At 36.1% G+C, this 72,089-nt stretch overlaps 1 protein-coding gene across 1 annotated transcript; it reads right to left on the reverse strand.

The window, feature by feature from the left end:
* Positions 1-19,087: 19,087 nt before the first annotated feature.
* On the reverse strand, positions 19,088-33,017 carry LOC150095130 (low-density lipoprotein receptor-related protein 2-like). The gene is made up of 35 exons (XM_090411199.1): positions 32,948-33,017; positions 30,551-30,658; positions 30,314-30,448; positions 29,917-30,042; positions 29,124-29,249; positions 28,923-29,033; positions 28,703-28,828; positions 27,576-27,797; positions 27,329-27,500; positions 27,046-27,247; positions 26,183-26,378; positions 25,414-25,563; positions 25,116-25,332; positions 24,813-24,998; positions 24,528-24,722; positions 24,233-24,438; positions 23,808-23,933; positions 23,590-23,718; positions 23,394-23,507; positions 23,060-23,302; positions 22,859-22,975; positions 22,537-22,659; positions 22,293-22,457; positions 22,065-22,178; positions 21,859-21,978; positions 21,639-21,770; positions 21,180-21,337; positions 20,860-21,080; positions 20,563-20,772; positions 20,284-20,477; positions 20,081-20,200; positions 19,898-19,994; positions 19,609-19,764; positions 19,338-19,524; positions 19,088-19,255 (listed from the first exon to the last, which is right to left on the reverse strand). Exons 1-35 carry the CDS (start codon positions 33,003-33,005, stop codon positions 19,088-19,090), a joined length of 5,430 nt encoding a protein of 1,809 aa, XP_090267325.1. The 5' UTR covers positions 33,006-33,017.
* Between the last annotated feature and the right edge of the window lie 39,072 nt (positions 33,018-72,089).

The following is a 72,089-nucleotide window of genomic DNA, read 5'->3' on the forward strand; positions in this document are numbered from 1 at the left end:
TTACCCTGTCCAACTTTGCAAACAACTGAATATCTCCCTTTAAATATGACCACTTCTGAAATACTGATCGATTTTTAATTTGCTACCACAGGTTTCGATTCGCCTTTATGTAATCAAATTATTTTGCCCTCCTTCCATTCTCTTGGAGCCTTGCCAGAGTTAAGACATAAATTAAACAGTTTAGTGAAAGGCGTCACCAGTTCGCCCTGAACATTCTCTTAACATGCGAGGCGAAATCTCATCCAACCCCACAGCTGAATTTGCATTCACATTCTATAATATACTCGAAAGTATCTCCAATTCTTCAGCCTGTGTTCTCACATTATCCCCCCCCTCCACCTCTGCCATAACAATATCTTCACTTGGATGATATATCCTTGCAAAATGGTCACTCAGTACCTCAACAATTTCTTCTGCCTCTCTTCAATCTGCACTCATTCAAGTTATCCTTCCATAGTCATTTTTCGTCCTACTTGCCAAAACGAAAAAGCTCTTTGGATTTTCTTTCACCTCATTGCCTAATTTCTTCTCATAATCTGATTCTGCCTTCCTTACCATGCTTGTCAACTTTCTTGCCTGATCCTTGTGCTGTTCACGAGTTAGCTGGTGACCTTTCTTCTTGTATACCCTACACAACATTTGTTTTCTTTTTTTCTGTAGCTGATTCTTATTGATACTACTCATCCATCTAACTTCTACCCGATTACCTTCCTGACCTTGGGTATAGTGTGATATTGCTTCCTCCAGATACCCCTTGCCTATCCTCGATGTACCGTGAACATTTTTCCCTTGCAGATCTTTATGCCATGATACTACTTCAAGCTGCCTTCTTAAATGTATCATAATCACTGTCTTATAGTTCCAGACATACCCCTTCTTAACTAGAAATTCCGCATGCTTTGCTACCTCCCAAGTCAAGATCACACGATGACTTTCCCCAATCGGAGACTAGGTAGCTACCGTTGATATGGACAGATCTTCTGACCCTATAACAAGATCCAACACTTTCGTATCCCGAGTCACCTCCGTTACATTCTGCTTCAATTAATTCTCCGTAAATGTATTAATTCCATTTCCTTCCTACCACGTGATCATTCCTCCTTCCAATCTATGTTTCCAAAGTCTCCAATAATAATTATCGAGTTAGAGTAATTGTACTAATCTATTGATGCATACCACATCTTCTTCAGCAACCAATTTTACATTTTGTCCTATTGGCCACGATCTCACACCAAATTGACTCAAAAGAACTTCCATCTGCCCGAATAACTTCTACTCCTGTTGGCTGCAATTCATCTGCTGTCATCAGCAGTACTCTACCTCCTGTCTACTCCATTCAATAACTCTCTACAAATAAATAAGTACGTAATGATTGATATATATTAAAACAAACTTTCTCATTGAATTCTTTGCTCGTTTCAAATAGTATGAAGATATTTACCAGGTTCATCTATTGAAAAAAGAATGTAAGAAGACAGGAGATTGACTTATGATGCAATAGAATGATCTGAATGAAAGAGTCGAATTGCTTGGCCATAGATTTGGCAAGAGACCAAAAAAGGAACTTTGCCATTAAGACATGATCCAAGTATTTTATTTATATCACTTTCAAAATCAATTCTCAATGTGTTGATCATTTGGTTGTAACTATTTCGATTTTAATTCAATATAAACATTAAATGTAAGTATAAACTAAATATGAATACTGAGATTATTGTATTAAATTAAATAAATATAAATTATTCCATTAAAAGAAGCTTTAAGAATAATATAAATAGTAAATATTAGCCTATTAAACCTGACTTTAACTCAATTTTTAGCAATTTTTCTTAAAAAATCAATTTCCTTGAATTTTTGGAGGTATTTTCTACTGTTATTTATTTATTTATTTATTTTTGGCTAAATGGGTGAAGCAAGTATGCTTTTCATATTCCCCGTTATCTGTAGAATAAAATGTATGGATGGGATGTTTATAGGGCTATAAGCTCTGGTCATGGCAGAGTAACGGCAATAGCCGAGCTTCAGTTAAAACTTCATTGGCTACAGCATTGCCATCTGTAATCCTGGGTCTTGTTTATTTTCGTTACTGTTATATTTTAAATAAGCATTCAGAAATACTGTATATATAAAATACAAAAATATAAATAAGTGTCCTTAAAAATCTTAATTATGATGATTTTATTGGTTTATATATATATATATATATATATATATATATATATAATTTTATCCTTTTGACGTGATTTTCTATTTTTTTTTACTGTTATATTTTCAGTAAATATTTAGAAATAAAAAATCCGTACTTGTGAAATATTTATTATCAAGTTTTACTTATGTAAACAATTTAAACCATTGTAATATTCATTTATTTCTTGTCAGTTTTTATTTTCTGTATTTTTGTGGTTGTCTTAGAAACTGTATTTCTGTATTTTAACCGTAATAAGATGCTTATTATTTACATATACAAAATATAATTTATTATAAAATGTAATATAATTGTAATAAAACCTAAAAGAAATTTAAAATTTAAAAATGATAACTGGTTATGAGAGAGGAGTAAATATATATATATGATTAATTATAAATTCATTTAAAAAAACTCATCATTTACATACTATTAGTTTACATATAACCCTTTTTAGCATATAAGGCTTCTTTTTTTTTTTTTTTTACATTTTAAAAGAATAAAACACCAACTGTATAATTAATATTGACGTGATATTATCATCAATATATTATTCATAATATATGTTATGTGAATCCTATAAAACGTTGTAAATCTATCCCGCATTTGTACTGTGAATAGGCTAAGAGTTACTTAATATACAAATCTGTTATAGAGACATTTCAGATGGTCTTTGATCTTTTGATCTCTGATCTAAGGAAAAAAAATTCTCATTCTTGGATTAGTAAACATCCTTAACGTCTTTGTATTCTGGATCTGGATCTCTCTATCTCATTTATATTTGCTTCTTCCTGTTATCTCTAACTAATCTAAAGTCGCAACGAAAGAAATATGCGAACAGTTCAGTGTTGTTCCTTGCCTAAACTCAAGAAAGCTCGAAGTAAGAAAATATTGGCTTGGAAACCAAAAACTGATTTATAAAAGCTAACACTGTCAAAAGACTTACAAGGCTGTCATACTGTGAAACAAACTTTATTAAAAATAGATCAAAGTTCGGAGAAGTGTCTAGTGGATAATGTTTCCATGTCACCTTTACAGAAGAAGGTCCTACTTTCTTACATGCTCACCACCGACCAACTTGGTATGTGTTGAAATTAATCAACGGGACCAACACGTGAAAGCTGAAAGTGCTGAATAATAGAGAAGTGCTGTAAATTCTGAATGAACAAGAGATGTCAGAACACGAAAGATGGTGTTTACTATAGCGTACAGATGACTCATCAACGCTGAACGGACTTCTTGAAGTAATTTTTATACTACACGTATTAGAAGAGCTTGTGGATAGATAAAGAAATTTCAAAGAACTTGTACAACACTAAATCACTATTACTGAAGATGATTAATGAATTTTTAATACCGAACTTGTTTAATAAAAATGCATCCTCCTTTTCGAGAGTCAGAATCGAATAAATTGTTTTTCAAGTTTGTGTTGTAAACAAGAAAGGAGTATTTTATCTGTGATAAAATGATCGACTAAGCAGGATTAGGATTGAACAGGAACGACGTCTATTTAATGACCTGATGAGCTACGGAACGTGAGGAATGAATTTCTTTTTTAATTTAATTCCGTAGAGAATTTTTTGTTCTTCAAACGAAGGCAATGGAATCTCGCTAAGGAGAAGACGGATTCAGGGATAATAAAAATCATTTCATGGATGTCATTTACATAATTCCGAGTTCTGTATACGAAAATTATGAAAATTACACTATGATTGTCGCTAAAATCCGTGAATATTTAAATATTATGAAATTATGCATGTTGTTCATACTGAAAAGAATTAATTACTGTATATGTCGGCGTATAGGACGAGATCTAAATTTTAGGCTATTTTTATGTTTTAAGCTTATGTCGGTTGTATACGACGACCCCCCCCCCCCAATTTCTTCTTTCTTGTATTAATGCAACGTTAAGTATTGTTGTTATATCCGTTATTTTTATATCCATGCATATCCGTTATTTATTATTATTATTATTATTATTTTTTGCATAGCATAGATTTAGTATTCACGCGAATTACCCTAATTAAAAGTGATTAGTCCCAATTTTAATTAATTATCAATTTTGCATTTTTTTAAATTTTAATTTTAGGATTATAAAATTGCTATCATTTAAAATCATGGAACCAGCAACAAAACGAAGAACGTATGAAGCTCGATTTAAAATAAGGGTACTTGAAATGGCAAAGCAAACTAATAACTGTGCTGCTGCTAGAAAGTTTGACATAACCGAGAAGATGGTAAGAGGATGAAGGAAGAAAGAAGATATTTTTAAAAAATTGCCAAAGAAAAAATGTGAGATGAGAACGAAGATCACCCGATGGCCGCAACTGGAAAATCACGTTGCAGAATGGGGATTCGAACAAAGGCAAAATGGTTATCTTGCTACAAGAAATATGATTATGAATCTGAAGAACTATTTTTAACAGATGATGAAGAAAATTAACATGAAAATTGAGGTTAATAATTATTATTTGTTTTTTAAAACTTACATCTATTGTAATATTTTAAATGAATTTATGTAACAAAAAATTAATCTGATTTGTTTATAAACACTGCCTATTTTTTTATGTAACGATGTGTTGTTACTACCTAAATATTCGTCCAAGAAATTACGTTTCGCTTTTTATACTCGCCGTATAAGACGACCCATGATTTCGAGGGGTTTTCTGTAGTATTTGAGGTTATCTTATACGCTGACATATACGGGTTACTGCTTCGACTTTTTATGTTTAAATTTTAAATAAAAAAACTCGCCTTTAAATTTTTAGAATTATTCAAAAACAACACGAATTCTTCTTCGTCGATGTACACTATCCAACTTTCACATGAGACCTTAATTTATCATCTGATCTGTCAGCATACAACCCCCCCCCCCACACACACCAAGATTTATTACCTTGGCATAGTGTTGAGATGAAGAAAGACTTCGTATCCTAATTGTTTTAGAGGTTTTCAAAGCCTTCAAAATTCTTGAAAAATAAAAATTGAATAGACCTGACTGATATCCTTATAATGTCCATTCCCCCTTCACTGATAATAGCATATAATAAGCTCTGCCGATATTAAATCAAGGAAGAACTAAATCCTTAACTTGCAAGAGCTCTAACAACAAGTCTAGTAGACTTTCCCATAGTATGGGAGATGCCACTTGAAAATCTCCAATCAGGTGGTAGATCAGGTCGAGTAGGATCCCTCTACCACCCTCAGGCCCACCACGCCTTAATGGGCTGTCTGTTATTTATTAGGGGTCGCGACCACCTTGGCGCCTAACTTGTCCTGAGCTATTCGTTTCCCCCAATTTTACTCTGTGAATCCTTGGTTTCCATAGAGTTCTTAGCAAGGACACTCATTAACAGTCACAGGAGCTTAAAAACTGTTAAATACGAACCAAACAAACGAAAACTGAAAACATTAATATTAAACTTATCTTTCCTGCATCAATCAAGGGCTAAACGAATATCATTATCCAGTGCGAAATCTGTTTTATTGAAGATATAGCAATTTTTATTGCCACATCTTAATATACAACGTTATTACAAATGGTATTTATATCGAAAATCTCTCTCTCTCTCTCTCTCTCACACACACACACACACACACACACACACACACACACACACACACACACACACACACACACACACACACACACACACACACACACACACACAATCGTCCTAATTGGCCGAATGATATTTCATTGTCCAACCAGATGCAAATTTCATTGCTTCGTGTTTAACCAATCTTACTGTGTGACGAACAAATAACTTAATATAAACGTAAAGTTAATAGAAGTAAATAACAAAAAGTGGTAAGAACGGGAACATAAGATTATAATTTCCTCCTCTCAACGTTATCCGGTTAAAATTCTACAACACATCGAATTCAGAATCCAATGATCCCGTAGGAACTTTGCAAATTTTTGGTGTGTGGTCTGAAATGTCCCACATCATGACCTTATTTACTATCCTCTTCTAAATCTTTGTTAATTTTCTAAAAACTTCGAAGAAACTAAAGGTTGATTGTAACCTTTGCCTACTTGTGCTATTCTTGAGGATTTAAAGGTTCGACGAAACTCTGGAGATTCTAGAGGACTCCTTTCCCATCATTTTCGGAGGTAATGCATCTTATAGAAAGGTTCTTACTTAAAAAAAAAAAAAAAAAATCTTCAAAGGTCTTTTTATTCCCAGGTAGAATGCGATGTGCCTGTGGAATAACTATACAAAATTCGCATAAAAATAAAGACTAATTACTGGAGTCTGAATCGTTTATTTATTTTTGACATAATGTTACCTTAACTCAATACGACGTTTAAAGGTATCTAGAAAGAAAGAGTTCTAAGAAATTTGACTATCTCATTAGGCAAATTATGGTGAATGCGATGAAGAGTGAAATGTATATACGTCGCCAATGCTTGTTGGAACTATTCCTTCATTTTCAAACTTGAAACTCTCCAACATCTTATAACGAGATCTTAAATATGATTGCTCATCATGTACCTGGTGGGAACCTTGTACGTTAATGTCCAGAACATCATCTAAATACTTCAAGATAGTGCATTTCTTAATTCTCATTTCATCCATTCAATGAAAATATCTCACAGAAATAAAAAAAAAATAATAATAAAATAAAAAAAAAACATTTCTTCCATAGATTCGATTTCAATCAGAAAACTCTCCGATTCCCAATTCAGAAAAAAATAAAAAAATAAAAAATACTCATGTACATTATTTGTAAATTTCTGATTTTATATATTTAAAGATATATTCCATATTTTTAAACTTTTTAAGCAATTTAACCTTTTTAAGAAATTAAATTTTTAAATTAAAAATAAAATATAAATCAAATTTCAGAGATAAATGAAATAGTATGAAATTTATACTGTGTGAAAGACGTACTGATGTCATCATCTGTTTAATACTATCAAAAATTTCTTGGTTTATAGATACGAAACGATTAATATATTTTTAAGCCTGTGAAGTTAAAGATTTGTAACTGAATGCCTGTTGAGAAAAACTACGATATCATTAAAGTGTCAAATAAAAGTATCTTGTTAGCTTTTGCAAAAGCTGAAAAAAATTCGGATGTTTTGAACTTTGTTCGAGCACTTTCCTTTGTGAATCACATTCCAAAAGTCGATTTCTGCGTTCAATTTAAAAACCATCCGTCTCATCATACTAAAGCGAGACTACCGGCAGACACATCCGACAACATCCAGCATTTACTTGAGTTCAAGTTCAAGGCGACTTAAGTTTCTATCCCCGCCTCTTCCTACACTGTCTCCCCCCCCCCTTCCCTACCACGTGCACGATTTCCCGCTCTAAGTGGAACTGCAGCATTTTCTCCCTCGTTGATTTCCATTACGATTTACGGTGTTCTGACCGCCATAATGTACGGAACATCCACGCACTCTCTGGTGAGAGACATGAGATGGGGGGGGGGGGGAAGAGAACTAGAAAAACCCGGAAGAGTGAAATGATGCGTTCATCTTTCATGATTGATGTCGGGTATCATAGAGACGCCGCGCCACAGTTGTTTCTGCCAGTAGGTGGTGTAAGTGTCTCTGATGGTTCGCAAGTTCAGGTTTCAGAAAAGAAAGAGGCGAATGGGAAACATCTGCAGCTTCAGAATTGTATTAAATTTTCTGGCATTAATGGTAAATATGTCTAAGAAATTTGTTTTCATCTATATTACGCCAGTGGAAAAAAAGTCGAGCTGATAACAGTCGCTTTCGAATTGTAATAGTGGCTTTTTTATTATTATTATTATTATTATAGATTCCAATTGTGAGAAGTGAATGTTAAACAGAGCAAATCAAAGGTTTACAAATCAATATATCATTAATAGCAGAAACAATAAATTTACAAATGCTAATATTATGTATTATGCATTATCGAATTAATGTATACACCAAATTAATGTATACACAAATATACACCAAAGGTTTTTATTAATTTTGTATATAAAGGATGAACCTCCAAAAATAAATATAAATAAATAAAACATAAAATAGGAATTCAAAAGTCACACTTTTTTTATTTAAATTATGCATTATCGAATTAATGCATAATGTGATAATGCCCATCTGTCATAAATCATTTGTAATATTATGATATGAAATAGTTAAAGGTGTATTCTTTATCTTTAAATTTAAAAAATTGTCTTAAAGAAATATTAAAATATTATTAAATATTCCAGTAAAATATAAGTTTTATTATGTTTTATAATATAATTACTTTAATTTATCGATCAAAAAATTATAGAGAAGGTTCTCCAAAAAAGTATACGCAAAAATGTGTATATTTTTTAGAAGTATATAATTTAAGTGAACACACAAATATACACCAAAGGTTTTTATTAATTTTGTATATAAAGGATGAACCTCCAAAAATAAATAAATAAAATAGGAATTCAAAAGTCAGACTTTTTTATTTAAATTTGATAAAAATAAATAAATAAATATAATACAGAGAAATAACTTTTCTATTATTTTTAAAAATTACACCATCCTATTCTTTCTGCTTCTGGAGTTTTAACACGTGTTCACGATGACCTCCATTTAGTTCTAAATATTTTTTGAGCCTCATGGTTTAGCATCACACGTCATTTGGAATTAATCTAATCCAGTGGTTCTTAACCTTTTTTTGCCTGGCGCCCCTTTCAACGATTTGTATGGCCTGGCGACCCCTGCTCAATTTTACACTAGGTTAATGACTCAATAAAATAATTATAATTTGTAAGACACAAGTCCCTTCTCTTGTGTTTTGCAACCAACACTTCAAGTGCAGGATGAATTTTAAATTTAATCTTTAATTCTCGAAAGTATTCCACTTTTTTTTTTTTTTTTTTGCTTTATTTCAATGTTTTTTCTTAAATGTTTAATCATTCTTTAAGGCTTCATCTTCGTTTGAGAAAGTTTTTTCACATATTAAGCACATTGGTAACTGCTCATTATTTATAGATGGAATAACTCCATATTTTAAATATTCACTTGAATATTGACGACACTTTCTTTCTTTTTTTTTTTTTTTTTCACTCATTTTAATGGGCTACAGTATTATACAATATGAACGAAGTGCGCCACACCATACCACGGACTAGATGCAAATTACAAACCAGGGTTGTGAGATAGCCGTTAGGAAAAAGTAGCAAATAAAGCTCATAAAAGTAGTGGATTCTTTTAAAAATAGCCCAAATTAATTATTTTCAATGTAGAAAATTCAGACGAAAAAGAAGCCCAATTACCTAACTTTCAATGTAAAATTTCTAAAAAATAAGTAGCGAATTAATGTGAACAGTATTGCTAGGCATACAACATTCTAAACAGTGTTGCCAAACATACAATATAAATAGGGATGCTAGATTAAATACGGAATTTTTTGCTTTTATTATATTAGTAGTATTTATAACAATTACCGCCCCCCTCAGCGTTCACAGCGCCCCTAGGGGGGTCGCTATAGCCCAGGTTAAAAGAACCACTGATCTAATCTCTTCTCTTAATTGCTTCTTTACTTTAGTTGCCCAATATTTGTAGTCATGTTAGTTTGAGTCTGTTTCTGCTTCTTCTGATTGTTCGCGGGATTTTTTTAAATTTTTTATCAGCCACTTATCCATCTCAGGGTTAAACTTTTTAACGTAGAATAGATCAAATAATATCACCCCTTACCGATACTGGCACACCACAGACGGATAACATGAAATTAGTGAATATTACCTGAATAAGGGAATCCCCAGGACCAGGAACATTTTTCTCTTTTGTGACTTTTCTCCTCTTACGGTAATTAAGTCTAACGCGAAACAGATAGCAAAGGCAGTCTGTTTATTAAAACGTGCATATGATTGGTGCGGTATTAACAAAAGATCGCGCAACCGAAAGATAAAAGCATAGCTGACAATTGAGTTGAAATGCTAACTCTCTTCAACCGAATTCCATATGTGAAACTGCCATAACATTCATTATATATATATATTACTTAGTTTTAACACTTTTACGAATTTTAACACGTTCGGTTGAATTTTATTGCTGCCTTGGGAAATCGAACTCACACACATCTAATTAATAACAATAGTTTTTAGTTAGATGCTGTGTTTGCCCATGCAACATATGGTTTTGTTTCAGTCTATACAGCATAGTTTCTGTATGAAGGGACATGTGATTCATTAATTACTGTGTTTTTATCCCAGTTGTCTCTAATTGAACTATTTGTTGAGAAATATATTACACAGACTCCTCATACCTTATTCACTGGCATAATAAAAGTACTTGTTTTTATTGCCTCTGCAGTATAGTGGCTCTTAGGGAGGACGGTGTTGTTTACCACTGCAAGGGGAGCTACTATCTCCCCACATGAATTTGTTTAAGCTTTTTTTCATGTGTGACGTATATGCGAAACTTTTATTGGTAACAGAAAACTAGCTCGGATGACAGTGATAATATAAAACGAGTTTTTGTATATAAAGTCAATATCGATAGTTCTTGATATTAAAATATAAAAAATAACGAAAAAGAAATAATAAATAATAAAAGTTAAATACGTTTCTTTTAAAATAAAAAAATCTACTTAGTCTTAAAACATTTTAAATTTGTTTTCATTATTTCACGGTCCCCCTCAACAAAACCTACGGCCCCCAAGGGGGCCACGCCCCACAGTTTGGGAAGCGCTGCTTTACACAGTCCCATAAGCAGAAACTAGCAGGATTTAAATCAGGGCTGTGAGGCGCTCACGCGAACTCAATCTTGAGATTGATTCCCTCCCGAAATGTTTTGACAACAAATTCTGTCACAGTTGATGTGTAAGACGGAGTACTAACCTGCTGGAACCTGAATTTATCCAAAACGAGAATTAAAATGATAGCATTTCTTTCCAAAAACGTCTCAATCACATCCACACACCGCTCTTTTGTGATGGTAACATTCCTTCCATCGTCTTCATAAAAGATGGGATCAATTAAATCTCTTGAGAAATTGTTACCCAAACAGGGAATTTTTTTAATGTGCAAATGTAGTTTTTCTTCAACTTCTGTAGATAATTGTGATCTCCAAAAAAACTCTGTTTTTCTTATTATTATTATAGAATGTACGTTTCGGTATAGACCACAGTGAGCTTCATCTGATACCCAAAGAAAATTCGGAGTCTCCTACAATTTTAGCAAGTAATTCTCCATCCATTGACTTTGTTTTTAGTTTATCCTCATCAGAGAATTTCTTCGTGGCTTTCTTGAGATCATCGACAAGGGTTTTCTGCCGATTCCAAGTGAATAATTTAAGGCTGTATCCCACAGATTCTCATATACCCTTTCAACTACTTCTGTTCTTTCTAGAAGGTCTTCCTGAGTGGCTTGGAAGATTATCAGGTTTTAAATTAAGATTTAAGGCAGTCCCATATTTTCTGAATTTATCCATTAGACTTTGTATGCAGCTTTAAGGGAGATGTTTTATTAGTATACAACTCTGCTCAAAATGGCTCATTTTAATCTTGAACGATCTGTAGCAGAATTGATTTTCGACACACAAAACGGGTTGTTCTACTTAGATTTTAATTCGCTCTTTGGTATGTTTCTAGCGTATCCAAGGACTTGATCTAAAATGGTGAAAAAATAATAATAAATGTTTTTTTTTGCATGATCCGAAAACCTTGCCATAGAGAATATGGAACTTTTTCAAGCCATTTAAAGAAAATAGGAAACATCCATATCCAAGGTCGGATTCGAAAGCGCGGCTGTTGGTTGGAGAGCGGGCCAACCGTTCGGCCAGCCGGCCAAGCAGATTGAGATACGAAGACATACCATCTATAAAATAATTAATTTAAGGAAAAAATTATTAAATTTTTTGATTGGGAAAGATATATACTTTTCTCAAATAAGAGTCCCACATTCTAATGATTATCCGAATCATTAAAAAAAAAAAAAACAGAAAAACTGATACATCCTTTGTGTCTTTGACGGCTCTCTTCATTCTATCGTAAACCCCTTTCTCTTTTGTCTTAACCGCCATGCATTGTGGGTACTATCACAGCGCTTAGCGACCTAGAATTATCGATCTATGAGAACGAGGTTAAAGATGCAGTTTAAAGAGATCTTCTTTGGCTTGGTGATGAATTATTTGTCTCTTCCTGCCGCCAGTTATATACACAACAGAACATCGCTGCCGCCTTCCGTGAGAGTTGTGCATAAAGCATCTTCTCTCCCTCCCACAGCTTACGTTTCTGTCTCGTCCCACTTTTTTTTTTTTTTATTTTATTTTTTAAATAGAGTTTGCGAAAGGACTTCTAGTTGGTCACTAGTTCGTGAGTTTACCATAATTTCAAATACAGCACACAACTTATGGAGTGTTCGACGCTGTGGGAATCTCGCTTCCGGTTTTGGTGCTGTCGGCTATTACTTCGGTTGGTAGCAAGAGCATCCCACTAATAAATAAAAAAAAAAAAAAAAAAAAAAGAAGCTGTTTCTAAGCAACCATCGCGTTCTTTAGAATGTGTCGAGCCACACTTCCGCATTGGCACTTCCGCCATGACTTTAAAACCCCCCTTATACTGCATTTATATTGGTTTTATCGGATGGTCTTAAATAAAACATCATTCAGTCGATGCAATATACGAAAAGGAGTCCACCCCCCCTTCCCACCCTCCTTATTTATGTTGTCCGATAAAGGGAGTATTAAGTAGAAAATCTGAAATGACCACTGAACTTCTCTTCATAAGATTTCATAAAACATTCTCCAGAATATAAACCGCCCTAGAAAAAATTAAAAAAAATCTCTTTGTATGCGCTCAAAGAAAAATCCCCGAGGATATGCTAAACGAGATGGAAAATTTTGGACTTATATTAAAATTGTCGTCCGATGAATATTTCATTAAGTGATGTAACGTGGCGTGATGAGGATTTTCTGAGGGCTGCAGGGTAAGAGCTACACAGTAAAGCTAATGCCAAGAAGTGAAGGAACTACTGGAAGAATCTAAGAAACTTCTTTGATGGAAAAAATGAACTTTGATATCTTGAGTAGACTCTTGGGACTTATCTACCAATGGTAATCTCTCCTAGTAATTAAAGAAAGGAATTAAAAGTTTTTTTTTTATTTTATCTTCATCCGTATCCCCTGTTTGTTATTGAGTACACTTTAAGAAAAATCTCTTAAAACAGAAGCGACCGGTGAATGCAAAGAACCCGCAGTTTCTGATGAATCTATGACTTGTTCAAACACTTGAGTTGTTTTGAAAAGAATTCAATGATGTTTGGTAATTTGTAAAGAGCGTAATAATAATATTGCATTCCATTTTATTTTATTTTGGTCTCAGTATATTTCATATGTATGTCTTATTAGAGTTTCACGAAAAGAGATTTATACACCCTCTGTCCAAAAAGAAACCAAACTTTTCGAAAATAGAAGAAACTAGTGGCGCCATCTGTTGTATCTTTCTGTTGTCGAAAGCGGCAACCTTCATTAGTGTTGTGTCAACTGTTTATGAGATTTGTTTCATTAGAAGCCGAGTTATAGTGCCAAGAGTGACAGCGTGTTTTGACGAACTGTCGGAAAATGAGTTTCAAACAGAAAGCTGCGATTGACGTTTTGTGTTAAACTTGGTAAAAGTTTTACCGAAACGAATCAAATGCTTCAAAAAGAATAAAGTGATTACTGCTTATCCCGTACTCAAGTTTACGAATGGTTTAAGCGATTTCAAAGTGGTTGTGAGATGCTTGAGGACGACGAAAAGCTGGGCCTTCCCAAAACTGGACTGAGCGAAGTTAACATCTAAAATGCGCGTGATTTCATCAAAGAAAACCCGGAATTGTCCGTCAGATTGATTGAAGATGAATTAGGGATTCCAAAATCAACTGTGCACGACATTTTAACTGAGTGTTTGGGCCTTTGTAAATTGAATTCGCGATTTGTTTCCCACAAGTTAACCGATGACCAAAAAAATGTATCGAATTGAACACTGCAAGGACCTCATTAAAACCGCTCGTAAGGACTCAAACTTCCTCGAAACGATCGTTTTGAGTATGAGTAACGATTTGTTACTCATACTCCAAACACCACTGTTTTTTTTTTGAGTATGAGAGAGTATTATCCACAAAGAATTCGTCCGACTGGCCAAACGGTCAATGGTGACTTTTATATCGAAGATTTGAAGCGATTGATAGCGAGAATTCGTCGCGTACGGTATGAATATCGTGACGACCGACCGATCGTCAAAACACACTGTCACTCTTGGCATTATAACTCGGCTTCTAATGAAACAAATGTCATAAACAGTTGACACAACACTAATGAAGGTTGCCGCTCTCGACAACTAAAAGATACAACAGGTGGCGCCACTAGTTTCTTCTATTTTCGAAAAGTTCGGTTTCTTTTTGAACAGAGTGTGAATATACTGTATATATATATAATAACAGATAAATATAATATATATTATATATAATAGTTTCCGTCTAAGATTAATGTTAAGCCTCGTCTAAAACTGCATTTTAGAAAACTGCGAATTTCTTTATATGACATGTCAGCACGGTTTCTAGATATAACGCTGCCCATTTTTATTTCTTTTATATTTTTAACAGCAACCTCACTTATACAGAAAAAAAATTTGTCCTACAAACCAATTATGTTTTTTTTTTCTCCTTTTTTATATATCTATCGCACAAAGTGATAAAGATGATCTAATCATTCAAATGATTTTAATCATCCTTCCATCCGAAATCCATTTCTTCGCTATATCTATTCTTTATGTCAATAACTTATCAACTGGCTTTAGTATACATACAGGATTTCTTTAGATTCTTGGTTTTAATCTGACGCTTCCACGTATTAAAAATAATTTTCTCTCTCTCGAAGAGTACTACACATTTCAGAGTTAGAGATTGGCAACACCCAACTTATATGTGGTTGTAAAACTATGGATCCTTTGGAATCCTTTCTATGCCAAGGAGAATCTTTATGCTTTTCCAATGATTAGTTCTTTGGTTGCATACGGGAGTTCTCTTTTTGAAAACTCGGGCTTTTGGTCCTGCAAAACGAACCAACCAACCAGAAGGACCCTCGCAATTTGAAGATATAATACAGGTTTTAATAGCCTTAGTTGGTTGATTTAATCCAAAACAGTGCAATCTAATCCTCAACTTACGCATCGTTAATTTCTGGGGGGGGGGAGAGAAGGGGAATTGTTTTGAATTTATTTCCTATAATAAATAGATGAAGAGTAGTTTATTAGCATGATTTGAAATGTATTGGCTAAACCGTATACTTTTTCCTTGTGCTAGTTCTTTTTACCTGTTTTAATAAGCTTAATAATGTATTAATTCCAGAGCATGCGCACATTTCTCGTAGTTTTGCTAGTGAAGTTTGTCTTCACTTCTACGATATTAGTTCAGTAACGGCTATCCTACATGCTCTGACTCGTTTTCACATCTGTTATTGTCTTTTCATTCTCTTTGGAAAGTGATAGGCAGAGAATCTACACCCCTTCACTGTCATTGGTATTTGAATTTATTTTTTACCGCTGCTGTGTGTGTACATATATATCAGATGCGAGAGTACAACAGCCGCCATCTCGTGTACCTAATCCGAATTGGTAGTACTGTACTGTGTGAATCTGACTGTAGATATTTCTTAGCTTAGAAACCGAATTTTCGGGAGAAAAAAAAATAATGCCCGGCCAACATGCGAGACTAACAGAAAGAAAAAAAAAAAAATTCAGGCAGGAATAGAATCGAAAGTAATGGCCTTTCTGTTCTGCCAATTGAGCGTCATTAAATATCACGTACATGGCGCGCCTTATCCCAATAAATGAAAATATAATAATCATTTTTTTTCGGTAATTAAACTTTTTAATATAACAATTAATATATATATAACTGCAATTACTAGTAACTCATTACTTCAATTGATTTACTGATAAGTGTATTCTTATTATTCTACAACCTATTCGTTTTTGTGTGCTGTTAATTACAACAAATAAAAGCACTGACGAGGAAAAAAAAAATAGAAATTAGCGCTTTATTCAAAAAACAGAGTCGAACGTGAACTGTTTAATTAAAAGGCTGAAAAGCCATGCTGAGTATGTTTCTAGGTGGAAAACATTTTTTTAAAAGTCACTTCTTAATTTGGACTAATGTACGCATTTTCTATGAAAATGCAAGTAACAAGGCACTGCAGACACGCTGGGAAAAACAAAGCACACACTCAGGTCAACAATGCTACATTCATGAGCTCAAAGTCGCGAGCAAAAATTTGCCTTTAAACGATTGTTCATTTACTTCTTACACTACAGCGTGACAGATTGGTTGTGTGTCTTGGTGCAAGAGGTCGTTTTTCTTGAGTGTTCTGCCAGTGGTGCTGATTAGGGAAAGAAAAAAAAAAACGACAGTGGGGGGGGACATGTAGGGAGAGAGAAAAAAATACAGAACACTAACAAGGACGGAATGGTAGAGACACAGTATTTCTAATTCGGCACGTCTTCCACTATCTATCGTTCGAAATTCTCATGTAATGCAAACAAGAGAACAGAGATCAGGACGGAATCCATTGGGTAAGAATAAACACCAGTAATGACAGGGAAGGGGGGGGGTTGTAGCGTAACAAGACGGCAATGTACGCCTTCAACCCTCTTAAGTACAGGACCGGTGCAGTGCGGGGAAAAATAAATTGGATGGGATGGAATTAAATACCGTGCTGTGGAAGGCAGAGAAGTGCAAGATGGGTGGGGGGAGAATTGTGAATGACTATTGAAAAAAAAAAAAAAAGTCGCAAAAATCTTCGGGACTTATTGTGAAGGACATATTGGTATCTTGATTATAACGTCTGCCAGGAAGCGAGGGATAGGCAAGCACTCGAGGCGTAATGGCTAAATTATGCACACTCCGTTAGCTGCGAAGAAAGGCGTCTTTGCACATGAGGAATTTCATGTTTATCTTTACACAGAAGGAACAAATGCCTTCAGTAATAACGTACTGCTTTCGGGGTTATCAAGGAAAACCCCTCTGTTCTTTCTCTCCCCCCATTGTCTCCCTTGCTTCTTACAGTCTGGAAGAAGGCTTTCTTCAATAGCAATATTATCGATCGCACTTACAAGATATGTCATTAAATTTCGTACGAGTCACTGGAAGCGGGAGTCTTCGAGACCGTCGGGGTGAAGGTATGTGCAGCATCGTATCGCTCTCTTCCTCCCCCTCACCAAAAGGTTTAAAGTCGAGTAGATAAGGATTTTTAAAGGCGCTGCCGTGTTTTATGGCTTTTCGTGATCGGTCTAGAGTAGCGGTAAGACTTTCGGTAGCATCAACTCTCAGCTGTAGATTATAATCTTTTAATAGAGTGCGTATCTATAATACGCCACCTCTTCCTAGGTTTGTTATGGTTACATTCAATCAACCTGGACCGACAGTTAACAGTAAACCTACCCAGTTTCATTTGAGACTAAAATTGCTCATTGAAAATAACGGATATTTCGAGTGTTCCTGCGAGATTGTTGAAAGAAACTACACAAATTGTTCATGGGCTACAATTCGATATGAAATTGAAAGCTGAATAATCAGTTCGTTGTTAAGTGATCAGTAATTAATTCCCCACTATGAACAAATTAAATATTATGCAACAAAAACAAGCTATAAACTAATTAAAACCTCTGACTAAGAAACCTAGTTGAGCCTTAAGGCCCTTGCTAATTACAGTATTAAAACTGTAGAGCGAGTAACCGTGAGATTGTACTTTCTCGCATTAAGTACAATCCATCGAGGGCTTTCTCAGAACACCCTCTGCCAAAACTTGGCGCCCAGTACTACTTTTAACGAGGACGTTTCACATTGCCTTTTAATATTTGTTACCAAAATTAACAGGAAACTCTGAAATAAAGTTTAAGAGAATCTGAAATTAAGTATTATTTATATATATTTAAACGGCTGGATTTAAAAAATCTAATCGAATTTGAAACAAAGTCATCCATGATCAGAACCACCATACTGAGAAAAATCTCAAATGTCTGGGGAATGGAAGGGCTTCGCTCGAACTGAAATCCTTGATTAGGGAAGCTACATCAGATATAGTAAAGTTAAAATCTTTCGGAGGAATCCGGAAGTACCAGAAAAAAAAAAAAAAACTGAAAGAAATCAAAATACCGAACTTCGAAGCTACTCCCCTAAGCAGGGATCTCTTACATTATCTCGCACCTGAGGACAACACTCATGATTGTCGATTGGAATCGACAGTCATCTTTAGACCGAGGATTCTACATCGTCAGGTTAGTTATAAGCCTGATTGTGCGCGTCAATATGGCATCAGTTTCTGGTATTCTTGGTGGCAAAGTACGACTTGAGTTGTACTTTGCCACGAAGTACCTAATACCAAACATTAGGAGAAACCTAATGTTTGGCATTCTTTATTACCAGACTACTTCGTTTCAAAGAAGTAAAACATTTAAATTTCATATCTGCAATCCTCATTAGCGCTGTCGATTACAATTATTCCCAAGTGGGCTACTCTATGAAACCTTTCTACCCACTTGAGGTTTCCACTTGAGTAATCGTACTTAAGCTCCGATAAAAAAGGGGCAGAAGTATCAAACTTGCTATTTTATAGCTTCTAAAATTTGTGTGCAGGAATATAGGAAAGCTGGGAACGATTTCAAAGTTAGTTCTACATACTAAAAGCTTAGATCAAGGTTTGCTTATGCCAATAATACAAGCATTGCATACGCTAGTACTTTTTTTTAATTAAAATTAAGTCATTTGTAACAGGAGTTAAATTCAAGTTAAAAAAAATAGAATAAGTGTCATAAGAAAAGAACAAAATAAGAGATAAAATTAGGTTTATTTACAATCTTTACTTTTCAATAAAGACATTCCATAGAGGGCAATGAGTTAATATTTTACAACAGTTATAAATAAGACAACAAAACGGGGGATTAACAGATGAATCTATTTGAAATAAAGGAGTCTGTTGGTTGGCTTGTCTGTTACAAGGCAGGTCTTGTCGGACTGTACAGTGGGCGTTTCTCGAGTTTGACATTCGCTGTTGAAGGCAGAATCTCCGGCTCCATTGGAGTCTGGTTGATCTTCGGATAGATCGGAGTAACCACTTCGCTGCTGTAAGAGAAAGAAACTTTAGCAAGTACTTAATGGGGTAGGAATGGAGCAAAAGTACTTAAAGTTGCAACTCAAAACTTACCGTGAATTGCATACTGTAAAGACCACTTCCAAACCCAGCTTTTCGTGGTTTGTGAACCTCTTGTTTACCAACCACAACATCGCATTCTGTGTCGTCTTCCTCTATCAGTTGTTCATCGCGTTTCCTGGCAAACATTGGATTACGGAAGCTTACCGAAATGCCTTCTCCAACCTTGCCGAATTTGACACTAGATGGGGAAAAAATATTCAGTTTCAAACTACTGAAATTCGATTACTGAAACTGAAAATACTGATTAGTAACCGACTCTTACTTTTGTCTCCTGCAGAAAACCAAAGCTCCTCCTATAGCAATTAGCACAAAAACACCAAGAACTATGCCAATCACCCAGCTATGGCTACGGGGAACAGCTTGTCCTAATGCTGCAACCTGCACCTCACACTGGTCTCCATGATAGGGTGGTGGGCACCTGCAAAAGTAGTCATTAACTGAAGCTATGCTGAAGTTGATATACTTGTGAACTAAACTTTGAACCATTGTCTATTAGTTTCATTGCATAGAGAATGGTTGAAATGTTACTCTAAAAATTAATTTTTACTTACTTGCAAGTTGGTCCGTTTTGGAGTGCGCATTCACCTCCATTTAGACAATAGTCAGTGCATTCGTCTTTCAGGGGATATGCTTCTGGATTTCCTCCCACTAAAAAAGAAAAACAAGTCAGTTAAGTATAGTTTACTGATTACTAGTTATTCATTAGCTAAATAAAAATTGACAATGACATTTACCTTCAAGACAGGTTGCCGAGTCGTTGGCTAGTGTATATCCATCAGCACATTTGCAAGTGTAACCCTCAGGACGTAAGAGACACATGTGACTGCAGTTTTTTCCCTGGCAGGGATTCAGATCTGCCAAACAAAAATATGTTTAAAGGAATGCCATAAACTCACGAGTATTTGAAAAAAAATTTTCTACTTGGTCTTAATCTTACCTTCAGGTTGGTTGACACGATGCATTGAGAGTAGGATGGTGCCTTTAACATCTCCCTGTTGTATTATAGTTTGGTCAAGCCCCGTGACTTTATCAATGCTATAGATAGCATCCCTGACCATATCTATCCAGTAGAGGTGATCTTCGAATAAAGTCAAGCTATAGGTGTCTTTGGCATCGTCATAAACTTGTCGCCTACGAGAGAAAAAAAAAATAGATCACTCTCGGGAAAAAAAAAAAAGAGGAATGCCATTGTTCTAAGCAGAAGAACAAGACTTACCTGTTCATTCCATTGAAATCAGCACATTCTATGAGGTTCAATCTTCTGTCCACCCAGTACAACATATGATGCACGTGATCAATGGTTAATGCTATTGGCCAATACACTTTCCAGGATACGATGATTTTTCTAGTTGTTCCATCCATCCACAACCGCTCGATTAGCCCAGAAGCTGCCCGAGCTGTTTCCCATTCGGTCCAGAATAGCAACCTATTGAAATTGATCTGTTAGTTTCCTGGGGAAGAGGTTCAACAAAAAATTGAAAACTTTACAGACGCAAAATAAAAAATAACTTGCCCCATTTCTGCTTCTACAGCTATGCTGGCAACGTGTCTAGCCGTGTCAATTAAAGTCGAGCAATATTCGCCATCTTCTCTGCAAACGCGGATTCGGTTACTATCATCTGAGTAATAGAAATTTCGAGCAAGCCAATCCCAACATAACAGCGTTGGTCCATTGAGGTTGGAGATAACAGCTTTGTAGTGAAAGTCGGGTAGAGTAAGACGCGAGATTGTACCCTAGAACAAAAAAAAAAATAATAAATAAAAAAAATAATAAATTGAACTTTGTTCTAGTTAGCTCAAAAAGTTAAGCGAACATCTAGAAGGGTGTCTTACCTCATTCTTTTCTGTCCAAAACACGGAGTTGTCTTTAGCATCGTAATCCATTCCTTTCATTTCGACGTTACTCATCACCAATACCAAGCTTTCTTTGGTTTTCAGTTTTATGGCTCGAATTTGGTACTGCATTAGTATAAGGAGCTTATGAGGTTCACCTGCATGGAAATCAGAAAGGTGGTAAGAGGCAGCTTTCTTTGTTATCTGGTGTATATACACCAATTGGCTACTTTTATATGGAAGAAGACTGCATCGATTAAATCGATCTTCCTGGTTCGAACTCCCACCAAGACCTCAAAATGTCAAATCACAAGTGGCCTTCCTCGTAATGCATAGCAATACGAGTTGAAAAAGAGTTGCTTAAATATGTAAAGCACAAAAAAATCTGCCTCCATATACAAGTAGCGAGAATAAATAAATCGTCTAGTTTTTAAATGCCAAGTACGACTCAAAACTTACCAACAGCTTTACATTGCTTGTATCCTGGACCATGAGCATAGTATCCAACAGCGCAAGTACACATGTAACTTCCTTTGGTGTTATTGCAGTAATGACTGCATGTTGTAGTCGCTTCTTTGCATTCATCAATATCTGAAAGAATTGAAAACAAGCGAGTTGATTATAAAATTTCAGTACAGGTTTAGAGAAATTCGTTCCCATGCATGGAGTATGTACGTACCTTCACAAGCTTTGCCGTCTCCTGCTAAAGAATATCCTTTTTCGCAAGAACACTGGGCTCCTTTAGGAGTGTTTTGACATAGTTGGGAACATCCTCCATTAGAATCTAAACAGGAAGAGGCTGGAAAGAGTTTACACTGATTTAGTATTTTTAGTTTAGTAACGAGAGAAAATTAGGTGTTAACATTAGAATCATTCATTCCTTACCGCAGTGTGATCCTTCGTCGGAAAAGTCCAAGCAGTCTGGTTTTCCATCGCACACTTTACTCCAGGGCAGACATTCGCCATATGTACAAGAAAACTGATCAGCACACGAAGGAGCTGCAAGTTTAAGAAGTTAGGTTAGAGACAAAAAAGGAAGCATCGCCTACCCTACAAAGGTAAAATGCATAGAAAAATCGAGACTTCATTTTCACTCAGAAATTAGCGGTTTACCTTTTGTAGTTATAAGAACTATCTCAGTCGAGGGTTCGCGACATCTAGGAAGGACTTCATCCGAATTATCACCGCAGTCATTTTGGCCATCGCACACCCATCCTTCAGGAATACATCTTTTATGTTGGGAACAGTAGAATTCGTTTTGTCCACACTGTTTTTTGGCTATAAAAAAACGGAAGTTAAGTTTTTGGATATGCAGTTCTGGGGATGTTTAATGGAATTAAAGTGTTCCTGTACTTACTGCAATTAAGTTCATCTTCGCCATTTCGGCAGTCGTTGAATCCATCGCAAAGATCATATTCGGGAACGCACCAACCGTCTTCACAAGGAAACTCATTAGCACGGCAGGTACTTGGGAGAAAAGCTATAAAAGAAATTTCTAGCTCTGATTAAGTATTACATATTGTTGCCTATCAAAAGACTCGTTTAAAAAAGTAGTTTAATAAAAATTCATCATGGGGTGGGTTGATTGGTAACGAAGGCCAACATGTACTTTTGCTTTGATAAGCTTAAATTTAAGAATATCGTACTGTCAATATTGATTTAACTCATTGAGTACTTACTGCAATTCTTTTCATCAGAGCCATCTGGACAGTTGGATTTATGATTGCACACGAGTTTGGTATCTATGCACGATCCATCATGACACAAGAATTCGTTCGTCGGGCAAGTACGAGGTGCTGAAAAAGAAATCTCCGCATCAAAATATGGTTCGAAACCAGCAGTTAAAAACTCAAGCAATTTGAACTGTCAGAAATACTTACGACAATCTTTTTCATCCGATTTGTCTTGACAGTCAGCTTCTCCGTCACACTTCCAGCTTATTGGTAAACATTGGCCGCTGTCACATCGGAGCTGAATTTCCGTGCAATTGTTAACGTCGCATCCTTTTTCATCTGCTCCGTTTTTGCAATCGTTCTGACCATCGCATCGCCAGGTGGACGGGATACAGTGCCCACCTCCGCAGCTGAAGCTCATGTTGCCGCACGAAAGTGAGGGAGTGGTGGCTAAAAGAAAAAAAAAAAACGGAGTTAAAGCGAACGTCACAAAAAAAAAAAAAAAAGTTCAGTGAAATGAGAATATGAATCAAGTTCTTACTGCAATTTTCTTCATCGGAATTATCACCACAGTCGTTCATCAAGTCGCACTTCCATCTCGCAATAATGCATCGTCCGTTTCTGCATGTAAAGTCACCAACAGGACAGGTTTGTTCTAAAAGAGGTGGAAGAAGTCTTAGAATGCGTGGTCGGCAGAACAAGATAAGAAAATAATAGTTAATAAGAATGTCTCTTACCGCATCCCTCTTCGTCAGAGCCATCGGGGCAATCTCGAGATCCATCGCACTTCCAATTCTTTGCTATGCACTGAGTACTATTGAAACATTGGATTTCTTGAGTACTGCAAGTGTGTCCTTTGGCCGGTTCTGCAAAAAGGTCAATTACAATTAAAACTAGGTTCGTTATTTAGCAGCGACTTGAATTGAGAAAAAGATGGATTAAGTGATTTAACTACCTTGGCATGTTTTCCCGTCTGTTGCGAGAGTTTTGCCTTGAGGGCAGCTGCAGAGTATTCCTGTTGGTATTGTTAAGCACACATCACTGCATCCTCCTTTGTTGTTGGCGCACTGCCCTCTTGATGCTGAAAAAGGATTTATTCTATTAAGTACTGTATTCAGAACTATCGCCAAAACGTTTTTAAAAAGATCGTATTAACTGGCATTTCAAATTCATCTGTTTGGCAGGAGTTTAGATGCCTTAATGGAATTAAGATGCAATTAAAAGATCTTGACTGGATTTAGACACCAACATTTTTTTCGGATATAATCTAATTTTTAATTGTAACATTTGATATTCAGTGTAAAGTTATGCCAAGGACGTTATTAGAAATTTATGGCAAATGAAAGTTTGGGCGCCGATTTCAATGGACGATGTCTTTACCTGACTGAATGGGATCAATGTAGATCACTTTCCTTATCGTAGAGGAACCATGCACACCAGGTAGAGGAATGACTACGGTTTCATCCGGACTAAGTCTTGGGACTAGTTTCACACTATGGTCGTCCGTATCTGTCCAATAAATAAAGTCTGGAGTGACAGCAACAGAAGCCAAATGATTCAGTCCTTCCTTATGAATCTGACGTCTTCTAGTAAAGAAGATTAAGTTAAGTATTTTGCTTGGATTTCAGGCAAAATTTCAAGTGATACTAATCAAGTACTGTATTTAAAAAATTACCTTTTTGGAGTTACTAAATCCACTGACTGGATTGAAGAATGTCGTGCATCAGCCCAAAAGAGTCTTCCTACGGTTTTGTCGATAGCCAGAGACACAGGAAGTCCCACAGTGGATACCAAGGTTTTGTTATTGGAACCATCCATATCGAAAAGGATGATGCGTGGTACCTTACCCAAGGTTGCCACAAACATTAATCTGTTTAAGTAAAAAAAAATTTATGCAACACGAGATAGATTATATTAGTTTACAATTAACTGCATTTGAGTCTTAAAGACAAGTTCTTACCCTTTCTCCAAATATAGGAGAAGATCTATAGGTCTATCGAGGTTCTTAACGATGATTACCCTGCTTTGTCCATCCATTGTTGCTACTTCTATTGTTCCTTTCCCAGCATCTGCCCAGTAGAGGTTTCTGCCCATCCAGTCAATATCCAAACTCTCGACACTGTCAAGGTGTTTGGTAATTACGTCCCTGAAATTAACAATCGTCAGGAGTATTAGGATCACCTGCATGGAATTCGGAAAGAAGTTTCATGCAAGTCCGAGTTATATTCGATTAATATTAAGATTTGGTTTTGAATTAGTTCACCTGATTTCATAAGTAGAAGTATTAACCGCTACGATAGCGCGTCTTCGGATATCACTTAAGTATAGGGTGGAAGTAGTGCGGTCGTAAGTCAGTGCAGCAATTTCTGCTATTTGCTTAATCGGTAGCGTGTTCACAAGGTTGTTTCCGATAGCCTGATTGGAAATTTGGTAAAGGAAGTTTTGATCAATCACGAATATTACAGAAGTATTGTCGTTACCTGTGGGAGAGAAGAAAAAAGCTAATGAGCTTTAAGAAAAAAAATTTTTTAAAGAAGTATAATATGTGGACAAATACTTACGCATGCAAGTTTTTTGATCTTCTTGTAAGAAATAACCCTGAGGACACAGACAACGGAATTTATTGTTGGGAGCTATGATGCACAGATGGCTACATAGACCTCCCCAGCATGGATTAGGAACTGGAATTAAAAAACCACCGTTAGGTGTTGCTATTTTTGTAAATAAGATTTTACACTTCAGAAAAAAAAATACCTCATACCAGAGTCTGAACTTTTATTAAAATAAGTAATGTAATTTGCTGGAATAAAAAAAAAAAAAGTTTCATTCTAGCACATTTTGATACAAGTATCAGATGTAATATTTAATTCGCTATAGGAGTTAAATTCCTAAATTTAATTTCATTTTTGGTATTAGTTGCATTGCTACAAGGCTTTTACCTGTGGAAAAAAAAAATCCATGTTGTTGAAAATAAAATTGTTCAAGTCATTGAAGTTTTTAACTGAGCAACGCTGTTGACCCTATGCAAAGTAGTATCAATAAAGTACTAAAACATGGATCTTGTTTTAAATAGGATTTCCTGTATGATATTTCAGATGCAGCTACTGTTTCTCAGAACCTTAATATTTCTATTAAATGACCAAGTGAAAGTCATTCCTAGGCACAGATCGCAAAATCTGAAGCCTTTCATGCAGCAGAAAATTTATGGAAATTTAGATGCTTTAGAGTACGTACAATAGATTTAAAAAAAAGATTTGGTTAACGAACTTTGTATCATGCCCGATCCTGTTATACATCGCACTAACGAGACGGACCATTCATTAATTTTACCTGGTTTTCTCAGGACAGGATGATAGATGTGCAGACCCATGATGTGTTTGTTGTTTTCTCTAACTAAGCTGGTCTGGTTTCTGCCAGTAAATTTATCGCAAGTATCTACGGTGAACGTTGTCCAGTCGCTCCAGTAGATCGAGTCTTCGAAGACAGCTAAGGAATAAGGATGGTACACCGTGTCTTCAATGAGTATCTGAAAGAGGTAGACATTCTCATTAAGTGTGTATAGTTCTTAAACAGCTGAACTATTTTACGTTAAAGATAAAGCAATTTTATAAGCTAGGTTTTGATCCTTTTTCCCAAGTAAGCAAAATAGACAAGTCACGTTTGCGCCTGAACATAGTTCAGGTCTAAAATAAAGGTGGAGTAAGATCTGATCACTTTCCTTAGTATTTCCCCTAATGCAAAGCACATCCCTTGCCAATATGTAAGATACTATGCATTAAAGGCAAGGGCTACTACCCAGACCGGTTTCGAACTTTAAGATCTCGTCAGTGGGAGCCACACCTAAAAATGCCAAGGGTGAAGTAATACAAAGCTTAAGTTTTACCTAAAAAAGTTGCCACACTGTGCTTTTACCTTATTAAATAAAAATGTCAGGATGAGAGCAAGATGTAGAAAGTTTTTTACCTTGGGTGTATACTATGTTAAAGAATAGTGTTGTGAAATACAAAAAGGAAGTGATCAGACCCTACTCCACCTTTACGAGTTGCGTCAGACCTGAACTATGTTCAGGCGCAAACTTGAGTTGTCTGTTTGCTTACTTGGAAAAATTAAAACCTAGCTTCTTTAACATAGTATAGACCCAAGATAAAAGCTTTCTATAACTGAACTATTTGTTTAGTAAGAAAAGTAATTGCCTTCCTGGTCTTTCCGTCTAGCGTAAGATATTCTATTCTGTTGAATTTAGCGTCACACCAGTACAGCCGGTCGGTTGTGTGGTCTATTGTAACGTCATTGGGCCATTTTACGTCTGTATTAACTAGGGTTACTTTATTGGAGCCATCCATGCCGCTTCTGAATATTCCTGGTTCTTTACCCCAATCAGTCCAGTACATTAATCTAGAAGAAACGGGGATGTTCTTTAGTGCATGGTTTAGTTAAAAGAAAAATGTCAAGATGAGTAGAAGGAAAATTGCATACCCTTCAGTTGGATCCAGTGTAATCCCTCTAGGTTTATCGAGGCCGTTCTCCAGTACTGGTACGCAGATGGAGCCGTCCAGCTTACATACTAGGATCTTCTGTAGATCATAATCAGTTACGTAGAGATTTCGTGCTAGCCAGTCTACAGCAATTCCTTCTGGGGTTCCCAGTCCTAAAAGAATAAGGTTTATTTAGAGTGGCATATGGATATTGCATGAAAGATTCAAACAGAAATATTGATGCTTACCTTTATCCATGACTGTTTGCATGTCTGAGCCATCAAGTTTACATGAATAAATAGCAGCTGTTTTCTTCGTTTTTTCTGACCAGAAGACTCGTGATTGGACGTTATCGAAATCAACTGCCATTGAATCGTTGAGAGCTTTATGAATTGGGAAATAGCGGCCCGTTCTTAACCAGAGGCCTCTGATTTCGTGGTGATCAGTGAAGATCAGGAGAGGTTCTGGCCCTGAAAGATAATTATTAAAACTTGTGGGAGCCAATAGTTTTAAATCATGGTTTCCACCCCATGTAAAGGCTGGAACCTTCGTTAGTGGGATAATATTTGCCAATCTGGAAAACTGTTCTAGGATTGTTTATGCTTCTAAGCAGGACTTTCTAGGTGACGGAAATCTTTCATTTAAGATGGATATCCATGGTGAAGTAAACACCAGTTTTGTGTGCGAGGGGATAATGCTAACTGTCAACCCAATTGATTACTTGTATCCGACTATTTAGGCATTCAAAGTGTGTTTTAGGAAAAAAAATTTGATGTAAAAGCAAATTCTTCGAATTAAGCTTCGAGGATTTACTATTCGATGGTTTTAGTTTAAAAAGCGGAGCATTGAGATCTCTTATCCAGGAAGTAGCCCACAAGAATTTGTAGGCTTCGTTTCCTAGAATTCAGATGATCACTTGTGGATCAATTTTTCCAGAAGTGCCGGTGTATTGCTAAGAACAGTTATTACAGTCCAGTATCTTTTTGGCATCCACTGAAACACTTAGACCACTCTGGATTCTTAAAATTAAGTTCCATTTTCTGGAAGTCGGTTTCGATGTTCAAAAATAGAAATTCCCAATTCTGAATTAACTGAAGTTGATCAATGAAATCTTAATTCTTACCTATTTGATCCCCCCCGAAGTTCCCGTAATCCGTCGAACTGATTCGATCTTAAACCCGAGGTCGAAGACCCCCCCCCCCCCCGTTAAGTTACTCGTCAGTTTCAACGTTTGAATATCAGGCAGCTAAAAAGATGCTAAACTGAAAACCCTGCTTAGCAGCTCAAGAGATGGTAGAATTTGTAGCCTTTCACATTATGCAACCTTTCCCCCAAATAAAAAGAGGACCGCCTAAGATCATGCAAATTAACTCACCATCAGCAATACAGGTTCTGTTCCTCAGAACATATCCATCAAAACATTCGCACTGGAAGTTTCCTTTGGTGTTGATACAAAGATGACTACATACTGTCAAGTTATAGTCGGTGCACTCGTTGATATCTGTCGAAAGATAAAAAAGGTAACGTTTAAGTATTAAAAATCTTACTTATCCTGAAAGTAGTAAAAAAGGAAACAAGAAAGGACGGATTTTTACCTATGCAACTTTTATTGTCGCTGTGCAGAAGGTAGCCAGGATTACAGTAACACGATATGCCGAATGGAGTAGACCAGCATTTTTGCTCACACGAGGCGTTCTTGCAGGCATCTACAAAAAGAGAACAACTTCGAATATTTGGTATGAAAGGTCAAATAACCACCTTAAATCCAGTGTTATTTATACTGTGTTCGTACATACCACAGTTTGCTTCATCTTCTCCTTCAGGACATTCCTTTTTACCGTTGCACACTTGATCCCTCTTCAAACATAGTCCATTAGGACACAAGAACTTTCCATTGGCGAGAATGCACGAGTCCTTTAATCCTACAGAATATACAAGAGATTGTGTAAACTAAAAGCGATTTAGGATTAATGCTGGAGACACGCAACTTTAATTGAAAGTAACATCAGCATAGTTTGCATCCTATGCAGTTCTGAGTCACTGGGGGGCTTAATTAGGTTGCTGTCCAAAGTTTTTCCCAGTTCAGGTTACAATTCTGCAGAAAGAATCGGTACCCTTAAGGGAATACCAAATTTGAATGTCTTGCTATGGGAAGAACAATTGTTTGCGATTCAGAACAATTTACTTGAAGTTCTGTGTACTTTTACGATTGAGTTATGTTGTTCTCGCCTACGGGTTATTTTCTATCCCTATAGCAAATTGTGCTGTAGGGCGGGCACAAGCATTTGTCGACATTTACATAGTCCGAAAACCGTGCTCTCAAGCCAATTCCTGACCCCAGTAAGCTGGGCGTCAAGTATTAATTGCCCTGCTTACTGGGGCCTGAAGCGTATTCTACCACTATTCATCGTAACTTGGGATTCAGCAAAAATCTGCTGCTTTGATATCGTTAAGTCGAATTTTCCGCTTAGATGTTCAATTAAGTTTATGTAATCCACTGTCATCAAGTATCGACTCAGGTTGGCTGATGTTACTTTCGTCAGCTAGTTGCAAATTAGAAAGATTTCTAACCATTAAAAAGAACCTAACCATTTTGACAACCTTTCTCATCGGAAGCATCTTTACAATCTGCTTGTCCATCGCAGCGCCATCTATTAGGGATACACTGATGATTGTTGCATCGGAATCCAGGACAGGCTGTAGCATTTTCCTTATCTGAAACATAATTTAACTTAGTGACCTAAATTGAGAAAGTAATTTTTTTCTGAAAGTAATTGCAGATTTTACGCGTAATTAAGCTTATTGACAAGTTTTCTTTTTACTTCTGAACTGTTAGGCATTTTTTACTATAAAAATAAATAGCTGGGATGAAGAATATTAACTGCATAAAAGTTGTCCCATTACAAAATAATTGGAACTAATAAGATATAGCAGTCAATCCAGGCTGATTTTAATAAGTTACAATGAAAGTTTAGCTAAATTTTACCACAGAATTCTTCGTCCGAAGAATCAACACAATCGGTTTGTCCATCACACCTCCAACTTAAGGGAATGCAGTGGCTCGAGTCGTTGCATTTGAACTGTTCAGCTGGACACTGAATATAGGGTGTAGCGGTTGATTCTGAAACGGCATCAAAATCTATTGTTAGGCAGGACTTTAAGGGACATGAATACATTTCAGATGAGTATGCAAGAAGTGTATTGAATTCAGATCGGTGCTTACCGCAGTTCATTTCATCTCTGTGATTTCCACAATCATTTTCACCGTCACACCTCCAAAACATAGCAACGCATTTCCCATTTCCACAATCGATCCAGTTGGTCGGGCATTCTGGAAAAAAAGGATAATGCATGGACGTGAACTTAAGGTTAATTGTGAAGTCTAGTACAGGTAATCCTTCTATAACGCGGATGTTAGGTTCCACAGAAATACCGCGTTGTGCGAGACTCAGATCATATAGAAGTAGGGTTATGTTCCTGAATCTTTTTTTTTTAGATTATATAAACAAAAACATATCCAAGAAAAAAATATTTTCATACAATTCAGGTAATTCATGCAACTTAAGAAAACTTAAACTATGAAACAAATACATCGTATAAAATGATAAAAATTACATATGGTACGCAAACTTAAGAGTAATTCTATCTTTGGAAACTTCGAATCCAGGAGGCGATCTTTCATTTTTCTAAATATAGGTGCGTTTTAGCATTCTTTCAATATAACCCCGATTCATCCGCATTGAACACTTGGTCTGAACTATGAATGTTCATAAACTTTGAGAGATTTTTTGTTTAATAAGAGTTCCCCAGCTAAAGGAATTTTCTTTTGAGTGCAATCGTCTATCCAAATCATTAAAGATTTCTCCATTTTTCCCATTAGAATATCGCGTACACGAGCAACTTGCTTTGCACTTATCGTTGACCCAGCAATAACACTTTCTCGGATTTTAGGTTCATTTTCTTTGATTGTTCGAATTGTTGATTATTTAAATTCAAAGTCCCTGCAACAACGCTTGGTTTTCCTCCATTTTTCAACCGATTCATGATTAATTTTTTCTTCGAGAGAAATGAATTTTCTTTTCAAGTGTTTTTTCCCTTTCGTTGCAGTTTGTGGCCATTGCTATGAATTTTTTTTTTTATTATAAAAATTACATTAATTATGTATGTAACTCACCAGAAAATAAAGTGCTCAGCTCGAGATTAACACATCCTTTTTAATTCGCTTTCCTGGCAGAAAACTAAGATAATTTAACTTTATACGGTAAACAATTTACGTATGTGTGGTCAAGGGCATTTCCCCTAATATAAATTCGCTACTTATAATTGCATGCGGGAATACAGGCAGACACAAATTTAACGAAGATAAAATTTGATTTTTAAGTCGCATGGTGAAAAAGATGAAGATAAAGGGTTACTACGATTTGTAGACCGCGTTGTACGAGGGTTACCTGTACTTCATACGGGGAAGTATGAAATAAAAAGTGAGTATTTGAATTAATATGCAGTAATTACGTCTTAGTCTACAAGAATGCTAAACTCGCACCTTAACATTGACGTTCGTTGCATTATCCAGCAGTTAAAATTTTTACCTATTAAGTTACGAATATAATCCTGAATGTGTACGGTATTCGGTAGGACCATCTTCCCTGAAGGGAAGTTCACCCCGGCACCAAGGTCACAGAGAAGGAATGCCATTTTCTTACTGTTTGAAGTAGTCGATGACGTCAGGAAGGGGGCGTAACTGACGTTTTCTGAAGGCCGCGAAGAGATCAGATAATCTCTAAAATTGGCAGATCTACTGTGAACGGTTATCAGTCTGTATGGGGGAGTGTTTGTTCTTCCCGCGTTGATTGTGGCAGTATTCTTTCACTGGTGGAAAGAAGGTCGACCCAAGGTAGTTCAAACGAGAGAAGGGAAGATTTAGAGTTCGTAACAAAATTACGTAATATTGGGTAGCGTTTCCGATTGCTTATAACTGGGACTATCCTACAAGAGATAGTGGGTGGATCTTAATAGGTGCAGGTAGTTATTAACTGAATAATAAATTTAGAATCCCATTAGCTATTCCAGGTTCATTCTTGGATAGTTGTTTACTACCTCGTAAAAAACTATCTACTGTTTTTTTTTTTCTTGGAGTGCATTGTAGCAGCTTGCAAGTATTTGTTCAGATTTAGTTCAACCCACCCTGAAAGGATCGGATATTTTCTTTTAGGTGAGAAGTGGCAATGTCCACTTTAAGAAAGTAATTCCCAAAGACAGCGATCCGGAAGTAATAAAGCTAGTTCAATCTCAAGTGAATATGCGAAGGAACATATGAATTAATCTTACATAAATTTTTATACTAATTCAACCATTATATATCTAAATAGGTTGCACAAACTTCAATGATCTATTAACGTTGGTTTATGAGCCGATTTATTAGTTATTTGAAGATAAATTTAGCCTTGCACAAGCTAAATGACAGGCAAAACATCGCGATTAGCTTCGACACTATAACCCCCCCCCCCCTAGTCATTAATCATTTCTCATGCTTTCAGATTTCTCCTATCAAAATACACCCTAAAATTCGGCACATTTCAAACATCAAATCATTAAAAATTATTAATAATATATTACTCACCACCCCTTGCTTGACAATTCCAAAGCACTAAAAAAATCCAGGGAAAAATCCACCGCATATTGCCCTTTGGTACGTACTGTCTGTAGTACCTGCCTTGTTTCGCAACCACAGACTCGTTTACCACCTCAGGAAAAAAAATCTTTATACTAAGTGGGCCAGTCGATTTTGATTGACGAGGTAGAACTGGTTTTCCCTCTTTTCCCTTAAGGACCTGCCGAAATATTTTGGGTAGCCAATCGCATCTAGCCATTCAAATATCCGTGAAGGGTACCCTTTTATTTTGGACGGAAGGGTGAAGGTACCCAGTGCGATTTCGAACAGTGAAAATTTATCACGTTTTCGCAGTCAAGCATTGTCGATCGTAGAGTGGCTAACTATGTAAACTATAGCTATTGATTGTACATTAACTTGTATCATATAATTAGTAGCGTGTTTCGGTAGTTAAAGGAGAGGTTATTAATTGCGTCAGTATTTCTCTCTCTGGCATGAAGAGATGTCGGCAAACAAATGACCATGTAATGACTGGGTGTGCAGATTAACGGTAATCCAGCTATAATGTGTGTTAATGTTGCTTTCCTACGAAATTGGATATGCCACTATGGTGTCGGAAGATGCGTCTGGTGCTTTGTGTTGACATTTATTACTACCAAGTTCAATGGAATCTTATTTGAGAGGAATTGATGGTCGTGTATGGAACAGGATAATTTTCTTGTGTACACGTCATTCCGCATGCGTGTAAACAGTACTGGGGGGGGTAGCTAATGGTGGCTGAAACAAAACTTGAGCAGTACCGAGTATGACATTTGCGACAAAACATTCTCCAGCTCCATCTGTTGGTAAGTTATTAAACTAACAAATTACTTAGTAAGTTCGTTTTCAAAATAAACAAAAGAAGGATTTGGTGATTATTATTTCAGTGTTATTTGACAATTATTTCAGTGTTATTTGACAATTATTTCCTGAAATAATTTTGACAATCATTACAAAAAAAAAGTTCGGCTTTGATCGCATTATTATATTAATAACACTAACTTTCATTACCATAACAGAATCTGGCCCATTCTGGAATATTTTTTGCTGTAAATAAATAATTTCTTTTATCATTCGAATCATTTTGACAATTGTTGCTCATATCAATCTTTCAGGGGAAAAAGAAAGAAAGGAGAGGAAGAAAGGGAGAATCTTTCATGGAAATATTAATACAGTATAATAAGTTTTATTCACAAATACACATTACGTGAAGTTGATTTATTGTTTGAAAATGCTGGTTGAAATGGTTATGAGTTTATTTTCGATATTTCTGTTATTTTTTCGAGAATTATTTTGATTTTGTAAAAAATATTCATCATCATCATGCGCATCAAGGATTTACTCCTAGTATGGCCTTAGAAGTCACCGTTGAATCGATTTAGAGGACGTCCTGGTTTTCTTTTTCCTAATGGCTTGTACTTTAAGGCTTGTTTGGTAATCTTTCTGTTTTCATTCTTTGAACGTGTTTATATTTTTTTAATTTTTTCTATTACCGGTTCTTGGTTTAATTCTTTCATAATTTCTTCGTTTCTTTCGTGATCAAATAGGGTATACTTTGCAGTTTTTCTCATAAACTTCATTTCTGCTGTTATTAATCTTTGTTTGTCTTTTTGTTTTATTGTCCACATTTCACTTCCATACAATAAAACTAGTAGGGCTAATGTATTGTATACTTTTAATCTGGTTTGTTTTTGAACTAGGTTTGGTTTAAATATAGAGTTAATTACACCTGTTATTTTTAAATATCTAGATATTGGTTAATTCTTTGTTCATATGGCCATAGTACATTTGTGATATTCAGTAGTCTAGTTTTATAAACAAATGTTTCAAATTTTCTTTCTGTTCTTGTTACTTGTAGCCATTTAGGTGGTAATCTTAATTTTATTTTAACAAGAAAGTGGTCGCTGCTTATTTCATATCCTCTGTGAACTCTAACATCTAGTGAAAATTTTGATGTCTTTTCATTTAATATAAAATAATCTAATATTGATTTCAATCCTCTTGCTGCCCAAATATATTTATTATGTCTTTATGTTTATAGAAGGAATTCATTATTTTTAGGTTATTATAAACTACAAAGTCAATCAATTTTTTACCATTTCTGTTTAGAGTATGTTCTCCATGTATTCCTATATTATTATTAATTTTCGTGTTTCCAATTCTTGCATTTAAGTCACCTGCTAAAATTATTTAATCATTTTTATTTGTTTTGTTATATATGTTTTGTAGCTGATTATAAAAGTCAATATTATCCTGTTCTCTTCCTTCTTCTGGGGCATATAAACCAATTATTGTTAAATAGCCTCTATCTATTTTTATTCTAGCTTCTATTATTCTTTCATTCCATAATTTATAATGTTTTAACTGTTTTGAAAGGGAGTTATGAATCCAAATCATGACTCCTGCTTGTGCTCTTTTGTCTCTGTCGACTCCACTGTATATCACATTAAAATTTGCGGTCCTCGTGGTTCCTTTTAATTTCTCTTTTGTTTCAGTGATTACTGCTATTTTAAAATTTCTTTCATTTAATAATTGGTCTTCTATTTCTTTATATGCTATTCCTCTTATTTTCCAGTTTGCTATGTGTATTATATTTTGTCGTTTCCATTTTTGTTTTACCTTTTCCATTCCAGGGTCGTTTCCCATAGATTCAATCCAATTATCTTTTTCTGTCAGCTTACAAGTATGGTTATGTTCTCCATGTCAGGGGACTAGCCTGATGATGGAATAGTTCAGTGGCAGGGCTGCTACCTTAAGCCTTCTAAACTAGCCTTCTTCCAAATTTAAATCCATAGGAGGAATAGGGTATATTGAAGGGGGAAGAGTAGATTATAGAAGAATTATAGTAAGGATTATAGAGAGGACATAGTTGTAAGACCAGAAAGGAAAAGACCCCATGGCCTACTCTAATAGCATAAGGGTCATAAAATAAGAAGAGTTGGCTGATAAGGCCTTATAGGAAAGATTAAAGTAAGTGGATCTTCCTCAAAGTAGAAGAAGAAGAGGATAGATCCAGCTAGGGGGATCCATGGGAGTGCCACTTCCCTTACAATCAAGATGATTGCCCTTTATGGTCCTGTTGGTCCAAGAGTCCTTATTCAGTATATTTGGGCCACCCCACTACACACACACACACACACACACACACACACACACGCATGTTCGCACGTACACAAATGGTAGGCTCCCCTATCTACCACCCTGGGGCAGCGCTCTCTAGGGGTTACATGGCCCCCCCGAGAATACAAATATAATGTTATTCTAATAACTCTGTAGGACAGTGATTTGTTTATAGTAATATAATAATTACTTCAAAGTTATAATGTTTTGTGTCATTTACACCATTTTATTATTTATATATTCTAGATATATAAATTCATTTGTTTAAAAATAAATTAAAATTAATATGTATATTAAAATTAATTAGTATAGACTGTGTAGGCTATTTTTAAAGTCCTTTAATTAAAAATGATTTAAACCGAAACTAAAGTTGAACCAATGCAAACAATTTCTTGTGTACACCCTATAAATCCCGATTCTATTCACCCAGGTGGTTATTGGAACATTGTCAAAAGATTTATGTCAATGCGGATGGTCAAAATGAAATAAAAATCGGAAGAGCTCGACAGATTTTTGTAAGGATTCTATAAATTAAATTTCAATGAAATGTACCCATCCAGAGTTCGAAAATAATTGCATATTCACGAAGTAAGCAAATATAATAGGTGGTTGCATATTTTTCGAAACATCTCCAAACGCGAGGAAATCGCCCTTAGTGTAGAGTTTCATACACGGAGTTCACACTACTGATTAATTTATCTCTCTCTCTCTCTTTTTTTTTTCCAAAAAGAAACCCATGAGGTCATATTTAAAATCATTAGCTCTTACAGGTTTCCATTCATATTCTGCAGTCTACAGTATAAATATTTATTAAAGCCATACACTCCATGGTACATATTAGCATCTTAAATGATACTAGATTGAGTAAAAAAAAAAAAAAGTTATCGTGTTTCTCAAAGAAGATTTATTGGTAAAGTTCGAATTTATACTTGAAATTTCTACAGATTATGTTATCTACCCTATATATATAACATGATAAGCCTTTTTATCTCACGTTTTTTGAAACGTTTTGAAATTCAGGGGCTACCCTGGGGGTCGAGTCTTCAAAATTCGAGTCAGAATTCAAGGAGAACCGGCCTACCAGTCCGGAACTCAGGGGGTTGGGCGTCGTAGAAGCCGGGGGGGGGGAGTAGCCCCTATTTGAAATATAATTGTAAGCAAATAGTATTTGTTATCATACAATTACGTGCATTATGTTGCAATATGCTAGGGTTGGAATTACAGCCGAAACGGCTAAGACTGGAAGAAGTGTTTTAAATGGCTATTAATTGTGTGTTTTATTGCAATTAACTGAGGCACTTGCAATTTTTATTTATTCATCCATCAGAAGTCCATCTAGCGTGGCTACGGCAGCATTTCTATAAATTATGACATTTGTTTCATTAGAAGCCGAGTTATAGTGTCAAGAGTAACAGTGTGTTTTTGACGAACGGTCGGTCGACACGCTATTCATGTCGTACGCGATGAATTCTCGCTATCAATCGCTTCAAAACTTCGAGATAAAACTCACCTTTGACCGTGGGCAGAAGAATTCTTTGTGGATAATGCCCTTGTAATCGTAGAAACAAATCAGCATTATCTTTACTTTTGACTTCTCCAAGCGGCTTTTTTTCGGGTGCCACTCTACTGGTGATCTCCACTCAGCACTCTGGCGCTTTGTTTCTGGCTCATACTCAAACCACCACGTTTCGTCACTAGTAACGATCTTTTCAAGGTAGTTTGAGTCCTTATGATCAGTTTTAATGAGGTCCTTGCAGTGTTCAATTCGATACATTTTTTGGGCGTCGGTCAATTTACGAAGGTCCAAACTCTCGCTCAAAATGTTGCACCGTTGATTTTGGAATCCCCAATTCATCTTCAATCAATCTCACGGACGATTTCGGGTTTTCTTTGATAAGATCACGCACTTTTTGGATGTTAACTTCGTTCAGGTCCAGTGTTTGGACGGCCCGGCTTTTCGTCGTCCTCAAGCGTCTCACGACCACTTTGAAATCGCTTAAACCACTGGTTTAAGCGATTTCAAAGTGGTCGTGATAAACATTCATCACAGTATGCTTTTTGAAGCATTTGATGCATTTCGGTAAAACTTTTACTGAATATAAAATTAATATGTGCATTAAAATGAATATTAAAATTAATATGTATAGACTATGTAGGCTATTTTTAGCGTTCTTTAATTAAAAATGATCTAAACCGAAACTAATTTTTTTGTTGAAACTAAAGTTTTAACAAAAAAATCAATCGCAGTTCTCTGTTCGAAACTCATTTTCCGACCGTTCGTCAAAACACACTGTCACTCTTCGCACTATAACTCGGCTTCTAATGAAACAAATGTCATAAACATTGACAAAACACTGAAGGTTGCCGCTTTCGTCAGCAAAAAGATACAACAGGTGGCGCCACTAGTTTCTTCTATTTTCGAAAAGTTCGGTTTTTTAATTTTGGACAGAGGGTATATTTATGAAATATGTTCAGGGTCTGCTTATGTTGGGGGCGTAAAAGTGGAGCATCGAAAGGGTACCCAATTCTACAGCCGCATTCCTAACCGACTAACTCGCTGAGGGGGTGGGGGTGGGGGAATAATAATAAAGCGAGTGAGTCATATGCTGAATAATCACCTTTTCCAAAAACGATTGGCATGTTGACCAGTGGTGCACTCAAGATTTAATCCTGGGGGGGGGGGGAGTTGATTAGACGATTTCAGAATACACACTACGCATTGCATACGAGCTATGACTGAGCATCTGCCAATACATGATACCCATGATCTCCTCTGGCCTGGATCGGGCAACAGCGACCAAGATCCCGAGCGCTATCGGGTATTCCCACCTTATGGGACCCCTAATTCATAAGTAGTATAGAAATAGAAGACACGACACAACATAAATTAAAAAAAAAAAAAAGAATTTTAATTAGGAAAAGGTTTTTTGAAATTTTTCTAGTGTTTTTTCCTTTTTCTTTTGGGGGGAGCCAGGCCCCCCTCCCTGGGTGCGCCAATGGTGTTGACCATTATTAAATTGGATAATTATTACAGTATAATGCATTTTATATTAACATATCCTCCAGCAGTGGCCCACCCAGAGGGGGGGGGGGAATAAGGGCGCTGGCCCCCAAACAAAAAAGGAAAAAAAAACACTAGAAAATTTTCAAAAACTTTTTTCCTAATTAAAATTCTTTTTTTCTTTAATGTTGTGTCGTGTCTTCTATTTCTATAGTTATGAATTAGCGAGCATTGCAGATCCTCAGTCATAGGTCGTATGCGATGCGTAGTGTGTATTCTCAAATCGTCTATACTCAACTCCCCCGCCACCCCCAAGATTAAATCCTGAGTGTGCTACTGTCCTCCAGTCATTATAACTGTCTAATTCTTTCTAGTTCTGGTAAAATTACATTTACTGTTTCTGTAACCCACTGCTGTAACCCACTTCACATGTTTGTTGTATATTTGTTCTCTCTCTCTCTCTCTCTGTATTTTATCTTTCCATGGTGGATCCTGGCTCTACCAACTGCCACAAACTCTTGCTATCTTACGAGGAAGGGGTCTGTAAATTTCTGATAAACACCTAGAACAGAAATGCTGTTAAAGCAAGTGATATAACCACAAGAAAGAACATACCAGTAGCAGAGTGAGGACTTATGTCCTTTCTTGTTGTTATATCACTTGCTTTAATGTCATTTTTGTGCTAGGCATTTATCACAGCTTTCCAGAATCCCCTAGTATACGCTGAACTAAATCTTATGAAACAATTTCATAACTGTAATGAAACAACGTTATGTACACTTATATCATAACTCCTTTCCTTCTTCCTACAAGGAAATGTTAAGTAACCCTATAACATGCTGAGCTTTACGACTTGTTCTTCCCTAATCTATCCCTAAAAAGGGTGGCAGATCTCAGCTCGCTTATCCTTAGTAACGCAAAAATCACCAGACAAGATCAGATCTCTCTGCTTAGACTAACGTTTACTTCTGGTCTCTCCTCGCATAAACACATCACATCAATAGCCTCCTCAGCATCCAATAAAACTAGGCATTCTCTTTCGTTCAAAAGGCTATTTTACACCCACCCAACTCCTAACTATATACAAATCCGAAATCCACCCACGCTTAAAATACTGCTCAAACGTTTCTGGTGGTGCACCTAAAACTTCCCTTAAAATATGTGATGCTGTCTAAAGGTGAACAATTAGGCTCATTTATGATCCCTCTCTTAGAGATTCACTTCATCTTACAGAAGAAATGTTTCTGCACTGTCTGTTCTACATGTACTTCCCTGGTCACTGCACCAGTGAATTGGCAACGATCATTCCTTTCAGTTGTACCTGGTAATGCAGCAATAGCTGCTCAGCATTCCTTTACTGTGCAACTGCAAACACACCTGCTCTTTTATCCCGTCGACTTTTGTTCTCAGAAAAGCCTTCCTCATGAAATATCCCCAAGCAATTACAACTTTTAGGTCTTCAAAAAATAAAAAAATAAAATAAACTTCTATCAAAATCCTCAACTGCATCCCACACGGCACTGATGTGCATATCGGTCTCTTGGCCTCTCGTGAATGGGGATCAATATATAAAAAAATGACTGATTTGGATATTCTTACATTGATACTTCAGCACTGATTTAACCCTAGTATGTTCCTGGTCTGACTTCCACCGATGAGGTCACTATCCAGATCGAAACCGGTCTGGATAGCGACCTTTCCTATAATGCATAACAATATACACATCCGAAAGAAAGTATTCTGTATATTATGGGATAATGAGTCAACGGCATGCATATAGAAGCAGCCTACTCGGCAAGTTTTCTTTGCTTACACTTCGATAATCATTAAAACAAGGATATTTTTTCTTGCCAATTATAATATACTTTACAACTAAGTGAAAAGACTTCCTAATACGTGAGTTTGTTCACATTAAATTATAACTCCACTTCCCTTCTCACCTTCTAATGTTTTAAGAGTATCCGTAAAGAACTTAGGTCATCAAGGCATCTCATCAATATCCTTATCAAGACATCTGACTACTCTATCTACTTATGTGCTCATCAGTATCCTATTGGATGATTTCAATCAATACATTGGGAAACGCTATTAGGTGCTTTCCGGAAATCATAACTCAAGCGATGCCTTTTATTTACTCGCTATTTCATCATTAAAAAGTAATCACATTTGTCATGACAGATCCCTCCTTAAAGAAACCGTCTTGTATCCTGCCAACAAGTGATCCTATCATGTAATAGGCTAAGAGTCTTAAATATTTTTTTCTATTATTTTGTCTATGATACTAATGACACACCGGTCTATAATCTTTTCCGCTTTATGCAAATAATAAATTGGAATAACTCTTCCAAATTTCTCATCAGATGGCAAGTCATATGTATAAGTGCCCCCCGATACTAATCATATGCATTTAAGTGTGAGTGTGTTCATACGCACACCTTAATTTTAAGTCTGCATACATGTCTACAGAATCGTATCATCAACCCATTTGGCTATCCGGCCTAACAGGAGTAAAATGACAATGACTAGTAGGTGCGACCCCCCCCCCCCCATCCTCTGTAAATCGACCCTTTCGACTAAATTTCTAGCACTGTTATTTCCAGTTATGTTGTTTATACTTCCCTGGGAGTTTCAACCCAATTGAACAAAAGTGAAGGGAGTTGTGAGAGGAGGGATCGCATCCTTATAGAAACGTGTAAGGATGCATTTGTATACGTACTGACTGCACACACGAGAGGTTACATTACCTCTAACACAACAATGCCCTATGTGGACAAATTGCTAATGAGAGGGAAAATCTTAACCGCTTTCGTTAAGACCCGGGGAGGGATGTATTCATTGGGAAAAATTCTATGGGGAAGGCTACGCCATAGAACAGAAATAGATGTATATTCACATAAATTACATAATACATCATACTTTAATGCTTCTCTTGTGACATCTTTACTTAAAAAAAAGCAGGTTTGCTAAAATTGATCGTAGGATGGATTATTAAAATAAATTCGTTGGGGGTCGCGTTTTCCTCGAACGCCTCTACAAATCGTATCGTTTAATCGATTTCTACCCAGTTTGGAAAATAGTCGCATCGTACGTTGCATGAAATCTTCTGGGAAATTTAGATTAAACAAACTAAAATGACAGGCTGACTTTCTTCGCAATGACCTATACAAGTCACATCTTTCAACCGTTTTTCAACCCTAATTTGGAATTAGGTTGTGTCTTACATTGTTGAACGTCCCCTGACAATTTCACCACGTTGGGACTAAAATGGAGGATGGAGTTGTAAAGGAATGAGAAGGAATCAATACCTCAGATACCATTGTAGCCCGCTGTGATCAACAATGTGTTAATTTAAAAAAAATAAGAAAAATGTGACAGCAATAAACAAAGTATTTATAAATCTCTATATCTATATACATATAATATAATATATAATATAATATAATAGCAATAAATATAATATAATATATAATATAATAGCAATAAATATAATATAATATATAATATAATAGCAATAAATATAATATAATATAATAGCAATAAACAGTATTTATATAAATTTCTGTACATACAGCGGGACCGTGAAATGCGGTGATTGATTTATTCAATCCAATACCCTTCGAGGGTAATGGATGGCAATGCTGTAGCCAATGAAGTTCTAACTGAGGCTAGGCTATTGCTGTTACCCTCCTGCCACGATCAGAGCTTTAATTGCTCAATAACACCTTATCCCTACACTGTCCTCTACAGATAACGGGGAAGATGAAAAGTTCTTGCTTCGCCCCTTTAAGCCAGTCCTTATAAGGACTGTACATACAGCTATAGATTTCCAGTATTTTCTGTAACGGATTTACAAAAAAACTAGTAACATTACTGGCTTAACGGGTGAAGCAAAAGCTTTTCATATCCCAGGCTATCTTAATAGAGACTGTGAGTTGAGAGAGTTTATGAGCTAATTGCTCGCCCTGAGTGGGCTAGGAGATTAATCCTCAGTGTTGGGGTTTACAAAAAACTTCCCCTAGAGGTAATTTTCATAGCTATCAAATATTTTCTTTAAAAAGGTAGATTACATAAATTAAAGATTCTAAAAATAATACTAGAAGAAACATTTTAAAAAAAAATTTGCTTAATTTTTAATTTAGAAATATGTTTTAAAAATATCTTTTTTTTTGTACAACTGATTTTATATCTATTTGAAGTAATCTACAAGATCTTTATTAAACTTGGCTGCTTAATGACCAGATGCTACCTAACGGTCAACATGAACAGCAAATCGTTAAGTATTCTATGCTAAAATGAAAAGACAAACTAAACTTTCTCCATTTAATGCAAAAAAGAAGGTAGAATGAAGATTACATAAAATGAAGCTTCTAATTTCAAAAATAACTTTATTGAAAGTTTAATCGTTTGAAATAGTCTTTAGAAATTCCTTTCAATTTTCTTTTTACAACATCGATTTGCTATCAATTTAAAATCATCCACAAAGTACCCAGTAACCGTGCTGCTTAACGACAAGACGCCACCTAGCGGACCATATCCACAACATACCGTTAAGCACTATATGCTAAAACGAAGAGGCAACGAACTAAAATTTCTCACTTTAACGCCAAATAAAGAAGGGTTGGCTTCCCTCTTTCTAACACTACCTTATCGGCGCGCGCTAGCAAACCTTCCGAGGGTAATAAATCCAGATTACTGCAGTGAAACCGGGCCGAAACCTCGTAAATCAAGAGCACCTGTCAGAGGCTAAATGTCATGGTACGTAATCCGTATTTTGGATCCTTACTAGAGGCTTTATGCAGGAGATTAGGGTTATCGTCTATGTAGGGGTGCGGGGGGAGGGAAAACTCAAGCCAACGTTATTAGCTGTCTTCTAGTTCTCCGCCAATTTGCATATCTTTCGTCGTTAATAAGGTGGGCAGACGTAATGTGTTGCTGTGGTGTTATTTTCCTATTACTGCAAGTGATAAATTATCAGTGCACCTCCCTACGAATTTGCACTCCATTTTGGGTTTGAAATGGCTTCCGGGAATTGCTAAAATATTGCAAACATCGCCGGAGAATCTTACGATAGATACGAAACACATCTTTGAACTTAAACTACCTTTTAAAAGATTTTTTTCCCCTTCGTTTCAGCTCATCTAGATGGTGATGAGAATCCACCAGAAAACATAATTTCCTATCAGTAAGGAGACGTTTGACAACCACATAGTTCATCCTTGTCATCGTTTTAAAAAATGTTCGCTATTGATCACCAGACTTTATAGCAACTTTGCTTATCAAAGAGAGAAATTGGAAATCATTAAGTTACACGAATTACAGATTATTTGCTATTAAATGCTAAGTTAAGTATTATGTAAGACTTATTGCATCAATTTAAGTCGATAGCAAGTAGAGTGTGTGTGTGAAATATAAGGTTTCTCGGTGATTTATCGCATTCACTGTATTAGCAGAATAGTGTAGTGGAAGATACATTTTTCGCAGCATTATTGAGAATTTTATTTTCCTACATAAAAATCGTTCTTAAAGCATTTTAAATTTCTCTTTAGATAACAGGAAAATAAAATGCACAAAAAAAAGGAAAAATTGTGTTGGTATGTATATGATAAATACCACGTGATGAACACAACACACCAGCGTCATCTGTCGGTGAAGAGTACTGTATTTCCAGTATTACATTTCACTTTTTAAAATATTACATCTCCAATTTTTTTATTATTTTGTTCTTGTAATGGACAAATATCCCAGAGCCATCTATTAGTGAATCACAGAACTATCATCCATTTTCCAGTTTACATAGACTATATATATGAATACAAATATAATCAATACGTAGGTGTGTGAAATATTTGATTATTATTTATCTCATTAGCGTAATTATATATCTATGTGGCAAGATAAATAGAGATTAAAGTATGGGGTATTAACGTACTGCAGTCTTGACATTGATATTTCACCCTTGATTGCTCTCCCTTTTTCAGACATCATCACTGCTCATCTGGAGTATGCTGTCATCCCACAACATTTCTTCTCCCCCCCCCTCCACTATAGGTATTGAAATTGTTATTGTGTTTCGATAGCCCAAGCAAACAGATTTTATCTACTACGATATTTTCAAAGGAGAAAAAGAAAAAACAAGGAGTGTTAAAAATGTATGTGTACTTTAATAATAAATGATACAAAAATAAAACATTTTTCTACCATGTGAATGGTTTGTAGTTGGTAAATCTAATAAAAGTTTAATATGCATCAAAATTAGTTTACAAACCATGTAGAACGTTAATTCTTTCTAGCACATCCATCACAAATGTCTTTCCTGCGATCCGCATACACAAAAATGTCGCATACTAAACAACGGACTTTGGTTTTCCGATCCTTGGCTCGTGGACAAATCTGACATCTAGCTTGCTCCTTCAATATTGGTTCTGGAGGTCGCTCAGCCTCAGCAGGACCAGCATTGGTGTCTTCATCGCCTTGGATGTTCAGAACTTTCTTTATGATATTCGTAAGTTCTCCAGACAGTGGCTGAGCCAGTCTCCTTTTCATGTGTGGTGTCGCAAGATTTAAGCCCAAATTCGTCAAGTGTTGCCTAATCATCTTTTTCTTAGTTGCTTGCTGGAGAATTATCTGCGAATTGATACCTGCTTGATCCAGCATCCCATAAAAGAGCAGAAACAATCTTCTGATTTTGAGGTTTTTTGTGTAGTCGTGAGCCATCTGGTCGAAACTGTCAACACCACCCTTTTATGTTGTTATAAAAAGGTATAACTTCTGGTTGCTTAGAGACCTCCATCAACTTTCTTGTCACTGTGCATTGATAGAAATAGCTGTGGTACCGAACACAAAGTTAACACACACTAATGCTTTCCGGGGTATGCTATCACCCCAACGGTCTTACAGAACGACATATATTTCATGAACTACACTCACTCATCGACTGATGTGGAGAACGATTGTTGGTCAGAGTACAGCTGGGTGGGGAAAGCGTTGTGCACATCCGCGACTAATGTAGATGAAAATGGAGTCACCTGGGGAGCATTGCAGGGCTAACAAAGTGATTGCAGGTGAGGTTTTTGCTTTTATTGTTTTATATTTATTTATCGTTTTTATTTTATTTATTTATTCGATTTGATTTCGGTAATTTCTCAAATTATCAACTGATCTGTAGATGTGGTAGTCGGTGCGAATATAAATATTTAAAAAATAATAAAAATCCTTAGTCCAACCACAATACTAATGTGCTAGTAGTTCTTCGAGCTTATTCTCGTATTCTGTATATCGGATTGAATACAAGACGTATTACGTACCTTTTCGTTGATAATCGCGTAGGATGCCAAGAACTTTTCCAAGTTTATTTATTTATTGTTCTCATGAAAGTGAGTTAACCATTTCACAGGTAATTATCTCGCGCTGTTTTTTTTTTTTTTTTATTCCAGCATAACAGAACAAATCAGTAGGAAAATACATGCAATTGCAAGATTAATATTCAAGATACAATATACGATGTTGATTGTGTTGTAAAAATCTTAATCAAGAACCAAATAACCAATCAGTCAGCGTGGGGGGTCATCTACTGTCGATCGACAAACTGGTAGTTGAGTTCACTAGCAACCAATCGTTACAATCCTATACACCGGCAAGATACTGTGCAGTTTATCAAATTTACTTTGCTTCCTTAAATTCAAAGTAATTAAGAATAAATTATAATTATCAGAGAAATACAAATATGCTTATAAATTATACCGACATCCTAGTTGGAATTTGAACACGGATATTTTTAAATGTCTATTTCAGATTGAGGCACACGCGTCCTAGATTTGGTACTCGTGAGTATTTTTGTTTACAAAAAATACTCACGAGCACCAAAGCATTCCACAACTCTTGTATTATGCATTTTGCCTCAAAATACTTCGTAAATGTTTTTCCTGCCTTTTTGAAGCGATTGGTTCCGATCCAGTCTTTACCATTTACCAGTGAAACTGAGCTGTGAAGGCTCTTTTAAAACTGATGTCTCGTGTTTGCATTAGCAACATGTTTTATAATAATTTTTCAGCGTATCCGAAATATCTATTAAAAAATAGTAATTCGTAAACAAGGTTTCAGATTAAAAGTATCGAATGTTGTGTTGGAGAACACGTTTAATTTTTTTCCCTCTCCGTATCCCAAGTTACTCAATACTCCATTATGGAAGTTTTTCTCATTTCATCTTCTTTGAAGCATGTTATGATTCAATAGCTTGTCATGGCCAAGTAACTTGGCTTTACAGAAACGTAATTATTGGGGTTGATATGGTTGTAAATCCATCTGCATAGTTTGCTTTATCTATCCATTGCATTTATTCTCTGGCCGGTGTGCCTGATGCTGGATGAAAAATCCCTATCGTATGCTATGAGACCAACTTTAATTTTCTTATGTTTTTGTCTTAGAAGTTAAGAGTATAATAGCATACAGTGATAGGCGCACTTGCCCTTAGATATCAGAATGCAGAAAGTACGGCTACCATGCCGTAACATGACCCGGAGAGTCCCAGTGCATGCACTACCGAATTCCCTGAAGGAACTAGTTAGCTTCTAGAAGCCTCCTGTTGTGCTGTTGTATTACATCCAGGTCAGCCCCTATCTCTCGCACTGAGGAACCTCCTTATTGTCGTACCCCTCTAATGGAGGAGGTTCTCAACTACAATTTAGTGTGCTGACAAAGCAAATGTATAATAAAGTTTTGATAATTTTGATAATTCTTTTAATTATCAAAACCAGTAGTAATCCTTGGATATTACCCATTATTTTAAAGGAAATCGGATCTCGACAAAATGTGCTTGTCATATATTCGGCAACATCATCATCATCATAACTCTAATTACAGAAATAGACCATATTGGTCTGTTCCGGTTTCATTATCCGTCTAATATCCTTTTTTCAGGGCTACCCTGCCTTCAATTGGCTTATATTTCAGTATTCGTTTAAGATATCGGGTGTTGGCCATTCGGTTTACATGTTCTTTCCTTTTTTGTTTTATAATTGTTTAGTTTTTCTTCTACTGATTTTGTTTTTAGTTTTTTTAAAATATCTTTGTTCGTTTTCGGCAACATCAAAACATATTTTTTCACTAATGAAGCCCTGTTTGTTTTATTGGTTTCATTTAAATGTATAAAAATGCTTGTCAAGTATTAAAAGAAGGAAGGAGAGATTATTGGTTTACAATATTGATTTCATACATTATAAATAACGATTTTGTGTTTCTATTTTTACTGTACTGTAACGGATATGTCTCGTGTGTGGGTTATATATATATATATATTAATCATCTGGTTTCAGTATCTCGTGTTTCATTAGTTCTGAAACCCAAAGTGAAAACATTCTCCCAGAGAAATGAGATTCTCAACCAGAATCTAAACGCTTCCCAAAACTTAAAGTTTTAGTCATAAAAACTGTCGTAGGTGTATTTAATACAATTCAGATTATAGTCTGAATTTTTAGCCTCTAAGGTTAGAAAAAAAAGTAAATAAACATTCGGAGAGGGGGGGGGGTAGGGAAGAGAGAGAAAGAGAGAATGAGAGGTCATTAATTTTTAATATTGCTCGCAAAAGATTGTCAAAGTAGGTAACGGACTGTCTCATTAATATTTCAAAATTCCAGTGTCCTATTTGTCATTTAGTCACAATGTTTTTTTCTCTGATAAACAAGCATGTTCCTTGAAACTGTTAAGCTAATTGCTTTAGTTTAAACACATTTCACAGAGTTGGTGAAAGTGTTATCTCAAAGAGTGGTTGCAATTTCACAGTGTCTATACAGTACCAGATACTCAACTTTCTTAAGACCATTACCCTTCCTTCAAGATAAGACTGTTAACATAGCTGATAAGTATGCTGTTTTGCATTCCTTGCAGCGATATCTATTGGAATTCCCCGTGCACACATTTGTGAACTTGTAAAGGGGTTGTGATTTATGAGGGTTAGCAGTTAACCGGTGGGTTAAGCTAAACTTTTTTTTTTTCTGCCCAAACGAAAGTTTGCCAACCAATAGTACATTAGCATGTGAATGGCATAAGGTTGTCTTTTTCATTATTATTTTTATATGTTTTAAACATTTCGAACTTGTAAAAATCCGCTCCACAACCTGACCGAGAATAGTCGATCAAGATAATTAATTCCTATACAGGTCAAGTTTCTTTACCCATTTTAGACTTCAACAATCAGCGTGCAATGTCTGCTCCAAAAGTATCAAGAGTAATTAGTGTGTGCGGTCCGTGGACTCCATGGAAGTGTAAAGCAATAATATAGCTTTAAAAAAGCAATTTTTGAACGTTGTTCCCTTCTCTCTTTTGTCTAGGAGATATGGAGAATGGCCACTGTGGGATACTGAGCTTCGCTAAAAATTACATATACAGGGTGGTTCAAAATTCCACGTACAAACTTTGAGGGGAGATAGAGAACAACACAATCAACCATATTCACATAGGAAAGCATGACCGGAAACGCCACCAGAAGGTACTATCAGGGACAGAAAGATACAGAAATAACACAAGGCAGTAAGTATTGTAAAAAACTTCATTAGGCGTAACTGAACAGTTCAGTAGTAGTTGGATACATAATATGGTAAACGAGGTGCACGTCTGCCATCTCAGCGTTCGTAAAACGACGCATGTTCTTCGTGCGACGTCGAAAGCTTGAATGATGAAGCCCCAGTTGCTTCTGTCATCACCTGAAAAAAAATCACCTGGAGTGCTGGTGAACAGCGCCACCTATACTTGCGCGTGGCGTTTCCGGTCATGCTTTCCAATGTGAATATGGTTGATTTTTATATTCTCCACAGGTTTGTACGTGGAATTTGAACCACTCTGTATAATTGTCTTGTAATGGTGAAGTCCTGATTCCGAAATTCGTTTCAGAAAAATAAATTTAGTCCCGGTTGTAATAATTAGTGGCTGTAAGCAATTCAAACTTTGTAAAAACAAGTTTCGTTCTTAGCTGATCGAAAACGACACGCCATTTTCATTGATTAATAATTAAACTTATAATGAAATGGAATTTAAATAGTGTTTGTAAAGGAAATATATTCGAACTTGAGCTAAAATAAAGTATTTACTGACGCACTCCCATGGACAACTAGCTGGATCTATCCTCTTCTCCTTCTTCTACTTTGAGGAAGATCCACTTACTTTAATCATTCCTATAAGGCCTTATCAGCCAACTCTTCTTATTTTATGATCCCTATGCTATTAGAGTACTCGAGGGCCATGGGGTCTTTTCATTTCTGGCCTTCTCAACTATGCCCTCTCTATAAACCTTACTATAATTCTTCTATAATCTACTCTTTCCCCCTTCAATATACTCTATTCCTCCTATGGGTTTAAATTCGGAAGAAGGCTAGTTCAGAAGCCTTAAGATAGCAGCCCTGCCACTGAACTATTCCATCGTCAGGCTAGTCCCCTGACATGGAGAACATAACCATACTTGTAAGCTGACAGAAAAAAGATGATCGGATTGAATCTATGGAAAACGACCCTGGAATGGAAAAGGTAAAACAAAAATGGAAACGACAAAATATAATACACATAGCAAACTGGAAAGTAAGAGGAATAGCATATGCAGAAATAGAATTAGACCAACTATTAAATGAAAGAAATTTTAAAATAGCAGTAATCACTGAAACAAAAGAGAAATTAAAAGGAACCACGAGGACCTCAAATTTTAATGTGATATACAGTGGAGTCGACAGACCAAAGAGCACAAGCAGGAGTCATGATTTGGATTCATAACTGCCTTTCAAAACAGTTAAAACATTATAAATTATGGAATGAAGAATAATAGAAGCTAGAATAAAAATAGATAGAGGCTATTTAACAATAATTGGTTTATATACCCCAGACGAAAGAAGAGAACAGGATAATATTGATTTTTATAATCAGCTACAAAACATATATAATAAAATAAATAAAAACGATTACGTAATTATAGCAGGAGACTTAAATGCAAGAATTGGAAACACGAAAATTAATAATAATATAGGAATACGTGGAGAACATGCTCTAAACAGGAACGGTAAAAACAATTGATTCACTTAATAACCTAAAGATAATGAATTCCTTCTATAAACATAAAGACATACATAAATATACTTGGGCAGCAAGAGGATGGAAATCAATATTAGATTAGTTCATATTAAATGAAAAGACATCAAAATTTTCACTAGATGTTAGAGTTCACAGAGGATATGAAATAAGCAGTGACCACTTCCTCGTTAAAATAAAATTAAGATTACCACCTAAATGGCTACAACTAACAAGAACAGAAAGAAAAATCGAAACATTTGTTTATAAAACTAGACTATTGAATGACACAAATGTAAAATGGCCACATGAACAAAGAATTAACCAATATCTAGATAAAATAAGACAAAATGAAGAAATAGAATGGCTTAATATAAAAACGATCCTAAATGCAGCAGCAAATGAAAGTTTAGGAAAGACCAAAAAATTCAATAAAAGGAGAAAACTGAAGATCTTGGATGATACTATCAAACAAATAATCAAAAACAAAACAGAAGCCTATCACAAATTAGAAGATGAAATAGAATATAAAAGAATAACACCCATAGCTAAAAGAGAAGTCAGAAAAAGACATGGAGAATCATGGAACAAATTTGGAATATGATTTATATAAAATAAGACCTAATGTATGTAAGATTTTGAAACACCTAAATGCAGATACCAAAGAAAACATAAAATTAAATACGGAATTGAAATTAGATGAATTTCTAAATTACTACACAGAATTGTGGACAGAAAATATTTTAAAAAAACAACTGGCAAACAATTAACGAAAATGAAAAGGGAATAACTAAAGAAGAATTAGAAATCAGCCTGAAAGAAACAAGAAACGGGAAATCACCTGGATAAGATAAGCTAGGTTCAGAACTATATAAATACGCAGGAACAAGATTCAAAGAAAAACTCTTATTATTTTAAAATAAAATTTATTCAACTGGTATCCCCCCCAATAGAATGAAAAGAAGCAATTGTGATTCCTATCTTTAAAAAATGCAATAGAGATGACTCTAAAAACTATAGAGGTATCAGTATACTAAATTCCTGTTACAAAATATATAACAGAATTTTAAATAGCAAACTAATGAAATATTCCGAAAACTTTATTTTAAAAGTACAGAATGGATTTAGAAATGGACAATCATGTATAGACCCGGCCTTTTGCCTAAAATTAATAATAGAGAAAAGAAAAGAATACAATTTAGAAACACATATTGCATTTATTGACTATGAAAAACCATTTGACAAAGTTAAAAGAAACATATTATTTAACATATTAAAAGAAAGACAAATACCAAATAATATCCTAAAAGCTATCACAAGTATATATGAAAATAATAAAATACAAAAAATATTAAATCACGAGCTATCATATACGAGAGAGATAAACGAAGGGGTCCGACAGGGATGTCAACTCTCATCAACTTTTCAATATCTACTTAAATGAAATAATAATAAAATGGAATAAAAATTTACATCAAGGAATTAAACTTTCACCTACAGTTAACTTCAACACTCTCCTCTTTGCCGACGACCAAATAATAATTACAAATTCTGAAGATAACTTACAGAAAGCTATTTTAAATCTAAATGAGATATCCAAAGATTATGGTATGATAATATCAATAGAAAAATAAAAAACTATGCCCTTTAAAGGACAAGATCCAGCAAGAACTAAAATAGTAATAGATAACAAGATCTTAGAACAGGTGAATTCATTCAACTACCTAGGATGTATGATCACTTATGAAAATGAAAAAGATATAAACGTAAACATTGCAAAATATTTAAAAATAACAGGTGTAATTAACTCTATATTTAAACCTAATAGAGTTCAAAAACAAACCAGACTAAAAGTATGCAATACATTAGCCCTACCGGTCTTAATGTGTGGAAGCGAAATCTGGACAATAAAACAAAAAGACAAACAAAGATTAACAACAGCAGAAATGAAGTTTATGAGAAAAACTGCAAAGTATACCCTATTTGATCACCAAAGAAATGAAGAAATTATGAAAGAATTAAACCAAGAACCAGTAATCAAAAAAAATTAAAAAATATAAACATAAATGGATGGAACACGTTCAAAGAATGAAAACAGAAAGATTACCAAAACAAGCTTTAAAGTACAAGTCATTAGGAGAAAGAAAACCAGGACGTCCTCTTAAACGATGACTTCTAAGGCCGGAACAGGCCATGCTAGGCCTAAATCCTTGATACGCATGATGATGACGATGATGAGTGATGCTTTATTAATTTTATCTATTTAATTATCGTTTGTGATTGTAACAGATCCGACATCATAGGCCTAGAGTAGTGCAAGAGAGCCTGATAATATTAGGAGAAAGAAAGAAAAGACAGATAGATAGTATATAAAGTAAAGAAAATGCCTCAGCTCTTTTATATCATCATATAGTCAAAGGCTATCAGTCTTCCTTTTTCACCAGTCTCATGCAGATGAACAGACAAAAGACCAATTGAAACTAAGATGAGAGCTCTTCGTTTAAATAGTACCAGGATTCATATACTCGTTTTATTTATATAAGTGTCAAATATATTATTATTTATTTATCTTTGTCATAATTATCAGTCAAGTTTTTTATATATAAAATTAATATGTAACAAGTGCTAAAATAAAACATAATATGTAACAAATAATAAAATTGTTCTATTTTCTGTATTATTACATGTATTTGTCACACTTAATTTTTTTTAATATAAACTATTACTGTATAATGGTGTGTAACATTTATAGGTATATGTATATGTTTCGCTAATTTTAGAAAATATTTTGCAATTTTTCAAATATTAAATTAAAAATTTAGTAACATATAAAATACATTATTTCTAAAATCCAAGTGATCATTGAATTTTTTTGTTTGTTTTCATAAATATATAGCCTCGCATGAGGCATAATAATTATTATTACGTGATACCTCCAAGGATTCATCGAGAGAGGGCACCTACTCTAGAACTCTTCATCTCCACCCAACTACAGCGAACCGCAACTACCATCTACGGTCCACCACAACGAGTATTTTCACAGACAATCAAAAACATTCATGTCAAAGGCGAGATTGGAACCGACAGCCTTTTGGTTGGAGAGCAGATACGCTAACCACTCGGCCAACCAGGGAACACATAATAATTAAAAAAAAATAATAATGATTGAACTGAGTTGTTGGATTTGTAATAATTCTTATCAGAAGTGGTTTAATGACGTATGTTCGAATCTTCATCCTTCTTCTTCCTCCGTGCGTTTATCCTGCTTCTAATGCAGAGTCCGCGTGTTACATTGATGCGACTTTGTTAGTACAACCCTCAACCGGCATGTCCTCGGGGAAGGGGAATGTATTTTTGACTATAGCAGCGCGTGTTCAGGGGACGGTTGGCCTGTTCTGAGGAAAATCTCCATTCTTGTCCTATAATGCATCGTGAAGGTTTTGTAATATACTGTATATAAATAAATACCCGATAGTTATAAATATACAGGCAAGATATATCTTTTATGTATTTTTAACTATTTCGTTAATCAGATATATTATATGCAATCCTTATAAATGAATTAAAAAATAAACATAGAAAAACAAGGACATTTATCTTCGGCTTCTAAATGGTGTCATAAGAAACTGGAGAGTAACTTCTTAGGGCCACCCATCTAAAAGATGGAAATTCTACGCAGAAATAAGTAAAATGGAAAGCATGAGTCTGCTGGCGATATATCTGTTTGGAATGCAAATCTGGACTGAAGTAGTTCATATAAAAATAATCGAAGAGACATAACGATCTCCTATGCAGAATTTTTTCAGTAAAACTTCATTTGCGTTTAGGTTTAGAGTCAGTTAATCCCAGAAGTTTAAGAAAGTTAAGATCTGGGACGTCTAAAACGCAAGGAAATATTTCTCAGCAGAGACCTGATGTCTCAGAGGGAGGGAAAAAAGTCTGTGGAGATGGACATAATCAGGGTAAGTGACGTTATTTATCTGAGAGCTGGATTATTGAGCTTGAATCATCGGCTATGCACCGCGAGTGACACATGTGTGGACATATATCATATTTTTAATGTTCCGCCACACTCGTTGCCTTCCTTAACGGCATCTATTATAGGAAATGACTTCACAATGCTAAAAGCTCTCTGCCTCCACAGTGGAAATGATAGATTAGGTCCAGCCTTCTAAGAAATGGTTCGTCTTTACTATCTTCTCGGAGCTTCGGTTCAGCAGGATGGTTTCAAGTATCGTGTTTAGCTCTATTGTACCCTGATTATATACCCTTTTCTCCAAAGGGAGAAGTGGTAGGTTTTTGAGGAATATTCTTCCTCCCATTTCGAATTGCTGATCTAATATATTAACAGATGTATTATTATTTTTTTTTTAATATGTTATTATTAAATCGCTAGAAAATAAAATTAAGAATAGAGTATGGTTCTTCTTGTTCGGCCACGTGACTCATTTAAACAGAAATTTGATTATAAACAGCAGGAAGTAATATATTTAAGCTTGCAAGCATGAAAACGGGTTAGTACTTCAAATTAAAATAATTTGAAGTGCTATTTCAGACTTCCGGGAGTTCCCAAGTCAATCCCATTGACAACTAATTTAGCCTTCAATTACTTTTAAAAAATGTTTTTAGAGGGTTTTGTGTTTTCTAAAATAAACCAGAGAACCCGGATAAAAGCCAACTTCAGCTTCCATGTGAAGAGCACTCCCTTAGGACGTTTATTTTCCATCCCTCTTGTCCAAGGTAGTCTGCTGATTGTTGAACTAGTTGATTGGGATGTAGAGTGCCATTTGCAAAGTAAATGGCACACTACATCCAAATTGGGCAGCTAAAGAGGGAGGGATGCGTGTGTGAGTATTTCGTTGATCTCCTGTCTCTGTTTGGAGCTGTTCATTTCTCAAGAACCGTGGAGGAACCAGAATCACGCCTAGATCTTGTTTTGAGTAATCTGAAGTTTTCTGAGCTCGGAGTTTTTGCAGTGTGACTCCATGCTGGTGACTCATATGTCTGGATTGGTCTGCTTGCAGCTGTAAAGAGGATTAGCTGATATTATTAGTTTTTAGGATTTGAATAGGTATAGGATAAATTTGGCAGATTATTTTGGTGGCCTTGAAGCAGGCAAATTTGATGTGTTCAGTGAAATCGTCCAATTAGACTCCTACCTATTAATTTCCTGAGTGGCAATGCATTGAGATACCAAACATGTATATATAAGTTTATGGAAGTTTTTTCACTTGGCTATGTTACTAATTATATAGTGGGTTTTATCCAAGTGTAAGCACACAAAGTTTGAGCCTGAAGTACTTTCAGGACTGGGGCAACTCGTGGTAAAGGTGGTACAAGTTCTCATCACCTGCCTTACCATAATGCAAAGTACATCGCTTTGCGGACATGTATACTGCCTATGCATTAAGGGAAGGGCCACTACCCAGACCGGATGAGACTTCAATAAAGGTCGAAACCGGTCTCAGTAGTGGCTGGCCCTTCCCTTAATGCATAGCAGTATACATGTCCGCAAGCAGATGTGCTTTGCATTATGGGAGATACTAAGGCGAGTGATGAGAACTTATACCACCTTTACCACGAGTTGCCCCAGTCCTGAAAGTACTCCAGGCGCAAATTTTGTTTGCTTACACTTGGATAAAGGATAAAACCCACTATATAATTATAAATGTATATATTTCCATCAGTGGATGCTTGATCTCTGTATAAGAAATCAAGCATCCATTTGTTTTCGGAATTTGCGTTTATAGGCCATGTTTTGAACCGCATTTCCTGGAATAGCGAAGAATTATTGGAGGCATTCGTTCTTTGGCATTTGCATTTTCATCCATGGGATTTCTTCTTTCATGGTGATGGTTTCTTTCCATCGCTTTTCCTCAGGCTTTCTGAGTAAGTCATTGTCAGTTAGCTGCTATAGTCTTCTCAGGCACTATCGCCTGCATCCGTGGTTGGTGCTGAGACAATCAGCTGGCCATCTCGTTTCTAGTAGTTGGCCCAATCTTTTTATAAATTCAGAACATGATTAAAAGTTTGTTTTCAAGCAAAGATTCTTTCTTCTCATCCATATTTAAAGGTTATCGGTTTATTAATCAATTCATGATCGCTGACGTTTAATACTATCTACAAAAACCAAGCACCGTACTTTTTTAAACTAATAAATATTAAAAGCCAAATCGCCTTAATAACTACTTACCTAAACAATAGACGACATTACACTGTTACCATCATCAACACTTTATTCTGCTTTCGAATGCATAATCACTGAAACGAATATCATTTATTGAAACAGAGTTAACATCCCTCTCGTCAACCTTATTTTTCAAAATAACAGCTCCAAGGTGCAAGAACTGAACCGTGCAATACCCCGTGCACCAAAGTAATCTGCTAAACTCGCAAACCTATTGCTAAAGACATACCGTGAACTTCTTTTGGGTAATGGATTAACCTTAACTCTTTATCCCTTTATCTCAGTTCTTGCTTGTGGGTGAGGGCTTTATTGTGGGTATTTTACCTGCTCTTTTTGAGCATTTTGTGTTACTTCAGCTTTCTTTTGCGATGAAGGCTTTCGTCTTCTCTGTTTGAAGCGGTCTGAGGGCTTGTAGTCAGCTGCCTGTCGAATTAGCTGATTTGGGTGATTGTCAATGACTGTGAAGAATTTTTCTACAATGCCTATCATGTGGGTCTTGATATCTGGCAGGTTAGCTTCTCCGTGTAGCTGGAGGTTTCTGATGAACCAAGGGGCATTAAACGCCATTCTTAGGCATTTGTTCTGGATCGTTTGTAGTCTTTGGATGTTTCTTTCGGTCGTGTGTCCCCAGGCTGGTGAGGCGTGGGTTAGTTGAGGTCTTATTACTGATTTATAGAGGAGAATTTTGTTGTTAATGTTTGGGAGGCTGTTCCTATTCAGGAGTAGGTATAGCTGTGTTATAGTCTGGTTGGCCTTAGTGGAGACACCATCGTCTTGAAGTTTAGGCTTTTATCAAGCTGAACTCCTAGATATTTAATTTGTGCCAAGAGATGGTTTTCCCAAGCATTATTGTATTCGGTTCTAATTTCCGTCTTGTGAATAGTACTGCGGAACTCTTTTTTTTGTGTGTGTGTGTGTGGATTGATTGAGATGCTCCATTTGCTGTACCAATTCTCTAGTTCGTTGATTGCTATTAGCAGTTTGTTTATGGCCAGTTGTGGTCGGAGGGGTCTGGCTATGATGATCGTGTCATCGGCATAGAGGGCGGTGATGGATGGGGACAACTTGGGAGATCTGCCATGTACTCGTATATGGAGAAGAGTAGGGGAGAGAGTAGAGGGCCTTGGGGGACTCCAGCCGTGATTTTTCTTTCAGTGGATTTAATTCCATTTATTTTTATAATAAATTTTCTGTTGTCCAGATATAACTTGATTAGTAAAATTAGTGACAATGGGATTCCTACTTGGTGTAGCTTAAGTTAATCCATAATGCCAGATTCTGTCGAATGCCTGAACTATGTCCATGAAGATTGCACCAGAGTGTTGGTGCCATTCATACTCTTCGGTAATGTACTCAATGACTCTGTAGATTTGTTGAGTTGTAGAGTACTGTCTTCTAAAACCGAATTGTTCGTCTGGTATGACGTAGTTGTTTTCTGCTGCCTCTTGGATCCGTGCAAGCATTGCGCGTTAGGCTGTCTTGCCTACGTATGATAGTAGGCTGATGGATCGATGATTTTGTAGAAACTGACTATAAAGAAGTACTATTTATTTATTTGGCTAGATGGGTGAAGCAAGAATGCTTTTCGTATTCCCCATTATCTGTAGAAGAAAATGTATGGATGGGGCAATATAGGGCTATAAACTCTTATCATGGCAGGAGGGTAACAGCAATAGCCGAGCCTCAGTTAAAACTTCATTGGCTACAGCAGTGTTTCCCAATGTTTTTTTTTTTTTTTTATCATGCCTCAACCTCACCGCCTCAAAGGTTTTGATGCCCCCTCTAGCATTATAGTCAGCCAAGTTCTGAAAAAGTATAATATGAATATGTGCTTGAAATAAAAAAGGTAATTTGACTTTCCTCAATGAATATAAATTTTATATTACACTTTGTATATTATAAAACATAAATCGAACTGAACTCGGGAAAATAAAATCCAAGTTAATACGATCCTTGAGCTTGATGTCTGCTGCAAAGAGTTTTTATTTGAAGTACTAATTTCGTCATTTTCAATCTCAAATCCCCATGGGTTTTGAGATGAAATCATCTCGAAATATTCAGATGATTTCTTTTTTTCAGTAGCAAGTCATTTACATCACTTAAGCCACATCCAACTAAATATGACGACGGGAAGGACAACTTTTTTTTTTTTTTTTTTGCAAAACTAGTTGAATTTCGGTATTTCGTTTCTGTCTCGTCAGAAAGCTATGCCATTGTTCCTTTTATGTTAAATAAATTTCTAAAAGATTCATCATTTTGCTTTTCTGAGAGTTCTTCTTGATACTGTATTTATGTTGACTGCTGTACTAGTGATGTCAGCTTTTTTTCTCGGAAAGTCAGGGTTGCAACATCATCGGCAATTTATCGCCGACAATGGTGAGTTTTTTGAGTATATCGATGATGAGGTGACGAATGCAACGTCATTTTCTAATTGCCTCCCAAAATATTCAAATTGCCCCACGTTGGGAAACAATGAGCTACAGCATTGGCATCCATTACTCTCCCTTGAGTACCCATTTTAGTCGTCTCATACGACATGCATGGACTACAGTGGGATTTTTAAGTAAAGCCACCTCTAAAAATTAAGACGATCCCCGGACCACTCCCTACGAGTAGCCGAAAGACCGTCCAACTGAGCGTTGGTTCCACTCGGTGACGGGCTCCCCACCACTGAACAGAACCGCTCATATTCCAGGGAAAAGCACCTACTGACAAGGTTCCTCACGGGCCACACCAGAGAACACCCTCCCCAGAGACTCAAGGTGCTCTCTCAGGGCAAACCTCCCGAAATCTAAGCCCCCCCCCCTCACCGGAAGCAAAAGACGTACTATCCTTATAAGGACTGGCTTAAAGGGGCGAAGCAAGAATGCTTTTCATCTTCCCCCTTATCTGTACAGGACAGTGTAGGGATAAGGTGTTATTGAGCTATTAAAGCTCTGATCATGGCAAGAGGGTAACAGCAATAGCCGAGCCTCAGTTAGAACTTCATTGGCTACAGCATTGCCATCCATTACCCTCCAAGGGTATACTACCGATGTTGATATTCCTGCGGAATATACATCGCTCGACCCAAAGACGTACTATATTAACATAACTCATTTTTAACAATAAGAATTTGATTAATATTTTGGTGTGTAAAGTTTTTTATAATTATCTAATTCTTCATTAAGTTGAATAAATTTATTTTAAAATAATCAAAAGCATTTTATATTTAAAAACAATTCAAGTGCATTTAAGAGAATTTGTTTTAGGTATTAGCTAAACTCAAATTCGATTAAAAGGCGATTTTAAAGATCTAATAGTAGAAATCCAGTAAATATCATTTACTATTTTTAGAAGTTTACACGTCTATTTCACCGATGCTAATTAATATTTTTATCATATCCACATTTCCTGGTTAATGATAATAGAGAAAATTTGATTTGCAAATGACCATAGTTGTTTATGAAATTTCGATATTTAAAACAAAAAAAAAAAAATTGTTTGAGAGGCAATGTGATACCATCAATGCAACAAAAAAGACATAACTGTCACGTGCTGAAGCAAAAGAGTTGTCTGCCTATAAGGTTACCTACGGCAAACCAGTGCGGGTGACGGCAGATAGTGAGGGATGCAACTTGTGCATTGTCACGAAGCCTAGTTAGCACCTGGAGCAGGTATCACTAGACAGGGAGAGAGGTTAAACTACGACAGGCCCACGTCCTTTATGGTTGGTTGTGTCTCTACACATTGTTGTCAAACAAACGCGCATAATGAAAGAGCTCTTCCGCAATACCCCACGCAGGCCCTGACGTAAATTAACTGTCTTTCCCTCCCCCCCGCACGCCCCCACCTTTGTGTGCGGAAAGCAGAAAATTGCCATTTCACTGCTCGCCAAGAGGCGGTCGACTGCAGGTTTATTGACATAACGGCATCTCTAATACCCCCACCTGACAACTTGATGGGTTTTCAACGAAAAAGTTAATTCGTGCTCTTACAAAGGGCACATTAATGGGAGCAAGGGACTTCTTATCAGACTACAATTAACGTAATCCATCTTTCCCGTTGCATGCTCCAGCAAACATCAACCATGCTGGCAAGACCGGATAATAATGGATCTTCACCGACACCAGGTCTAAATCATTCGACTTTGTCGTGTTGATTATCAAACAGAAAGGTCCAGCTTTACAGGAACCCTTCAAGTCGCATTATCTCCCGGAGAGACAGTTGAAGGGTCCAACTCTGTCTCGTTTACCTTTTGGTGCGGCTGTATAAGTCTTAATAACTTTTTATTTTATTTATTTATTTTAATGTAAATAGAAAGGAACGAGACTTGAGAATAAGATGTTTCTTTTTCTTTATAGAGTGAGCACGATGTCTTGGGAATTAAAGACGTAAGACTATTTTCTTTGAAAGCACTTGATGGAATCTGGACCAAGTCCCTTTTGCTCTTTGTCTTTATATCTAACTCATGTTTACCAACCACTCCACTATTGTAAAATAATAAGAAAGGGTAGTACTTAAGTTTTAAAGGGGGGGGGGGGAAATCACTTTTTAAAGATAGGGGAAAAGTTTCTGAATTTGATATTTGCTTTAAAATGTACTTCGTCATACATTTATTCCCCAATTGTTAGGTTTTCATTGTTCAATATCCTGTGAGGATACTATAAACTGCTTGTAGCTATCAATGACTAAACGAACACACGTAATAACCACAGTAATAAGTTTTAATAAGTAAATATTTCATCCTTAAATATCTTGGGACATCGTCAGTACAGTAGTTTAAAACAATAATAGGAATAACATACAGTTAGAGTGCATGATTACAATGGAATCCCAATGTGCGTGCAGTAACCTGTTATAGAATTAAATGAAAATATATCTGGAGGAAAAAAAATTACATTAAAATAAGATAACATATAAAAAATTATTTTACACAATTTAGTATGACAATTTCCCATACTTTAGAAATAGCAAGAACGTCATTATGATTTAGATTTGGTCTGTCAAATAGGGCTTCGGCCAAAGGCGTAGTTAGAGGGGAGCGGAGGGGGAAGTCCGCCCCAGGGGGCACTTTGAATATTTTTGAACTTTTGCAGTTACTTCTAAAATACAGTCTCGAGAACTCAGTACCAACTATTGTAAAACCAACAGGCGAATTTTCCTCACAATTGCTGTAAGTGTTGCTAGTTGTGAGAGGAGTTTTTCTAAATAAAATTGATTAAGAATTACTTACATTACTATGAAATAGACTTCGCTAATGTTATCGACGATTTTGCTAACAGAAAAGCAAGAAAAATAACATTTTAGAATGTTGAAATTAAAGTTTTACTTCAAAAATAAACGTAGTGTTTTAATTTATTTCCCTATACGTCGTTTTGACTTCTTTGTAGTATTTTTGGTGTGTGTTGAGGGAGGCGGCAAACTCAGGGGACCCCCCGGGCGGCAAAAGCTCTAGCTACACCACTGGCCTCAGCACTTTCTTTATATAAACGTTCATGTTTATATAAAGATCTATGTAAAAGTTTGGTCTTTTCCCAATGGATCCTATGGTTTGGATTTTCAATTCCGTGTTGAGAGAGGCCAGATTTTTGCGCTTTAAAAAGACAAATGTGGTCTTGATGTTCCGAGATGCGTTTCTGAACAGACCTACCTGTCTGTCCAAAGTAAGATAATTTGCATGAGCATGGAATCTCATGAACGCCAGGCAGCATCAAAGGTGAGAGTTTGTCCTTAGGAGAAGGTAACAAGTTGTAAATTTGGTTGATAGGTTTGTAAGTGGCAAAATTTTATTTCTTCATTATTTTAGAAAGACGTTCGGAGATGCCTTTGACGTAAGGTATGGGAATCCTATGGACTTTTTCCTGTCTGGTTTTATGTGTGGAGAAGTGACTGATGATTTTTTGAGTTGTTTTAGGATTATATCCATTTAGAATGGCTGTATTTGTGATTACTTCTAATTCCTGGTTTAAAGATTCTTCAGAGGAGCAGAATTTGTGTGCTCTGGAAACTAGTGATTTAATAATTCCAGATTTCTGAGATGGATGATGAGCGAAAGAATTGTGAATGTAGCGACCTGAAAATGCAGGCTTGCGATAGACAGAAGTGGAGATGGAACCATCTTCTTTTCTTTGGATGTGTACATCCAGAAAGGAGATACCCTGTGGAGATTTTGTTTCTAGCGTAAATTTGATGCGAGGAATTAATAAATAAATATTTTCTCCGCAAGTTTCATCGTACAATGTAGCTATCAATGTTTTAGTTCTCATAAATAATTACAATATATATATAAAAAAATAATAAAATAAAAACCTTATTGTTTATATTTCATTTATCTTTTCATCTTTTTTTTCCACTAATATACTTTATGGCTAATATATTATTTCTATATTTTGCATACCAATTTTTATTTATTTTTGTCTTTATATGAATAGAAGTTTGAATATGGCTGAAACTAGAGAAGATACCTACCAGAGAAGATATCTAAAAGAGCTGAAGAATTAGCTACTTGTAGCAATGTTGAATATATCCATGTTATGTGTTTCTATGCAAATATGTATGTAAAATATAAAAATAAAAAATGTGAATATAACCGACAGAAAGAAGTAAAGTTTTTAGTATGAATATACACACACCAACCTACAGTGGGTGGTTGTTTCAGATTATTAAAGTGATTTCGTTTTTTTTTTTTTTTTTTCCATCAGTTAGTCAGTTTTTATGATAAAGCCTTTGGGTTGAGTTTCCTCCGGTTGCTTTTCTTAAAAGAAGAGCGACAACAACCCCAGCATCAATAAGTGTTACAAGTGCAATCAAGAACTTCCTTAGTGCATTTATTTTATTATTATTTTTAAATGTAAGCTTTTACCTGCTACTCCATTGCTTTTTCTCACTGTCTTCACAGCCATAACCTGCTAACTTAAATGTTATAAAAGAAATAAGTCTCTGGGTATAAGATTTTGAACGTAAGAAGACAATCTAGTGGTCAGTATGGAAATATTTTGATCGCATCTCGTAAAATATTTTGTTATTAATATTGTCATCTAATAACTACTCCGAAAGATTTTTTTATTGTACACTGTAACCAGTGTAACTCTTATCCAACATTCAGTGTAATATCTGCTTTAAAAAATGCAATATTTCACGAATTTTTTAAAGTACTTGTCACACAGATGAATATTGCAAGCACTTGAAGAATAAACCTCTTCTGTAGATATACATACATACATAGGGTTTACTCATAATATGAATAATCGGAATTCTAAAACCAAATATATGCTGCAGTCTTCTTAATTGCAACCACAATAGCTCGACGAAACTAATAGTAGAAATCTCCAGAACTCACTCTACAGTTGTATCTGAGTTGCGTGTATTGACAATTGACATTTATGTCTTTAGGGCTGAAGCAAAATGCTTTTCATATTCCCCGCTATCTGTTGTGGTTACAGTGAGGGCAAAATTTATGAGCAGTTTGCTCGCCCTGAATGGGCATGGAGATTATGCATCGCTATAGGAGGTTAATATAGCATTTGGTCTTCTATATTTGAATATGTCCGTTGGATCGTATGCTGCAGCTTGCCGAACCAAATCGTTGGGATGTGTGGACGTCTTTAGGAAAAACTTGGATTGTAGAAAAGAGAGAATATAGGGAATAGTTGTGTCTCTGTGGAGTTGATTGTTTCTAACATAATACCACGTGGCGTTCAGAATCATTCTCAAGCACTTATTCTGCACTCGCTGTATCTTGATGATGTTAGCATTAGAGGTGTGGCTCCAGGCCGGAGATGCATAGGTGATTATAGGACGAATTGTCATCTGGTATAGCTGCAATTTGATTCTGTTGCTGAGCTTGCTATTTCTATTAATTAGCGGATAGATCTGTGCTATGGCTTTAGATGCCTTTGTGCATGCAGACTTGGTGTGTTGATTGAAAGATAGCTTTTTGTCGAGAATTACACCCAAGTAATTTGTTTCTGACTGCCAGGGAATTTTAGTATTGAATAGTAACAAATCTCCTGCAGGAGACATTGGCCTTTTTGAGAAAAGAACGACTGAGCTTTTCTGGGGGTTGACTTCCACTTGGAGAACCAACCCTCCAGCTTTAGAAGGTTTTCTTGAAGCTTTCTGGTAATGAAATGGGGTTTGAGCGATCTGGTTAGTATTGCCGTATCGTCCGCATACAGGGCCAAAATGGAAGTCATCGGATTGTGTGGGATGTCTGACATGTATACAGAAAACAGCAATGGAGCCAGTAGAGATCCCTGCGGCACTCCAGCAAAGATATGGCGCTGGGACGATGTAGAACCGTTGATTTTAACTTGCATTGATCTATTCTGAAGATATGAATGGATTAGATGAACCATTTTTAGTGAGGTACCAGCTAAGATAAATTTGTGTAGGAGTCCAAAATACCAGATTTTGTCAAATGCTTTGGATAAGTCTAGGAAAACAGCTCCTGTGCACTGGCGCCAGTTGTAGTTGGTGGTGATGTATTCGACAATTCTGTGGATTTGCTGGGTAGTACTATGGAGTTGCCTGAAACCAAACTGTTCTTTAGGGAGGATGTTTAGGTTATTTACTGAGGTTTGGAGTCGTGAGAGGATGACCTTCTCTGCAACCTTACACAGATTGGAGATGAGACTGATTGGACGATAATTCTGCGGTAAATGTGTGTCTTTGCCTGGCTTATGTATAGGAATCACATCAGCCAGTTTCCAGGTGGAAGGAAAATAGTGAAGTCTTAAGATTGCATTTATTATACAGGTCAGGTGCACTACAGCTTTTCGAGGCAGCAGCGTGATCCCCCTGTTTGAGATGCTGTCTAGTCCAGGAGCTTATTGCTCTTAAGATTTTTAATAATATCATATAATTCAACAGGTGATGCGGGTGCAATATGGTCAGCACTGGTATCCGGGAGGGTGAATGAATGCCTGACATGTCTGTGGATTTTGTACAAATGATTGAAATCTAAGTTATTATAAGAAGGTTTGCACTAATGTTAAAGATTTTTTTAGTATGGCTTCTGCCTTATCTGCATCTGTGTGGACTAGGCCCTGGTTTGAGATTATGGGGGGAGAGGGATCTGTTTTTATTTTTGATGTTGCTCAGTACCCCCCAGATAGAGTGATCAATAGGTGAGATAGAGGCTAACTTTTTATCCCAAACTTGGTTTCTATGAGTTTTAAGTGCATCTCTTACTGTCCATTCACTCTATTAAGCACTGTTTTGTCCTGAGGAGCGCGAGTGTTATGAAATCTCTTCCTAGCTCTGGTCTTCTCTCTGATCAGGTCCATAATATCCTCAGGCAAACGATCAGGCTTGGAAGGTTGCAGTCGTTATAGCGGACTTAATCTGTTGGGTGAGGCTAGTCACTGCGGATTCCACATCTTCTGGTGTGCATATGTGAGGGACGGGTCCAATTTGATCCCTAAGTGCTTTAGACAATCTCTCCCACGATATGCCTGAATGAGAAGGAGGAGACAGGCATTCTTGTTCTCCCAATTGCAGTAGAATTGGGTTGTGATCCGACGACAGCTCGTTTAGTGATATAAGGCTGTACTGTAGTTTAATGTCTTGCAGGATAGCTATATCCAGGATGTCAGCAGTGCCAGACGTACTGAGATGAGTTGGTTCGGTAGGTTCAGCCACAGCAGCATAGTTTGATCCTGTGTAGCTAGAAAGGATGCGACCATTTTTATTGGTAGATTTACTGTTCCAAGCAGGATGTTTTGCATTGAAGTCACCAGCAATGACGACCGGACCTTTTACTCCAAGGATGGCATCCAGATCTGAGGTCAATAATGTCTTTAACGGAGGGTTGTACGCAGAAAAATTTGAAGGTTTCCAATTGAGTTTGTGAGGACATTAATTCCTGTGATTTCGAGGTTGATGGTTGTAGGGTTGGTTATTGAATGATGATTGATATAGTTTTTGATTAGGGTGGTTGTATCTCCACCTCTATACCCAAGTCTGTCATTTCTGTAAATCTGATACCCTCTGATATTCAGGGTGTCAGCAGGCCTCGGGTGAGTTTCATTGATTAGCAATATATCTGGGTTGTATCTATTATTAAATTCCTGGATTTCGAACAGTTTATTTTTGATATCATTGGCATTCCAACAAATAATCCTAAGAGAATTTGGGGCGATTTTTTTCCTATGCATCAGAGAGTGCTGATAATATGGATTGGGTTTGCTGTAAGAATCTTTTTGTAACACTTAGTGATGGATTTGAGTTGCTGAAATCCTGCAGCATGTTTGCAAGAGAAGAGGTGATAATAGCTGATAGATTTGAATGTGGATTATTCAGGTTCTGGGTTTGTAGTATCTGTTTGGCGCGAGCCACATCAGCATATGTTCTCGCTTGATGTTGAAGATTCGTTTTCTTAAGGGGCTCAGTTAATGATGGGGAACACCTGTTGTCATGATCTCACTCTTGGAGAACCGAGGAGCCTGAGCTTCAGGAACTCTTGCACTAGATCACGAGGTAGACTGATGATCTGGATCGCTCCATCTGTTTTTGGGGTGATGTATACACCCTCTATAATTGCAGGGCGAGGACCCCCACAATTAGCACACTTAGCCGGGGTGGATTTTGGCTCGGTGCAGGTGATTGTGGGGTGATTCTCGTCACATTTTAGGCATCGGTGGCACTGCCCAGAAGATGCTTTCTTTCTCAATGGTTGTGGGGTGATTTTGAGTCCACAGATTGATTTTAGATTATAGATGTCTTTGTAAATGTTATGAATTTCTACTAAGACGTAAGGCATAGGTGTCTTATTTGATCTAAATATTCTAGTGACCTTTATGGGAGATCCTGTAAGTTCAGGTCAGTAACTATTTCATCCGTGTCAATATCCTCGGAGATTCCTCGTAGGACCACAAAAAAATGGGTCCTCGTAGGACCCATTTTTTTCGGAGGCAAGTGAAAATGTGTGATATTGAGTTCCTCTTGCCTCCAGTTCCTTTGTAAGATTTCTATAATCAGCCACCGTGGTGGGCTGAATTTTTATGCCTTCGTCTACATTTTTAGCAGATCTATAACTTATTTGTAAGTTAGTCATGATGGTTCTAAATGTTGCCCATCTCTGCTTTTCCCTTAGGATAATCGGTGGCACCTTTTCATTGGGAGAGGTAGAGGGATCTGTAGTGGGGAGTTGCGTGTATCCAGTGACTACTTATTTTTATAGTAACGCGTGTCGATTTTAAGAAGGGTGTATATATATTTAGCAAGATTTTTTTTTTTTTTTTTACTATTTTGACGCTATTTTTGAAAATATATAAAATTTGTAGAGCATAATACATTTCAGATTTCTATTATTAGTTTTATTCAGGATACCTTGGATCAGACCTCGTATATCGATCAAACTACATCCACTTTTACGATGTTATCCAAGCATTTCCCATAATGTTTCCAGCACATATTTGCTTTCAGAATTCCAATGCCCACATGATTTTCTGTGATAGAAGGGCGTGTGTGTGTGTGGGGGGGGGGGTATTTGCCAACTCATAGAAAGGCCATAAACACTCTCCGGATATTCTCGAACCAGTTTGAGAGGTTTTTTTTTCAAAGTGACGTAATATTTTTTGCGAATTTCAACGCAGCGATGTTTCTATTGCCGTACAGCACATTCTGTTTTGCTGCAGGAAAAAAAAAAAAAAAAAAAAATCGCGCACACAGTCAAGGTTTACGACTCTGTCGGTAGATAAATCACTGCAACGACCGTGATCATTGGATCACTGTCAACAGAGAAAGCGGCTGCCAGTGCGAGATGACCCGCTGAAAACTATCGTGCCATCACGGCGAAGATGGGCTACTATTACGGGCGCCTTACACAGGAAATGCGCCTTTAATGTACTTTTCGTTTGCGCAATGGCAAGTGTCACCTAAAGGTGGAAGGCAGCGGTAAAACAGCACTTTCTCCTTCATTCATTAAATGGTGCAGAGAGAGAGAGATGGGTGGCAAATAAATTTACTCCGGAAACCAGATATTTCCCGGTGTCGTTTACCCTGCAAACTGATCGACATTCAGTGTACTGTCAGCATCTTCCGCTATTATAAATTTGGCTTCAAACACTTTCGGACGTTGCTTTTAAACAATTATTCGGATTTTTTCTTTCATTCTTTCCCTGTTATTTTTCTTTGTTTCTTTCACTCCGTTCCCCCCCCTCTCGTGTTCCCTCTTCTTTTTGAACTATTCTTTCTCTCTCTTTCATCTTTCCTTATCTCATTTTTCCTCATTAAAAAAGAGGAAAAACGAATATTATTCGTTTTTCCTCTTTTTTAACCTTTTCTTTCTCTCTCTTTATTCTCTTTCCTTGGGGGGTGAAGTCTAGAAAGTTCTGATAAACACTTAGAACACAAAATTAACTGTATCTTCTATATTGGGGTGGGCAACCTTTTTAAGTGTGCGTGCCAGAATCGCCAAATCTTTGATGCAAAATTTTGGGCAACATATTATTTGGTGTCTTTTAAGTATTGGGAGAACCTTTTCAAACAATCAAAAATCCCACCAGAGCTGTAAAATCAAAGAATATTGTAAGAGTGATTATTGTAAGTCATGTAAGATTGAATGAATGTAAAAATTAGTGACTGAATTTTTATTTAAAAATCATTCTACCCTGTTGACAGCGTAGATATTTTTAATTTGCCCTTAAGTGTAATTCTAGTTGCCATATTCAGTCACACAATTTAAAAACGCAATTTTTAACATCGCCAAAAGAGTAAACAATAATTCTGATTTTTTTTTTTTTTTTTTAATAAAGATCAATCAGACATAAGTATTTTCAAGTTTTTTCGATATATGTATTTCTTTAGGTTTGGAAAATATCTAAATCGCTGACTGTCTACATCCCTCTTGAAACCTCTTAGTTTCATTACAAATGCCTTTATGTCATCAAACATAAAGTTTACAAACCCACACGATGTCATACATTTCTTTATAAGACATTTGTTGATTAGTCCAGAAGAGATTATTTCATCCAGGCAATCAACAAATCGTTTCAGAACAAGACCTCGACTAAGCCAACGAACATTGTTGTACATTATTAGCAGGGGCGAATTCTCCATGCTTGCTGCGCAAGCTCATCAATTGAGAAAGAAGTAATATTTATTTGCTAATCAATGCATGCATTTATGAGCATTCCATTTAGGCTTTTATTTTTGTAGACAGAAGACGTCTTAAGCTTGCGCGGCAATAATTGAACTTTGCGTTGTGTATCGAAGGCCGATGCTTGCTCGCCTAGTCAAAGCCCCTTGGCTTGCTCGGTTGTAGGGGCTTCCAGGTCTTCGCAGCAGCACTGTGATTTCATGCGCGCGCATAGCCATTTCACGTCGTCTCACTCTGTTGTTTAAACACAGGCCATACACAGTCAAAGTAGCTCTAGCCAGTGAGCTTCATCCAGCCTTTACAAGTGTGCGTGTTCCTTGGGAAAATTAAGTTATTACAACCAACTTTTTATGACGATGTTATTGACCAGTTCCTAAAGAAGAACCGTAGGGTAGAATTTGTATTCAAGTAGCTAAATTGAAAAAGGTAGAATATCATTTGTAAAATAAATGTATTTGTATGATTAAATGTACATAAATTTCTAAATATATAGTTTTAAATGGTCAGTAATTCATTATTCCGTTAATCAGACTTCGATCACACCTCACTCCCTGAATGATAACAAGAGCAAGGGTGAATTTCAAGACCAGCATTCGCCCCTGATTATTAGTCCTTTGTACACCGAATCCACTTCATTCAATAGATTCTGAAATTATCTTTTATTCAAAGCACGTGCAGAAATGTAATTAACAACCTTGGTTACTGTTTGCATCACTTCCTGAAGTTCCTTTAAGTCAACTTTTCACATTCATTTTTTTATTACTTATTATTACTAAAAGAGTTGATAGGGTTTGTTTCTTTATTGCATTTTTATTTGATATATCGCTCTACTTAATAAAATTGCATTATGTTAAGTTAAAATATATAACTCAGCGAAGTTGTTAGATATGTATTTGTTTATATTTTAAGGTGAACACTGGGTTGCTTACCGGAAGAAAGTTGTTGCAAATAACCAAGGGTTACCCACCCCTGTTCTATATCCTAAAAGAAAAAGGACAAATGATTACCATTTGATAAGATATGGGGGTTAAAGGTTTTAAGGTATGTTTTTTCTTGTGATTATTTCAGTTGTTATTTATCAGCAGATTTCAACTAATTTATTTTTGATCTTACATAAACATATACCGCTTTTTAAAAAAAATAATTTATTTTAATAAACAGAGAGGGCGACGGAGTTGTTACTATGCTGCTACTTGATGATGTTAAATGAGATATTAACGTGGAGCTGCAACCCCACCAAAAGTTTTAGATAAGGGTGTGGGGACATTGTAATGAGTGTGAAGATGAACTGCGATAATGAAGGGAACCTGTAAAGTGGAAACAAATCTACCGTACGGTGATGGATGACGAGAAAAGGGTAAGGAACTCTACCAATTGTGAAATTCCTCACAAGGGTTAGACAATGCACTTCTGTTAGCTGCTCGTGAAGTATTCCATATCTCCATCTGTTAAAAATTCTTCCTTAAAATGCTTTGTTTGGGGATGGTTTTTCAAGGAAAAAAATTCTACTCATTGATTTTAATGGAAACCAAACATAAATGAAATGGCGATACACACATAGTTCGAAAATCAAAATAATCGAAATATTAAAAACGATAAAAAAAATCCTTAGCCTGTCAGTGGTACTGATGTACTGTATAATAGTATATATCATATTGTATATAGCAGTTAAACT

This window comes from Typopeltis vanoorti, chromosome 21, assembly GCF_054136105.1.
Source record: "Typopeltis vanoorti isolate ZY-2024b chromosome 21, IOZ_Tvanoo_1.0, whole genome shotgun sequence".
NCBI classification, from domain to species: domain Eukaryota; kingdom Metazoa; phylum Arthropoda; class Arachnida; order Uropygi; family Thelyphonidae; genus Typopeltis; species Typopeltis vanoorti.

Excerpts from the sequence above, each read along its gene's own strand:
- LOC150095130 (XM_090411199.1), bottom strand. The coding sequence starts at position 33,005 with ATGCGGTGGATTTTTCCCTGGATTTTTTTAGTGCTTTGGAATTGTCAA. Across the intron at positions 30,043-30,313 it reads TTCGGACGAAGAATTCTGTG|ATAAGGAAAATGCTACAGCC; the intron begins GTAAAATTTAGC and ends ATTATGTTTCAG. Across the intron at positions 21,979-22,064 it reads CGACGAAGGATCACACTGCG|CCTCTTCCTGTTTAGATTCT; the intron begins GTAAGGAATGAA and ends AACTCTTTCCAG.